The following is a 62496-nucleotide window of genomic DNA, read 5'->3' on the forward strand; positions in this document are numbered from 1 at the left end:
CCCTATGAAGCCCCAGGTCGAGAGAAACCACACCACTCACCCAAACATGCAACCGCAAGATTAGCCCAGCGGTGAGTCCTCTACTAGTCTTCACCGGGTGAACACAGCAAGCCCTCGGCTTACACAGGCACCAAGCCCGCCAAGCAACAGCATGCCCCCCAACCGGGACAAGGTAAAACTCTGCTACTGCCATGACAAAACAGCCACCTCAGACCTGCGATAGCACCTTCAGATGATGGAGTATACGTCTCCAGAGACTACCTTACGGCACAATATGCTGCTACAGAGCCCGCCTGGCCCAACACAGACGCCTGCAGGATCACAGTAGCTGGCTGTCGACAGTGCAAACAGCGACCATCGCAGGGGCACCAAAGGGTGGTCTGGAGGAACAAGTGGAGGGGCTAGCTTGAGACCCGACAACCCTGGACTGCTTTCCCTATACAGGACTCACTTGCCATACGGCATTGCAGACGACACCGGACCAGGCGACATAGCAGAAGAACACTACACTGAAATGTACTCTGCCTGTCTTACTAGCACGCTAGGCTACTTAACATGAAATCTTTCACTCTGCCAAACACACTCTGCCCGGGACTCCACCACTCAGAGACCTCCCTCCACTATCACTACACAATCACCTTGCTCACTGTAGGCACACTCATGATTAGCAATCTATACCTGATGCTAGCTTACATAGCCTGAGTACCCACCACTCACATAACGACCATATAACCATATATGCATCGACTAGCTACTCTACAAAAGTTCCACTCAATTATCACAAGCCTGTTACCTTTCACAAAAATTGTATGTGCTGATAACCCTGCCATGATATTGTATGCCACTGAATAGCGTGTACTCGCTGTCGTGGCACTACAAGCTTGTCTGTAACATTGTGCACAAGAAAAAATAAAGAATAAAAAAATAAAATAAGATAAATAAGGAATAAGTTACTGCTACAGAGAGAATGTGATATTTAAAGTATAAGAAAGCAGAATTAAATATAACATTTCATATTTTATGTTTATTTTGGAACACAAATTGCGATACATTGTAACCATAATCAATATACGGAAGGTAAAATATATATATAATACTAATTCCATCAACATACAGCCATGGGCAATCCTGTTCTACAACCTCCCTGTTTCCCCAGGGAGCCTGTTTCATGTCACCTCAAATGCCAGATAAAAGTTACTTTTACTCATACAGATATTTATTACTCACAAGTCAATTAAATTTTGGAATATTGAAATAAACATTGGGCTGTAGAGGGTTAAATGCTACCCCGTGGAAAATGATTCAGGATTTTGAGGATTTCTCTTGTGCTTTGAATTAATAAATTGCATACTTGTAACCAGTCTGAAAGTAAAAATAGTCTTTACTTTAGATGATTAACTGACTATATGTGTATGAGATGTATACAGAACAGCTTATTATATCCCCAGTATTACATACATAACGTTTAACATACTGATTATTATATAACTAACGGACAGTATGATTATATAACTCAATATATAAGTATATCTAACATAGTCCACTACACAAAACATAGATGTAAACAGTAAATCGAGGGTTTATGTTCAAGCAATATGGTTGTTAATTCTTACATTTAAAATATAAAGTGTTTTGAAATTACACAACTAGTAGTTATAACTCTTTTCACTTTAGTTTTTATTTCTGTAAAATATTATTCACTTAAACCTTTTTTTAACTTTCTGAATGTAGCCTGCTTCCAAAATGTAAGGGTATTGCAGCCCTTCCTTGTAGAACAGGGCATCATCACAGCCGCTTCACTGAAAGACTAGAGTTCAGGTATTTTTTAGTGTTCTTTTTTCTGATACAAGCTTGTGTGGGACATCCCACCGTAGACTAATCTAGAGTATCAATTGAGGAAATAATGAGGCAGACAAATTAGTGGTGTTCCCATATTGATGAGCACCTAGTCTGAAATCCCTGATAGAAAGGCCAACCCTGTACAGAACAGGTCAAGTAGAGAAATTCTAATTTAAGTAAGTAATTAAAAAAAACAAACAAACAAGGGCATTCATATTATAATTGTGGAAAAAAATAGGTATTGCTACCAATTTAAATGACATAACAATGACACAACATTAAATCTATTGATAATATTCATATTCTCGACCATAGTGATCGTAGACACGGTTTCTGTAATGATATTCATCCTCATAGCGTGCATATGTGTCTCCTCTGCCTTTATAGTAAGCTTCATTTTCATGTTCATAACCATTCTCATATTGGTAGCCATTGTTCGTAGGTTCATATGGAGTGGTGCTCACAATGCCTCCGTTGCTACCTTCTTCAATGCCTAAAGTTTCATCAACAATGCTAGCAGGGGTTTCGGTAACATCAACAGCAATGGTACTTGTCTGCATAGGCTCAGTTTGCACATGGCTGTCGGTAGTGTTCCACTGTTCTCCATTTTCAGTCTCCGTCTCGTTCATGTTTGAAGTAGTTTCTTCCACCTATATGTGTTGAAAAATATTAGCTATGACTTTGAGATATACATATATTAATGCATGCGATGACAGAAAAACTAAAATAAAATTAATAAACAAGTCAAGGAATATATAACAATTATCTCAATCATTGAAAGCATTTCTAATATAACAGAGATCGGTACTTAAGCCGTGATTATCAGGGCAAAGTAACATATGGCAATATGAGATTCCATTGCACACATTTAAAGGGTCATAGACATGTGGGTTTGCATAAGTTATAATTGTTTCATCTGTTTGACAATACAATAATACAATGTAACCATGTACGGTTTAGTAAACTGGTATTATTTGGACCTTAATTATTATCATGTGGAAAGTTCTGAGCATCATAACCTGAGCAAGAAAATTGAGAAACTGGATTACTATCTACCTTAATGGAAGGAATGAGGGAACGGGCCAACTGGGAATTAAAACTTTTTCCACCAATAGTAGGTCTGTCATAAATTAAAGGGAAGGAAGTAGTAGAATGGATGGGATTTACCAAAGGTCATCAACAGTGTAAGAGGTCAGAAGAAAGTAAATTAGAGAAAGATACAGGAAGAGTACTAAGAATAAACTGAGCTGGTAAAGTAAAATAGCACAGTTCACTCTAGGGTCCCAGGCTTGATTCTGACAACCAGGATTGCATATTGCATATTCATTTATTAATTGCATATCTCCACTTGATTACCTATGGATTATCTTTGTAATTTGAATGCTTGGAAACCTTGTGTGGAAGTGTTTGCCCAGAAATGAGTATGGAAAGGAGTTGGCCTTGGGTCATTCCATATGAACCGACAGAAAGGTGTGAGACCAGGCCTGGACAGGATATCTTACATTTAAATTAGGTAGAGTCTCCCAGTTTCTGCACACATCCTGCTGTGAAGTCCCACACACTTTCCCTGCTTTAAGAGCTATTTTCCCTGAAGCCTAGAGGCTCCCCAAAATTTCACAGGCAGAATGCATTCACCTTATTCTCCTGATTTGCTGCTTATTACTAGAGGTTTTTGTAATCATGAAACACCACTTTCTATTCCTTTTTGTTTATGTTTTTCAGTTTGATTTTACCAATCTTTCTTCATATTTCTTTCTTCTGGATTGTACCACCTGCAACGCTACTTCCTAATACAGTTTTTTAATATTTCTCAACGATGCTATTCTAACTTCTTCATTGTCTAACATCACTATTATTATTAATTTTTTTTTAAAGTACATTATTCTCTTAAACGCCCTCTCTGACTCTATATGTTAAATAAGATAATGTTCTTAACTAGTCAGACCTCAGTATGGACATAAAATTAGATAAGGTTGGGCAGAATTTGAAAGTTATCATGAAAAGATTAGTTAATGAGTAGAGCAAATCACATAATGTGAACATGTTATCACCTCTGGAGCAGATGTCCCTCCATTTTCATTTTCGCTCTCTTCACCCTCATCGGAATTTGCCTCTTCTTCAGCACCCTTTCCAGTTTCAGTCCTAGTAGGACCAGCATTGTTTCCATTTTTACTGACTTCTGAAGAATCTTCCTGTAATTTAAGCAAAATAACTTGTTGATTCAACAACTTTAAAAAAGATAACATGAACATTCCTGTTTCTAATTCCCCGTTTGAATGGGAGCTACATAAAAAAATAAGCTAATAAGCTTCTCAAATTGTGGGCTAAACATTTGTTGCTCTCAATTGTTCTTATCCTGCAAAGAAGAGGTTAAGATTACAGCACAAAAATAGGACCCAAAAACTAGTGATGTACCCCTGCATCAATGCATATAGGTAAATGCAGTTATATTATTTGGGCTTTTATCACCAGCAAACCACCAATGATCATATACTTAAGGACCTGAACATTTAGGAACTGCCCTTTCTTGGCATTTCTTGGTATGCTAATGAAACTCAGAGTGACCCATAAAATGTTAGTAATACTGTATATATCTGCCACTTTCTTACTCACACATACAGACCCTACTCTATACATAGGACCCATCTCTCCTTTGTAAGATATCTAACCCCTTGGTCACTGAATTATACACAGCCACCAAGGGATTATACTGTTAAGAAGTTATGCCTGTCATTCACAGTAACTGATTGATTTTGGTGAGTATGGACAAAGGTTTAACCCCTTAAGGACCAAACTTCTGGAATAAAAGGGAATCATGACGTGTCACACACGTCATGTGTCCTTAAGGGGTTAAAGGAACAATTACAGCACCATAACCACTACAGCTTAATGTGATTATGGTGCCAGAAGTGCTACCCTCCTCCCAAACTGTAAATTGTACTTCTTAGCATGGGTACACTGAGTACCGTACCTGACCTCCACTATATCTGACAGAAAGCCATTGACTCCTACTTAGGATTTTTTTGTTGGCTTTTCCCAACTAATAAGATGATCTCTCTCAGCAAAAGAACTAAACTCTGCAATGCCAAACCTAGCTGGGGCAGATAATTCCTGTCTTTCTATCAACTGCAGTGGAGAAAGGGATTGGTGCCCTGTGGACTCCAGGTAAGAAGTCACACCGTTCCAAAATGGTTTGACTACTTACAATAGATAGGGGCACCATAATCACAACATCTGTTGTGGTGCTTGGAGTGGTCCTTTTATATATATATATAAAAAAATATTTTAGTATTAATTAATGCATTTTTAAATAAGCGACAATTATAATATTTTGCTACTTTTTAATAAATGATGGTGGACTCAAACTTGCGTTCACTAAATAATAAATAGCTGAACAACCATATAGCAAAAATGCCAAATTGCTCTGGTCCTATGCTGACAAATATTTGGAATCCTAAGGAGTTAATTGTGTATTTAAGAACTGCATTCACGTGAAGTGTTCCATATTGGTACTACTATAAGCGATCCTTACTTTGAAGCAAAGCCACACACACAAAGCAGGTAAATTAGAGTGAGACTGAATGACATTTCTTGGATAATTTTGAATTCTATTGATTATAATATCACAGGAGAGAACATATTTTTGTATAAGGGAGATTGTTTTCACGGTTTGACCTTGCAGCTGAAAAAAATAATACTTTTTAGGCACATCAGCGTTATTTACATAACACAGTATCAAAATCTATTCAATTTTTCAAGTTTTTTTTTTATATACCCAAGTAAGAACATTACTCAGTATTAATTTTTTAATTACATGTTCGATAATTCTCAATTCTTCGCCTTGATTTCAGCCCTAAGTTCCCATGACCGGCACATCCTTCCCAATGTTAACAAGAAAAATCTGTGCTTTAGACTGCATATTGCGTAAAACAATACGCCATCCTGGAAGTCCTTCTCTTTTAAATATTGCCAAGGTCATCTGGAAACTATTGCCATGTACACTGCCAGTGTTATTTTTGAGGTTAACCTCACATGTGGTTTAGATGCACCAAGTTTATCCCTCATCAAATAAGCTTTATGACGAATGCAACCACACAATATATAAACAGGACAGAAGATTGCATGTTACGTTTTTTTAATGCATACTCATTTGTCAGTAAATTTGTTGGGAAAGTGAAATATTGAATGAATTTGCTAATTTTAGAATTCGTAGGATAAAATATTTATGGGCTTAAAATATGTTTTCATTGAATAATATTCATTCATTTCACTGATGGCATCTGATATATTTAAAATAACTTTACAAACATGTAGCATGTACAGCAAATTTCATTAGGGTACATTTTGGATTTGTCTTTTTTTTAAAGGTGAGGATTTATTGATTTGAATAACGAGACCTAAAAATAGTGTTTTAGTTATACAATTTTCATTTTTTTTATTCTTCAGCCAAATCACGAGCAAGAAAAACTGAAACAAAAATGATGGTAGGGACTTAAACTAGGCATAATGTTGACAAACCATCAACCCCAGCATTATGGTATGCTTGGCCTAGAACACCCCTATATTTAAAGCCATATGTTGATAAGCTATTTTAGCGTGATTAGCTTGCTTAAAGTTGCTAATGGTCTATAAATTAATTATAGCTGTTTAATTTTGCTACATGACAGGAGGCTCATATTTTGCAATTCTCTGTTTACTGTACTTCAATAGAAACATAGAAACATAGAATGTGACGGCAGATAAGAACCATTCGGCCCATCTAGTCTGCCCAGTTTTCTAAATACTTTCATTAGTCCCTGGCCTTATCTTATAGTTAGGATAGCCTTATGCCTATCCCACTCATGCTTAAACTCCTTTACTGTGTTAACCTCTACCACTTCAGCTGGAAGGCTATTCCATGCATCCACTACCCTCTCAGTAAAGTAATACTTCCTGATATTATGTTTAAACCTTTGTCCTTCTAATTTTAGACTATGTCCTCTGGTTGTGGTAGTTTTTCTTCTTTTAAATATAGTCTCCTCCTTTACTGTGTTGATTCCCTTTATGTATTTAAATGTTTCTATCATATCCCCCCTGTCTCGTCTTTCCTCCAAGCTATACATGTTAAGATCCTTTAACCTTTCCTGGTAAGTTTTATCCTGCAATCCATGAACAAGTTTAGTAGCCCTTCTTTGAACTCTCTCTAAGGTATCAATATCCTTCTGAAGATATGGTCTCCAGTACTGTGTACAGTACTCCAAGTGAGGTCTCACCAGTGTTCTGTACAATGGCATGAGCACTTCCCTCTTTCTACTGCTAATACCTCTCCCTATACAACCAAGCATTCTGCTAGCATTTCCTGCTGCTCTATTACATTGTCTGCCTACCTTTAAGTCCTCAGAAATAATCACCCCTAAATCCCTTTCCTCAGATGTTGAGGTTAGGACTCTATCAAATATTCTGTACTCTGCCCTTGGGTTTTTACGTCCAAGATGCATTATCTTGCACTTATCCACATTAAATGTCAGTTGCCACAACTCTGACCATTTTTCTAGTTTACCTAAATCATTTGCCATTTGGCTTATCCCTCCTGGAACATCAACCCTGTTACATATCTTAGTATCATCCGCAAAAAGACACACCTTACCATCAAGACCTTCTGCAATATCACTAATAAAAATATTAAAGAGAATGGGTCCAAGTACAGATCCCTGAGGTACCCCACTGGTGACAAGCCCAAGCTTCGAATATACTCCATTGACTACAACCCTCTGTTGCCTGTCACTCAGCCACTGCCTTACCCATTCAACAATATTGGAATCCAAACTCAAAGATTGCAGTTTATTGATAAGCCTTCTATGTGCAACAGTGTCAAAAGCCTTACTGAAATCTAGGTAAGCAATGTCTACTGCACCACCCTTATCTATAATTTTAGTTACCCAATCAAAAAAATCAATAAGATTAGTTTGGCATGATCTCCCTGAAGTAAACCCATGTTGTCTCTGATCTTGAAATCCATGTGTTTTTAGATGTTCAACAATCCTATCCTTTAACATGGTTTCCATCACTTTGCCCACTACTGAAGTAAGGCTTACTGGCCTATAGTTGCCCGACTCCTCCCTATTACCTTTCTTGTGAATGGGCACAACATTCGCTAGCTTCCAATCTTCTGGGACTACTCCTGTTAACAATGATTGGTTAAATAAATCTGTTAATGGTTTTGCTAGTACACCACTAAGCTCTTTTAATAGCTTTGGGTGTATTCCATCAGGTCCCATTGACTTATTTGTCTTTACTTTTGACAGTTGAAATAGAACCTCTTCCTCTGTAAACTCACGTGTAATACATGACTCATTTATCCTTTTTTTTAACAGAGGTCCCTTTCCTTCATTTTCAGCTGTAAATACCGAACAGAAATATTCATTGAGGCAGTCAGCTAGACCTTTATCCTCATCTACATACCTTCCTTCTTTTGTTTTTAATCTAACTAATCCTTGTTTTACTTTTCTTTTCTCATTTATGTATCTAAAAAACTTTTGTCCCCCTTTTTTACTGACTGTGCTATTTTCTCTTCTGTGTGTGATTTGGAAGCTCTTATAACTTGCTTAGCCTCTTTCTGCCTAATCTTATAGGTCATTCTGTCTTCCTCACTCTGGGTTTTTTTATAATTACTAAATGCTAACTTTTTGTTTTTTACTATTTTGGCCACATCTGCGGAGTACCACAGTGGTTTCTTGAATTTTTTGCTTTTACTGACAAGCCTAATGCAATTTTCTGTTGCCTTCAGTAGTGCAGCTTTTAAATAATCCCATTTATTTTGGACTCCATTTAAGTTGCTCCAGTCTGATAATGACTCCTTTACACATATTCTAATTTTAGAAAAGTCTGTTTTTCTAAAGTCTAAAACTTTTGTTTTTGTGTGGTGTGACTCAGTCACTGTTCTTATATTAAACCACACTGACTGATGATCACTGGATCCTAAACTTTCACCTACAGTAATATCTGATACCAAATCTCCATTTGTTAACACTAAATCTAGTATGGCCTCTTTACGAGTTGGCTCCTCGACGACTTGTTTTAGAGACAATCCCAGTAGGGAGTTTAGAATATGCAGCACAGATCATAACATAAACCATTAACCAATCAAAAACAAGCATACAGAGGTTATATAAGCTCTCCATGCCACAAGCACCTGCTCTTCTTTGCTGATCCTTAACAGTTGCACAGATCAGAGTATTACACAGATTGTTATTTTACTTTGTATTTGTTTATTTATTTGGGTTTCATTTTTTTTATTTTTCCTTTATATCACTTCTATTGTACTCGTTGGTGGTAGCACACCACTATCTGCCCCTTTTAGGCTTCCTGGACAAGCCTTTTCCTCTTTCTCTACCCTCACATCCTCCCTCATTGCTTCAAACCTGCTATAGGCCTGCAGAGAGTTTGTCTTTCTCTGACCTTTTGTAGCACAGCGGACATTTTGGATATTATGAGATTGTGAGATCCTGGGTAGTCATTTTGGATTTGCCAAAGAGCTCCAGTAGTGTACATGACCTACATGACATTGCGGTTCTCATCTCCTAAGCCTTATTTAAATTCTTTATTTTTGGCAGTGCAGTAGTGAGTACATCATTTGGCAATGACATGAATAAGGTACATCGATAATATACATTAGACAGTGTTGGTTTGTATAAAGATTCAAAGCCTACTGCACTGTTATTTTATGGTTAAAGTAGCGTAAACAACATTTATGAACATAGTAGTTACATATTTCAGCTTACATGTCCTAACCTCCCACATTGATAACGTTTACGTCCACTATCTGGGCAGAAGGGGGGACAACGCATCTGTTGGAGGAGCTGGCCAGGCTTATGAGGCGGTTAATGTTAGGCATATGAGTTAAACACAAAAAACAAAAGCATAAGATAACTGCTAATAAACATGCTGGGTTGTCCAGTCTAACCTCGGGGACGTGTGGCGTAGGCCGACTAGGATTAACATAGTATGGGCCTGTGTTTCGGGGACACCAGTGGCTCGCTGATTTTATGGATGGTATGCTAGGGCAAAGGCCCCGAACATGCTGAGGTGATTGGCTGCCTTTTGGTTTAAACTTGACAGGGTGCTTTAAGTATAGGGGTTGTCCAAATTTAGTTCCCCTGGGTTCAAGCATGATAATGCTTGAGGAGTTCCGTCCCCTTTCCCTCTTTTAATTCTCAGTCCCTGGCATCAGCTGCAAGAAAATTTATAACATACCAAAAATTTATACCAAACTAAAATTACTATACGTTTGTCTACGCCGAGGCGTAACTCTATGGAAAGGTATGTCAGCAAGCAGTCGAGAACACTAGGAGGGATCAGTGATACCATAGTAGCGGTGATCATGCCCACCATTCTCCGCTGGTGATTAGTGATTGAGTGAGGATGGTTTCGTGTGTATTGGGGTTCTAAGGTCCCTTAGGAAGGGGTGTTGTGTCGTATGGAGGCAGGCGCAGGGAGATACGTGCTTGAGTACGATAATAATATAGGTATTTGAGGGGTTAACAAAATGAGAACCGGTATCCGTGGTTCTTTGTGCGGTGTCAGTAGTGGTTTGTCTGTTGTCCCCTTCACTAGCCCCCCTCCCCGTGTTGAATTATATAGTTGTGAAGTCCCATAGCAGTTGTGCCATCTTTAAGGTACGAGAGCCTAGGGGGATAGTCTGAGTGCGAAGGTTCAGGATAATGAACTGAGTTAGCTTATTGAGTCCTGTGCCCCGTTCTAAACTAAAAAATAGCGGACATAATGACCTGTAAGCCCCTATACCTCTCGTGTATGTCCGTTGAGTGCTGTGTGAAGCTCATGCCTCTGGGTGATAGGCATTTTAACTGCTTAGGGGGAGGGCACACGGTAGGTGTGGCTTACAAGTGTACCTGAATCTGTTTCACATGACCCTCCAGGAATTGGCGCTCATATCTGGTGTAACTGTACAATACAGGTTATGGTAGATTGCTGGTAAACGGAACATTAATATCAGTCATCAAATGTCCCTGTGAGTCTAGTTTCCGTGCCAGAGATAAGAGAGTCCCCCATTCCGGAAAGGACAAATAACCTAAACACAATACAAATTAGATAACATAACAAGAATCTGATGAGGGTTCCTAGCCGGGCTAGGGTAACCTGGTAACCTCAGGGTTTGAAACTGCCCCCTGTATAACTTTTATCGGTGTGTGACCGATTGTGTGTTCGCCAGTCTCTGTTCATGTAGTGACCGCAACATAGGGGTCGGGTGTTAGTCCCTGCGGCACAAATGGGATGGTTCTCGCTGGGTCCCAGGAGTGCGTTGGCGAGGCAGTACCATGCTGGTCCATCTGGGTAAGGGAGTCCGGAGGAAGGCCCAAAGCCTGCAGTAATTGCGCCGCTTCGGCAGGGTCTTGTATTTTGTGGTATTCCGTTCCTTGGCGGACCGCGAGCGTGTGTGAGGGCCGCCAGCGGTATTGAAAGTCATGTTGTCGGAGCAGTGTGGTAAGTGGTCGGAAAGAGCGCCGCCACGCCAGGGTGGTAGTCGAGAGGTCATTGAAGAAGCTTAGCATCATACCTTCAAATCGGAGAGGCGGTTTACCCCTTAAGGCTTTAAGGACCGACATTTTGTCTTGGAAGGTGCGAAAAGTGACTATTAAGTCCCTGGTAGTCCTTGCCGGAGCGTTTGGTGGCTTGGTAATTCTGAAGATGCGGTCAGGGCTGATGCCTGTTGCGTGTGAGGGTGTCATAATGGTTGCTAGCAGTCGGTTAACTACCTGTGGGAGCTCCGCATCAGGTATTGTGTCCAACAACCCTCGTATTTTCAGGTTGGTTCTCCGCCTGGCATCTTCGTGTTCTGCCATGCGGTGTTCATGGTGACGCTGTTGTGTTTGTAGATCCCTCACCGACCGCTGAAGTTCACCGATCTCTTTGGTGTGGGTCGAGGAGGCTCTTTCAAGGGCCCTTCAGGTCCCCCCTTACCGCTGTTATGTCTTTCTGCAGAGTTGTTTGGAGGTCGGTGAACAATTGTTTTAGTACCGCTGTAGTTACCAGAGCAGAGTCCGGGTCAGGCCTGTGCTGTTGCGGGGGTTGTCCCGGCATAGGAGGTGGTGGAGGTTCGTCTTCAGAAAGGTCGTCGGAAAAATCCGAACAGCCTCCGTGGAGCGCCGCCATATTGGACGCACTTGGGCCTCGTGCCTGCCTCCACATGTCTCCGATTGTGAGCCCTGGGGTAGGTTTTGCCATTATTGCTTTCTTTGTTTTTCGCCCCATAGTGGTGGAAGCGTTTAGATGGTCTTTGTGAATAGTTGGGGGTCCGTCTTTAGTTTTTTCCCCCTGATTTCGTCGTTTGTAGCTCGGAGCTCTCGTTTAGTGCGGCCGCTCGCTCCTGCAGTTAGGCCACGCCCCCCTCCTAAGCCTTATTTAACACTCTCCTGCAGGTACGTTTTTATATGTTTGTTTAAGGAGACACATTGCACTGCACTGTGTCTAAGGGTCTTCATTTATTATACGGGGGGAGCCCCCTATTGACTGCTTTTGGTATTATCTGCACTGCCTACCGGTATTCAACTATTTTACTCTACTGTGCATAGGGGTGAGCCCACTGCTGGGCTACTAGGGTGAGGTCCTAGTCTGAGAGGGTGACCTGACCAATTAGTGGCCCTGCTGGGTGCATCCTAGCGTATTCTCGATGCCCTAAAGGCAAAGCTCCTCGCACAGGTCCTAAGCGTGTGGAAGAACATGACATGCCTTTACTCTCATTGCCATTGATCAACAAGAATGAGCCCTATCCTACGCTATCTGTTATGGATGAGTGGCAAGCAGAGCGTCTGAGGAGGAAGACAATTGGAGAGTTACGCCACACAGAGAATGAAATTATGTGAGGAATGTATTGTGGGGCAATAGACAACTAGTCTCCCTCCCTTCATTCCCTCTCGGAATCTATTTTACCTATTTGGGCTTTGGCCTTTGTTTTCTACCTCATATGGATGTTCATTTGTATTTTCACATAGTTTTATGGTCATAGTATGCTGTTTCTATATATCATATATATACACGTTGATTTTTATACATTAGTCGTATATTAGGCTCATATTCATAACTGATACTTTATTTGCTGGATTCAATGCATATTACTGCTAAGCTTTCCAGTTTTTGCTACCAGATGCCTTTCACATATTTTCTCTTCTGTTTCACAAAAAGTTTCTTTGGAACGACTACTTCCGAAGCTTCTGGAGCTTTTCTCATCGCATTGGAATGTTTTGTTTTTTATATTGTCTGTTAATTGTTATTATTGTGGACCTCAAAGAAAAAGGAGGTGCTTGTGAGATGCAGGTCTTATGTAACCTCCTTATGCTTGTTTTTGATTGGTTAATGCTTTATGTTATGATCTGTGCTACTATTGGAGTACAGTAAAAAGAGAAACTATGTTTCTATTAAACCTCCTTCCATGTAAAGAAATAAAGGTATTTACATCTCTTTACACAGTCCATGTGTTAAAATATTAAATTACAACAGAAAGTTGCTCAATTTACACAATTTCCTTACCTCATCAGAGCTTTCTCCATTTTCTTCAGATGAATCACCTCCCTAGACAGAGAAAAACAGGTATCTCATATTGGTTTAAAATGGTATACTTCATGCATCGGTGGAGTGACTCATATAACTAATTTACACTTCATTACCCTAAATTGGTCGCATAGTTAAATGCATGAGGGAAATACGCCCCCCTTTGATCACTAGTTACAGCACCTTCTTTAAAACAAGAAACTATGTAAGTGCAACATATGTTATATAGTACCGGGATGCCTCGTCAAGCCCATGCCTAGGTAGGACATCAGCACTAAAATCACATGACCTTTTGAGACGTCCCATTTGTGACGTTAGAACAAAAGCCATCCATATGATTACATTTATATACAGGTGATACTCGGAAAATTAGAATATCGTGCAAAAGTTCATTTATTTCAGTAATGCAATGTAAAAGGGGAAACTAATCTATGAGATAGACGCATTACATGCAAAGCAAGATAGTTCAAGCCGTGATTTGTCATAAGTGCGATGATTATGGCTTACAGCTCATGAAAACCCCAAATCCACAATCTCAGTAAATTAGAATATTAGATGCAATCAATAAAACAAGGAGTGTACATAGAACAATATCGGACCTCTGAAAAGTATAAGCATGCATATGGACTCAGTACTTGGTTTGGGCCCCTTTTGCAGCAATTACTGCCTCAATGCGGCATGGCATGGAAGCTATCAGCCTGTGACACTGCTGAGGTGTTATGGAAGACCAGGATGCTTCAATAGCGGCCTTCAGCTCTTCTGCATTGTTCGGTCTCATGTCTCTCATCTTTCTTTTGGCAATGCCCCTTAGATTCTGTACGGGGTTCAGGTCAGGCGAGTTTGCTGGCCAATCAAGCACAGTAATCCCACGGTCATTGAACCAGGCTCTGGAGCTTTTGGCAGTGTGGGCAGGTGCCAAGTCCTGCTGGAAAATGAAGTCAGCATCCCCAGCATCCCCTTTTATGTTGCATTACTGAAATAAATGAACTTTTATGCGATATTCTAATTTTTCGAGTATCACCTGTACTTACATGCATACTTCACCTTTTATTTTGTAATGTAATCAGCATCCACCTAATTTTATTGACTGTTACTATTAAATATATATGAACTATTTTAGAAATTGAAACAGAATATTTAAAAAAGTAGAGATGTTAAAGAGGTTAAACTTACCTCCTGTCCTGTAAACCCTCTGTAGTCTTTTCAGCCACACAGTAAATGTTTAGTAGCCCTGGGACCAGGCTACTTACTTTTTTTATAAGTTGCTGGGTCTTTATTCACAGCACCCCATTTTTCATGTTTTCATGATGGCGTCTGCTATAAATCTCCCTCTCTGCCCTTCCCAGAGTCAACACAAACAGTGGATGATGTGACACTGACGATAGGGACACGACACAGAAGGGAATATTACATCGACAGCCAAAGTTTGTCAATGTTTGCCGGTCCGCAGGTTATACATAGGGAGAATATTTTCCTACTTTCCATTACATATAACTTTAAAAATACTCATTAAAATTACAAAAAAAGAAAAAAAAAAAAACAGAGTAGCACAGGGGCAATAATAGACAAAGTAGATTAAAAAGAGAGATAGCGAGCCACTTTAATGTGATGTATGCCAGCAATATCAATGACATAGTGTGCTCTAAAGCTCAGCACAAACTGTTAAATTGCTATACTAACACCTGCTTAAGCATTCTTTTACTGGTCCTTTCAAGTGTTGTGAATATTATCTGGTTAGAAAAGCCTGAAAAAGGACAATCCATCATATAGATTGTCCTTCAAAGGGTCCCTGTTTAATTTTTAGGCAAATTTTATTTTGTTTTGTGAGAGAACTTGAAAAACACAATGACTACATATCTTCTTGCTTAGACTGTGTGAGCACTTACCTTGACATTGCTGATATAATGCTTAAATGGTGGTGGTTGCATGTTCATGTTCCTGAAGAAGTAGCCATGTCGGTTCCTCGCTAGCTGTAATTGAGGTATATATCATTATTGTTTGACACATTTAAATGTTTTAGTATTTTTGACATAAATTTATTCCAAAGGCATTTAGTTAATTAAGTTAACAGTGAGTCATGGTAAGTTGCCAAACTTTTATAACATTTTTAATACATGCAGTTTGTCAGATCACCATAACTTAAGTTACCTGACCATCCTTTTTAGTTTCTTTGCAGCTATTAGATCCAGTCAAATTTAGCAAATAAATGTTGTTAGTCTGGAGAACTGGCCTGCAATCCATTATCTGCATCATGCTAGACTCATTTATCTCATCCACTGTTCATTATTAGCTGCCCAACTAACTTTGACAGTCTCTTGACTTTCTTACTCTCTGGACCCTGGTAACCTGAGGATAATTTGCGATCCTAATTTGGACCCTATAGAACCATTACTAATATTGCTACCCCTACATCTCCACTCATGTCCCCAGTCTTCCAGTTGTCTTGACATGTGCACATGACTTTCTCTTTTCTTCTTCCATCATCACTTAACTCCATTTCCCCATGCTGTACATATCCTCTGCAATGCCTCATAATTCCAGAAAACACAATCTGGTCCCTAGCCCATATCATCTAACCAAAGAATTATCTAATTTGTATTTTAAATTTGAGCATATTTTTATTTTATAGATAAATGTAAACATGGATTTACGCATCTGTCCCCACTACTTTGGTCTAGGATTCATGACAATTTAGATTTTTTTCATATTTCATTAAAGGACCACTCTAGTGCCAGGAAAGCATACTCGTTTTCCTGGCACTAGAGTGCCCTGAGGGTGCCCCCACCCTCAGGGACCCACTCCCGCCCGGCTCTGGAAAGGGGAAAGGGGTAAAAACTTACCTTTTTCCAGCGCTGGGCGGGGAGCTCTCCTCCTCCTCTCCGCCTCCGTTCCTCCCCGTCGGCTGAATGCGCACGCGCGGCAAGAGCTGCGCGCGCATTCAGCCGGTCACATAGGAAAGCATTCATAATGCTTTCCTATGGACGCTTGCGTGCTCTCACTGTGATTTTCACAGTGAGAATCACGCAAGCGCCTCTAGCGGCTGTCAGTGAGACAGCCACTAGAGGAAATAGGGGAAGGCTTAACTAATTGATAAACATAGCAGTTTCTCTGAAACTGCTATGTTTATAAAACAATTAGTTAACCCTAGCTGGACCTGGCACCCAGACCACTTCATTAAGCTGAAGTGGTCTGGGTGCCTAGAGTGGTCCTTTAACTTTAAATACTCTATTGGTGTTTTCGAGGTCTCAGTGTTTCTACACTGCTATTATCCTTAAGCAATACTGCACTGCAAACAGACACATGTTAATATTTAACACCCTGGTCACCAAAGGGGGTATGAACGGTATAGTACACTATATGCAATTGTGTAGCTCAATCCTCAGGCACCCAAAGAGTTAAATTAACTTCAAGCAGAGGTTTGAGCATTACAATACAGACTTAACCCCTTAAGGACCAAACTTCTGGAATAAAAGGGAATTATGACATGTCACACATGTCATGTGTCCTTAAGGCGTTAACACCGGTTTGCAGCTTTTTGGGAGATTTAGTTTGTCAGTGTGTATTCTGCACTAAAAGCGTGTCATTTGTCAGGAAGTTGGCCAGGTGATCATTAGATGTTTTCTTTATTTAGTCTTGTTTCCAGCTACAGTAGGTGTGTGTGGTTTCACTGTATAATCATATAATTATAGTGCGCCATTGCCACAATATATTTAAATTGTGATCCCACACATGAACATTTCCAGCATTTTTTCCAGGAAGCTTAGAACATTTCTGAGTCACTTCATCCACCAGCAACTAGAGATCTTTTTGGTAGTCATTATATTTTCAAGAAGTAATTTGTTTACAACGTTTGTTTAAAGGAACACTATAGTGTCAGGAATACAAACCTCTATTCCTGACACTATAGTTCTAATAGCGCTGTTTAGGTGGCCGGCCCTGCTGTCCCTGCTGTAAAACAGTGATTTACTCAGCTTTTTCAAGCGTTGCGCTGTTCCTGAAAAGGCAGTATGTACATTAAAAAGTCTACAGGGACATTCCATAGACTCCAAAACAACTACATTAAGAAGTAGTTGTTCTGGTGACTATAGTGTCCCTGTAATAATTGCCATATAGTATTGCTTAATGATATTGACACATATTTCATCTTGCTGTAAATAACAAATAAAAAAAAGTGCGGCAGGACAGGACTTGGAATTTAGGATGTCCCTGAAGAACCTAGTTTACTTGGTATAGACAACGCCAAGCAACATAGTGCTAACAATCTGCTAACCATTAAATGCAAGTCAGATGCAAAAGACACTTATTGTCACTTATTATCAGTACCAATTTAGATGAAATCATTTATCAGTTACAAATATCATACATGCTGTTAAAGGACCACTATAGTGCCAGGAAAACATACTTATTTTCCTGGCTCTATAGGGTTCTTGGGTCCCCCTCACCCTCTGGGTCCCCCTCCCACTGGGCTCTAGGGTGAGGAAGGGGTTAAATTCCTACCTTTTTCAAGCGCCGAGCTCCCTCGGCGCAGGAGAATCTCCTCTTTCTTCTGCCGTCATCGGCTGAATGTGCATGCGTGGCAAGAGCCGCGCGCGCATTCAGCCAGTCTATAGGAAAGCATTCTCAATGCTTTCCTATGGACGCTGGCATTTCTCACTGTGAAAATCACAGTGAGAAGCGCGGAAGCGCCTCTAGCGGCTGTCAATGAGACAGCCACTAGAGGCTGGATTAACCCATTTGTAAACATAGCAGTTTCTCGGAAACTGCTATGTTTACAGCAGGCAGAGTTAATCCTAGATGGACCTGGCACCCAGACCACTTCATTTAGCTGAAGTGGTCTGGGTGCCTATAGTGGTCCTTTAAAGCTAGCTGATATTGTGTGAGTGCTGGTCATTTTACTTAATTCATAATTATTGGTTTCAAGCTGAATTCCCTGGCCAAGCTAAGCTAGGCTTTGATTTGAGGATATCATGACCAAAATAATAAATAAAAAAATCATCCATCCATATCAGACGATGTGCAATCAGGAGAATGCAGTGAATGCTCTCCTCTCTTCCTTCATTATTTGTATGATTCAAGGGATAGTAATACAAACTGAGGTCCCCAGAATGCCTTGCTGATACGCTCATCCATTGCACTGTGTAGTTTGACCCAATCCCATGGCTGCCTGAATGCCTTGCTGATACGCTCATCCATTGCACTGTGTAGTTTGACCCAATCCCATGGCTCCCAGAATGCCTTGCTGATACACTCATCCATTGCTCTGTGTAGTTTGACCCAATCCCATGGTTCCCAGAATGCCTTGCTGATACACTCATCCATTGCACTGTGTAGTTTGACCCAATCCCATGGCTCCCAGAATGCCTTGCTGATACACTCATCCATTGCTCTGTGTAGTTTGACCCAATCCCATGGCTCCCAGAATGCCTTGCTGATACACTCATCCATTGCTCTGTGTAGTTTGACCCAATCCCATGGTTCCCAGAATGCCCTGCTGATATGCTCATCCATTGCACTGTGTAGTTTGACCTTAACCCATGGCTCCCAGAATGCCTTGCTGATATGCTCATCCAATGCATTGTGTAGTTGGACCCAAACCTATGGCCCATACATGTTTCCAATACCATGCAGTATTGTGCTAGGTTGGTGTCTATATAACTGTGAAAATAAATGACCACTTTAAAGTCAATGTCATCGGAAGCCAGATCCTCCAGTCTCCACTGGTGTCCTTGTCTCTCACAGTCATGTTGAGTTTTCCTTACATAAATGTCCAATTTAGAATGAAATTAATTCACCACAATATGCAATGGGGTTTTCTAATGATAGTCAAATGAGACCCCTTACTCGAGCGTTCCAGAAGATCATCATTCATTTGATCTATTTTCATTTTAAAAAGTGTGTTTTTCAAATTTGTACTGTTATATATTCAGCTGTAAGATTATATGAGTTAAGAGAAAATGTGGATTCTTTGCAATTGCAAAGAACATTAGTAACAACATATAAACTACATTCTTAAATGTTGCAACTCGAGATCAGATTTATAATGTTGCTTGGATGGCAGTGTTAAAGGAAAACTGATTCAAAACTGTATTCCAAATGCTATAGTGTGCCTCTCTAAGTAACTAAAGGTCCAGCCCCCCGACTAGTGAATACAATGTTAAAAACCCTTTTATTCACTTACTTGTTTCCAGTGTCAAGGTCACTTAGCGTTGGCTCGCTCTCCTCCTCCTCTGATGACATAGCAATCAGGGAACCTAATGCCCGGTGAACTTCAGGGGCTTCTCCAAAAGAAAAGCATTAAAGCAAAGCTTTCCTATTGTGAAGACGCTGGACATCCTTATGCAAATCATGTGTTTCAGAAATGTTCAAACTATGCAGAAACTAATTAATTTTGAAATTATCTATCTAATACATAAGTTAAATTTAACTTACCGCTTTTTCATCAGAATCACTTCCTTTCCACCTTCTTTGAAAACGATTAATCTACAAGAAGATTAATAGTAAAATGATGTGTTAGCAGTCTGCACTGTTACCATACGATTCATACATTTTATGTGCTTTATGACTGACTGTGGCTCTCTTCACTAAACTCTGACTTTTAGTAAGTGGGTCAGGTATATAAAATATGGGAACATATCTCCAATGTGGGCCCACTGTTTGAGTTTGGAAGTTTAACTTGACAAATATATATATAGTTTAACTTGCCAAATAACAAGTGTGTTATCATGCTACATGGAAAATTAGCATTCTTTGAAAGACATTTCATGCACTGTATCTCGTAAAGTATTATGCAAAAAAATAAAAATCAGTTTTAATGGTTCTATACAAAGAAAAACCTTAAAAACTCAAAATTGAGGGACAAGCATTTAAAATCAATGGGACTCTCATTCCTTTAAGGCATCCAGTGCCTTATATCTTAAATGCACTGGAGCTTCCTAACCCACGGATTCATCAAACCTGAAAACCGAATTTCCAATGTGAAAATTTAGATGAACTGTTAAAGGAAAGGACACTTTCAAATTGTTCTTTCTGTGTCTTTGTTCACAAACCACAAATCATGTTATGTTTTGTTAAGCGTCACTGTGTGAATTGTGATTTGTGAAAATAAAAGACATGCAGAAAAATAATTATTTGTTACTATCTCTATTCTTAAAGGACCACTATAGTCACCCATAGTCACTTCAGCTCAGTGAAGTGGTCTGGGTGCCAGGTCCCCTAGGTTTTAACTCTTCAGATGTAAACATAGCAGTTTCAGGGTGTTTACATAGCAGGGTTAATCCAGCCTCTAGTGGCTGTCTTTCTGACAGCTGCTAGAGGCGCATTTGCAACGCTCAATACGAAAATCGCATTGAGCATGCAGAACGTCTATAGGAAAGCATTGGGAAATGCTTTCCTATGGGCTTTTTTAATGCGCGTGCGGCTCTGGCCGTGCATGCGCATTCGGCTCCACTCAGGAGCTGACTTCGGAGGGGGAGAAAAAGTCACCCGGGCCGAGGGAGACCGGCACTGTATAAAGGTAAGTGGCTGAAGGGGTTTTAAACCCTTCAGCCCAGTGGGAGGGGGGCCTTGAGGGTCGGGGGGCCTAAGGATTATATAGTGCCAGGAAAACGAGTTTGTTTTCCTGACACTATAGTGATCCTTTAACGCCTTAAGGACCAAACTTCTGGAATAAAAGGGAATCATGACATGTCACACATGTCATGTGTCCTTAAGGGGTTAAACAACAATAGAGCACGTCAGCATTCATGTTGGTTCTATATAAATGTGTTTTTCTAAAAATACAAAAAACACATGAAACCTGATTCCATTTTCCAACATGATGAGAATGACAAAAAAACAGCTTTGCAGGTGTTAGTGTATATGTATATTATGCTCATAACTTTATATGTGAGATCTCTAGGTCAGTCTAATGCATGTGCAGGAGACCCAATATTTTGTAGTTTCATGTGTCAAGATGAAACACTGCACATCCAGATTCCTACGACCATGACCACTTCAAAAAGCAAAAGTGGTGATGGTGGTTAGAGTCTCATATATAGCCTGGAATGCATTTTTTATTTATTTATTAAAATATGTGCTATATCGTAATATTTGACCTGTCCTATATTACAATAAAGGAAAATGTGAATGAATTGATCAGCCTAGATCTGTATCTAAATCTCCACGTACACAGATCTCTATGCATGGAATATTACAAATCTAGCCAGTCAAATACCAGGTCCAAGCTGATTATTGTTACAAATGCATCTAGTTGTTAACATTCTAGTTTGAACCTGACTAGTCCATATACAAATGTACATTTTTAGAATGTCACTTGTATTTCCATATATCCATTTAGATTACTATTGAGATACCATATTAATTTTACTTTCTACAACAAAGTCGTGGCAGGCTGGTTGTATTGTTAATTCTTTAATAGAGAAATGTTTCGATTGTATTTGTGTTTGATATCCCATATTTTTCTGTGAAGCAGACGTTCCCAGAATTAATTTCCTCCCCTCTTATTTATAATGATTGCTTGTTTTATTTTATTCACAAAACTAAGGATGTGATTATGAACATATGATCATGGGTGTTTCATTTCCTGGTAAAAACGTGAGAGTATGGAACATTCCATTTTAATTATATGGCAGGATCATCAGTGAATAGTGACTGAATATATACTGCCATCTTGGGGCAAATATTGAATACACACTATTACAATAAATATAAAATGAATGTATGCTGATATTTATTATTACATTTGTGATAGCGTGTAAGTACATACATTTACTTATTTGTAGTTATAAACATCCCATTTTGGTAAATTGAGATTTTTTTGTAAAGTAATATCTGATTGTAGTAATCAAGGCAAACGACATAGGGCTCATTTTCCAAACTTGTTGCTATTCCTAAAAAGGCTGCCAGTATTATTGGCAAATACTGACTTTATGCATGCTACAATGTCTGGTAATTAGTGACTGCTGAAATTTCCCATTTGTCCTATAGAGATAGAGAGATACCAAAGTCTAATATTTATCATGATCTGGTTTTTGTGCTAGAAGGTAAAAACTGCCACCTTTTGCTATCTAAATAAAAACGGTCGGTCTTATCAAGGTGTAAAAAAAAAAAACCCAGAAAAACCACTAAATTCTCAATACAGTCTATATTTAAAATATATACATTTACTCTATATATTTATGTACATATGCACTAAAGGCTATTTTAAAACATTTTCAAATGTTAATGGCTGATTTCTAATGACAAGTACATAAACAAGATCACAAAATATAAAACAAAATAATATAGAGGACTGAATAAATGAGTAACCGACTCACAAACCCATTTTGGTGGGCCTAAAAGAATCACCAACATCTACTGCTTAATGTGTACTACACTTAACAAAGAGTAGACATAAATCTGATTACACCACAATTTGATGCCCCAGGCAACCAGGAGCTGGAAAAATATCTGACAATGATGCTGGGATCTACAAAACGATGAAAGCCATGAAAGAATTAGTTTTACCAACTTAGAGAAGACTAATGTAGACCTCTGTAAATAGGTTTTACACATAATACATGTATTAAACAGTAGACGTAGAGTATAGGTTTAGTGATCGTGACTTTATGAGATTTAGGTTATTTAGATTGTAAGCTCATTTGGACAAAGCCCTATTCACCTACTACTGCCCGAATGTAAAAAAATGTTTTTTAAGAATTAAACATTTGTCTTGCTTTACCTCTTGTACAGTACTGCAGAATAAGTTGGCCCTATATAAATAACTGTAATTGTAGTCGCTATGCATTACTATTATCTAGGATAGCCTATCTGAATACAATCACTTTTTGTAAATCCTTTTAGTGGAAAAATGCCTAAAATGTGCAATAAGAAGGTGAAAGTTTATTCCCTGTAAATTATCACTTTGTTACATTATCTCTTTAACACCTTATGTGTTACTGGCTTTGTCTTGATAAAATAACAGTTGTTCCGTTAGCCACATATCTTCAGTGATGTCATGCTTTCTTTATGATGTCATAGACCAATACTATAAATAGACAGTCCAGGTTTTAGAGCACACACACATATAAACACCAAATGAAATCAAGCGACACGGGATGTTTGAATCTTTGTCCAAATAGAGAAGGTACATTTTTCCAATATAACTGTTTTGGAATTAAATCTGAAATTTCCTAATAAATTCAACCCATTGTCTTTCAAATCTACACATCCTGTGAGCGTCTAAAAATGCATTATTTTGGATGTTCTATAACTGTAAGTCCATCACTCTGGGTGTTTTTTTTCAACACATAGAGCATTGTAGTGTATTGAAGACCCACATTACAATATTTAGGTAAAAAGTTCTGACTACTATCTAATTATCTAAACTATCTAATTCAGTTAGAGTCAATAATGGATATACACTGAACAAAATTATAAACACAACACTTTTGTTTTTGCCCCCATTTTTCATGAGCTGAACTCAAAGATCTAAGACTTTTTCTATGTACACAAAAGGCCTATTTCTCTCAAATATTCTTCACAAATCTGTCTAAATATGTGTTAGTGAGCACTTCTCCTTTGCCTAGATAATCCATCCACCTCACAAATGTGGCATTTCAAGAAGCATGATTACTGCACAGGTTTGCCTTAGGCTGGCCACAATAAAAGGCCACTCTAAAATGTGCAGTTTTAATGTATTCGGAGGTCTGGAGGGGTGAGAGGCGAGAACCAGTCAGTTTCTGGTGTGACCACCTAGGGGTGGTTCAGCCGGTCAGGTCCATACCTAGTAACCTGGAAGACTCAGGTGCCCTCAGACCTCCAGGCAGTAATCAACGCAAGAGTTGCAGCTTCTTTGGAGAAGGCCTTACCCAAGGCATTCCAGCCACTCAAGACGCAATCAAAGCGCCTGCTAAACGCTCCCAACTGAGAGACGTCCCGGAGGACGGTCTTCCAAGGTGCAAGGCCACCCTGCTAAACGCCACTGGAAAGGCGTAGGGTCAAAAACCAAAACTCACTAAGGGTAAGGCTCCCTTAAAGAAGGTAAAACGTATACAGCCTGTAAACCCTCCAACTTATAATGCTTCCTTGGATGAGGAGCAGGAGGTCCCACCATCACTATTGTTTCTCAATGAGTGGCAAGCCCATTCTCATGACGGGACTTGGGGTCCCAACTCCTTTGTGAAGGGGACCTTTCTGGGTGAGCCCCAGCATGTGGGCGATGTGGAGGAAGAGTTGGTGTCTGTGCAGCCGGATGGTGAGCTCTTTTTTTACACCAATGGCCAACGCTGTTTGACCCAAGAAACATTCGCCACCCAAGCTAGGGAGATTGGACACCACCTGAAATTATGCACTTATGGCTACGGAAGGCACTGGACAAGGAGGTCCGGAAGTGACTGAGATCATAGTGCCCCAGACCTTCACTCCAGATAAGGTCGTCTATACCCCAGAATTTGACCAGATGATGCTGGCCTTCATGGCACGAGGGGGTAGAGACCCACGGAAAGGGGTAGAGAAAGGATTTAAGAGAGCACAGGATGAGCTCCTCGATGTGTCGGGCCACTTGCCTGAGTTCTGGATCTAACGGATGAGGCATACACCCAGGCTGACTCCTTTCAGTGGACAATCCACGCGACGGGGCACACAATATTCAAGAGTGGACCCAGAGATGTTTTGCTTCCTGGGCAACACAAATGTTGCCCTCTCTTTGGATACCAGAAAATATCTGAATGTCTCTTTCCTGGTTAAACATTTTTACATACCACCATTTCAAGATGGAAGGTATCCATATATTGTGGCACCCCCGGAAAGAGGGGACTGGCTTGCCCACCTGGACTTAAAAGCTACATGCGCAGTCATCCCTCCAGCTTTCTCCTGGCTTTGTATGCCTTGGAATCCCTCTGCTTCCTGGTCAATTGAGAAAAGTCAACACTGACTCCAACTGAATATGTTCAAGTCCTTGGGCTCGACATCAACTCTCTGTCATGTACACTCTGACGTCCATCTACCACAGTCATGGCAATATGCAAGAAAATACAGAAGATACTATGTTGGGATTTGATCCCACTCAGACTGCTGGCACGGATCGCAGGACTACTATCCTCCTCCATCCAGGCGATCTTCTGAGGCCCACAACACTCTCGGCCCATGTAACACCTAAAAGCTTGTTTCCTCAGGATGGTAGATCCATCTTTGGCATGATCGACTTTTCGCATCTCGCACCAACCGCCAACTAACGATTTTCTACAGCTGATTACCAGTTCCGGAGGGTGCAGAGGTAGATGCATTCCTGCAGGCATGGCTGACTGAAGGGGTGCACACATTTCCACCCTTTGCAATGATCGCGGGAGTGGTTCACCACATCAGAATTCTGAAAGTTGCAATCTCCCTGGTGACACCCCGGTGGCAGAGTCAGCCTTGGTTCCCAGATCTCCTCGCACTGTTATACCAGAAACCTCCGCTATTAACAGACGATCTGATGATACTCACGTATTCCATGGGGAATCCTCATCCCATGCTACAAGAAGGACATCTCTCTTTCATGGCCTGGAGTCTTTCAGGGGGGTTTGATGCACTGACGACTTATCGCCAACAGCTAGAGATATACTCTGGGACTCATGGGCCCCTGGAATGAGGAAATGTTACCTCTCAGCTTGGAATTCGCAGGTCAAATGGTGAATGGGACAGAACCTCGATCCTTTTACAGCCTTTGTATCCTCTATATTGAACTTTCTCGCGTCCCTGTTCTCGGAAGGTAAGTCCTACCAGTCCATCAATACCATGCGTTCTGCGATTTCAGAGGTTCACGTTCCATTACAAGGGAAATCGATATGTTGATATCCCTTGGTTTGTAGACCACTTCAGAACGTAGACCCCTGCACTGAATATTCCTCCATTTGGGTTGTGACCCAAGTTCTTCTCCATTTGGGTTGTGACCCAAGTTCTTTGTTTCAGAAAGAAATTACTTTCTTAGAGCAAATTGTCTTTAGGCAACTGACAGCGAAGTTTACCCTTCTTTTTATGTCTGGTATCTTTCTGTCGGATTTTGGACATTCGAGCATTCCACGTAGACGCCTTCTCGTTTTCTCTGGAAGGTGTCACTCTTTGGGTGTCTCGACGTACTAGACTGACTTCACGTTGGTTTTTACCTATTTTTTTATCGGAACCCAACTTTGCATGATCCAGACGCTGCATGCCTATGTATGGCCACGCTACGATTACCGCATTCCGACAATTATTAGTGTCCTATGGTAGGCCACATGGACCAGTCTCGGTTACCACCTTGGCCTGCTGGGTACGATGGCTTTTATCTCTCACCGGGACTGACCCCTCCTTCAGCGCACAATTGGTTCGGGGTGCAGCGGCCTCTTCCACCTTCACAGCAGGGGCCCCCCTTATCAGATATATCGCTTTCGGCAGACTGGTGACGAGAACCCACCTTTCGGTTGTTTAACTCTCGCCCGTCCTCCATTGCCGTTTTCTCTCCATTACCTTAGCGTTAAAAATGCAAAGTATGAAGCCTCCTGTCATGTGATAACATTGAAGATTATGCTAGCTTTAGTGTACTAATACTCTTAATTTTAATAATGGAAGGAGGGGAGTATTTCCCCCCCATTGAACTTCCCCCACCCACATTCAGGTGGGTTCGCATCACCAGGGAGGTGATGTATGTTATCAATATGGTACTGGTTGTTTTCTTGGTACTGCATAATTGACTCTCACTCTAGATGGAAAGTTGGGGTTGTTTTTCATATATAGTTTATATATGTAAAGACATTTTATATTAAGTAGTTATATCATGGTAGGTTACATTTTATAGATCACGATAGATCGTGCTAGTACTGTAATGGTTACTTATATTGTGCAGGTTAACATTTCATATGACTAAAACGCTTTCGGTCTCTTTTAGCTTAAAAAAACAGTGAGATCTTCTATATCAAGCGTACAAGGATATTCGTTGTTCCCAGTTTTGAATGAATCTAGCCGTTATTCATCGTTCCTGGAACTCGAACTGTCTTCGTTATTCTGTATGGTTCTTCAGTTGATCGTGTGACTTGTGATGTCGCCGTTATCAAGAGATAGTGACTCAGTGGAAGGATCTTATACTCTCTGCCTGTCTCTGATTGGTTCCTTTTTTTCTCTATATGTCTTTGCTGCTATGGAGTAGTAAAGGAAGATTATGCAAAATACTCGCCTCCTGTCATTAATAAAATTAAGATTATTAGTACACTAAAGCTAGCATAATCTTCAATTGACTAAGACAGCCAGTAAAGCCAGTAAAGACAGCTAGGTCCCCCGTTATTGCGCAGGTCACTAGTAGTAGTTTTAAATGACAGGCTGTTTAGGCGACATGCCCCTACTCGCGGAATGCCGTGGTGCACATGTCTAGAAAGTAACAGGTTGTAATTCGTTTTGTACATAGATTTGTGTTTGAGTAGGTTATGACTGAACACATGTGAAGTTAGTTTTGTTTACTGAACTTCATAAATTTTGATTTGTATTTTATTTGAAAGAAAAGTTAATATTTCGTGATTTCATTGGCGTGGATTTCCAAAACACAAAATTATAGTAAATTCAACAACGAATGGCAAAATATAGGCAAAAAAATAACCAAACTGACTATAGCTGTTTGAAGAATTTGTATCAACCATTATTTTTGACAAGATTTTGCAATTTGGTTTTCAATTCACTACAATTCAGAGTTTAATAAATAAAGCCATGAATGTTTATTTTAAAAAAAATCACAAAAATCTATTTTTCAATTCAGCCAGTCAAAACAACCACCTGTGTGTGTTCTAATAGGAGAAAGAATGTATAGACTGGTAAGACCATTGTATTTAGAGTAAATAATTAATAATAAAGAATATGGTGGCAAGATACTCAAATGTTTCAACAATCTTTATGACATGATGCAAAATATACTTATATAACAAATTACATTTAACTTGATACTGGAAAAGAGGCAATTTAAGTGAGAAGTATGTTTTTATAAACATAATTTGTGTCCACTTTTCACTAATGAATGAACAGATGCAATGTCAATTTTAATAAAACCAGCTTTTGACTACTTGCATAAAAAGTACGACTTTATAGAAAAATATTTAATCTATTTATCAGACTAGTTTTGAAAATGTATTGGGAAGCTGTACTTGATTTTTTTTCTATTTATAAGCTATCTATGGTGTTGTTTTATTGACTCAAAGAATTATCCTGGTTTGAATATATTATTTGGAATCAACTCCATACTTTTAAAGAACCAAAGAGATCACATGTTAATATTGGTATATACATTGCTGCCATTTTCCTACAACTATATTTATACAAATAATGTCAATATAATCTGTAGGTGAAAGTTTAGGATCCAGTGATCATCAGTCAGTGTGGTTTAATATAAGAATAGTGACTGAGTCACACCACACAAAAACAAAAGTTTTGGACTTTAAAAAAAAGACTTTTCTAAAATTAGAAAATGTGTAAAGGAGCCATTATCAGAATGGAGCAGTTTAAATGGATTCCAAGAGAATGGGATTTTTTTAAAACGTTGTACTACTGAAGGCAACAGAAAATTGCATTAGGCTTGTCAGTAATAGCAAAAAAATTACGAAACCACTGTGGTACGCCGCAGCAGTGGCCAAAATAGTAAAACCCCAAAAGTTAGCATTAAGTAATTCTAAAATAAACTCAGAGTAAGGAAGATAGACAGATGTATAAGATTTTGCAGAAAGAGGCTAAACAAGTTACAAGAGTTTCCAAATCACACATAGAAGAGAAAATAGCGCAGTCAGTAAAAAAAGGGGACAAAACTATTTTTAGATACATAAATAGAAAAGGAAAGTAAAACAAGTATTAGTTAGATTAAAAACAAAAGAATGAAGGATTGTAGAAGAGGATAACGGTCTAGCTGACTGCCTCAATGAAGAAAAGGGACCTCAGGAAAAAATGACAAATAAGTAATTGGTTACATGTGAGTTTACAGAGGGAGAAGTTCTATTTCAACTGTCAAAAGTAAAGACAAATAAGTCAATGGGGCCTAATGGAATACACCCAAAGGTATTAAAAGAGCTTAGTGGTGTACTAGCAAAACCATTAACGGATTTATTTAACCAATCATTGTTAACAGGAGTAGTCCCAGAAGATTGGAAGTTAGCGAATGTTGTGCCCATTCACAAGTAAGGTAGTAGGGAGGAGTTGGGCAACTATAGGCCAGTAAGCCTTATTTCAGTAGTGGTGAAAGTAATGGAATCCATGTTAAAGGATAGGATTGTTGAACATCTAAGATCACATGGATTTCAAGATCAGAGACAACATGGGCTTACTTCAGGGAGATCATGCCAAACTAATCTTAGTGATTATTTTTGATTGGGTAACTAAAATAATAGATTAGCCTAGTGCAATAGACATTGCTTACCTAGATTTCAGTAAGGCTTTTGACACTGTTGCACATAGAAGGCTTATCAATAAACTGCAATCTTTAAGTTTGGATTCCAAGATTGTTCAATGGGTAAGGCAGTGACTGAGTGACAGGCAAAATAGTGTTGTAGTCAATGGAGTATATTTTAAGCATGGTCTTGTTACCAGTGGGGTTCCTCAGGGATCTTTACTTGGACCAATTTTCTTTAATATTTTTATTAGTGATATTGCAGAAGGTAAAAACCCAAGAACAGAGTATAGAATGTTTGATAGAGTCCTAACCTCAAAATCTGAGGAAAGGGATTTAGGGGTAATAGTTTCAGATCACCTAAAGGTAGGCAGACAATGTAATAGAGCAGCAGGAAATGCTAGCAGTAGTGATGTCACGAACATAAAAATTTCTGAACCACCATAGAATGGGCAGGCGATTTTTAAAACCCACAGGGACTCTTTCTGGCCACAATAGTGATGGAAAAGTTGTTTCAAGGGGACTAACACCTGGACTGTGGCATGCCAGAGGGGGATCCATGGCAAAACTCCCATGGAAAATTACATAGTTGATGCAGAGTTTGGTTTTAATCCATAAAGGGCATAAATCACCTAACATTCCCAAATTGTTTGGAATAACGTGCTTTAAAACATCAGGTATGATGTTGTATCGATCAGGTAGTGTAAGGGTTACGCCCGCTTCACAGTGACAGACCAAACTCCCCGTTTAACGTCCATTTGCACAACCACAAACTCCCCATTTGCACATGTTTTAGTGCAAACTAGTCTAACTACTAATATAGTTGAAACATGCTACTTTTATTCATGCCAGACAACCATGCAGGCCATACTAATAAACATGACAGGGCCAATCATAGTTAACTACCTCAGATAGTAACATGGCTCCCTCTATATACAGAGTAAACATGGCTCCCTCTATAAACAGAGTAACATGGCTCCCTCTATATACAGTGTAACATGGCTCCCCTCTATGTACAGAGTAACATGGCTCCCTCTATATACAGTGTAAACATGGCTCCTCTCTATATACAGAGTAACATGGCTTCCCTCTATATACCGTGTAAACATGGCTCCCTCTATATACAGAGTAACATGGCTCCCTCTATATACAGAGTAACATGGCTCCCTCTATATACAGAGTAACATTGCTTCCCTCTATATACCGTGTAAACATGGCTCCCTCTATATACAGTGTAAACATGGCTCCTCTCTATATACAGAGTGACATGGCTTCCCTCTATATACCGTGTAAACATGGCTCCCTCTATATACAGAATAACATGGCTCCCTCTATATACAGAGTAACATGGCTTCCCTCTATATACTGTGTAAACATGGCTCCCGCTATATACAGAATAACATGGCTCCCTCTATATACAGAGTAACATGGCTCCCCTCTATATACAGTGTAAACATGGCTCCTCTCTATATACAGAGTAACATGGCTCCCTCTATATACAGTGTAAACATGGCTCCTCTCTATATACAGAGTAACATGGCTCCCCTCTATATACAGAGTAACATGGCTCCCTCTATATACAGAGTAACATGGTTTCCCTCTATATACCGTGTAAACATGGCTCCCTCTATATACAGAATAACATGGCTCCCTCTATATACAGAGTAACATGGCTCCCCTCTATATACAGTGTAAACATGGCTCCTCTCTATATACAGAGTAACATGGCTCCCTCTATATACAATGTAAACATGGCTCCTCTCTATATACAGAGTAACATGGCTCCCCTCTATATACAAAGTAATATGGCTTCCCTCTATATATCGTGTAAACATGGCTCCCTCTATATACAGAATAACATGGCTCCCTCTATATACAGTGTAAACATGGCTCCTCTCTATATACAGAGTAACATGGCTACCCTCTATACAGGGGCGTACCTGAAGCATTTGGCACCCGGGGCGGATCCTTTATTTGGCACCCCCCTCCCCAACTTTGGAATGTAAAAAACAACTGCAATGTTTTTTAAATGTATGTGTATGCAGTGTGTGTATAGTGTATATAGTGTATGCAGTGTGTGTATAGAGTGTGCAGTGTGTGTATAGAGTGTGCAGTGTGTGCATAGTGTATGCAGTGTGTGTGTATAGTGTGTGCATAGTGAATGCAGTGTGTGTATAGTGTGTATGCAGTGTGTGTAGTGCATGTAGTGTGTGCAGTATGTGTATAGTGCGTGCAGTGTGTATGCAGTGTGTGTAGTGTGTAGTGTGTATGCAGTGTGTGTAGTGTGTGTGTATAGTGTGTGCATAGTGTGTACAGTGTGTGTATAGTGTGTACAGTGTGTGTGTATATTGTGTGTATAGTGTGTATGTATAGTGTGTGTATAGTGTGGGCAGTGTGTGTATAGTGTGTGCAGTGTGTGTATAGTGTATATGCAGTGTGTATAGTGTGTAAATAGTGTGTATGCAGTGTGTGTATAGTGTGTATGCAGTGTGTGTATAGTGTGTATGCAGTGTGTGTATAGGGTGTATGCAGTGTGTGTATAGTTAGTGCAGCGTGTCTATAGTGTATGCAGTGTGTGCAGTGTGTATGCAGTGTGTGTAGAGTGTGTGCAGTGTGTGTAGAGTGTGTGCAGTGTGTGTAGAGTGTGTGCAGTGTGTGCAGTGTGTGTATAGTGTGTGCAGTGTGTGTATATAGTGTGCAGTGTGTGCATAGTGTATGCATTGTGTGTATAGTGTGTGTGTATAGTGTGTGCATAGTGTATGCAGTGTGTGTATAGTGTGTGTGTATAGTGCGTATGCAGTGTGTGTAGTGCATGTAGTGTGTGCAGTGTGTGTGCAGTGTGTGCAGTGTGTATGCAGTGTGTGTATAGTGTGTGCATAGTGTGTGTATAGTGTGTACAGTGTGTGTAGAGTGTGTGCAGTGTGTGCATAGTGTGTGTGCAGTGTTTGCAGTGTGTGTAGAGTGTATGCAGTGTCTGTAGAGTGTGTATAGTGTGTGTAGAGTGTATGCAGTGTGTGTAGAGTGTATACAGTGTGTGTATAGTGTATGCAGTGTGTGTATAGTGTGTGTAGTGTGTATGCAGTGTGTGTGCAGTGTATGCAGTGTGTGTGCAGTGTTTGCAGTGTGTGTGCAGTGTATGAAGTGTCTGTAGAGTGTGTAGAGTGGGTATAGTGTGTGTAGAGTGTATGCAGTGTGTGTAGAGTGTATGCAGTGTGTGTATAGTGTGTGTAGTGTGTATGCAGTGTATGCAGTGTGTATGCAGTGTGTATGCAGTGTGTATGCAGTGTGTGTAGAGTGTATGCAGTGTGTGTAGAGTGTATGCAGTGTATGCAGTGTGTGTAGAGTGTGTAGAGTGTGTATAGAATGTATGCACATGCAGTGTGTATGTTGTGTGGAATAAGTGCTGCCACTTACCTGTCCCTCCCGTCCTCCTCGACTGGTGGTCCGGTGGCACAGCATCACTGGGCAGTTTAGAGGGGCCCAGTATTCTCCATGCTCGTTAATAAGACTATCTACCCGAGTTTCCCATCCAGCAGCAGCAGGGTCCTCTGTTCTCGTGATCCGCGAGAGCGTTGCTATGACAACGTTCTCGCGATCCGCGAGAGCGTTGCTATGGCAACCCATGGCAACGCTCTTGCGGATCGCGAGAACAGAGGACCCTGCTGCTGCTGGATGGGAAACTCGGGTAGATAGTCTTATTAGCGGCCGGTCCCTTTACACAAGACACAGGGCGGCATTTCGCCGCCCCTGCGAAAGTTCGCCCTGGGCACCCCCCTAGTGAGTGGTACCTGGGGCGGACCGCCCCCGCCACCCCCCCCCCCTTAGTATGCCACTGCCTCTATATACAGAGTAACATGGCTCCCTCTATATACAGAGTAACATGGCTTCCCTCTATATACCGTGTAAACATGGCTCCCTCTATATACAGAATAACATGGCTCCCTCTATATACAGAGTAACATGGCTCCCTCTATATACAGAGTAACATGGCTTCCTCTATATACAATGTAACATGGCTCCCTCTATATACAGAGTAACATGGCTCCCTCTATATACAGAGTAACATGGCTTCCTCTATATACAATGTAACATGGCTCCCTCTATATACAGTGTAAACATGGCTCCTCTCTATATACAGAGTAACATGGCTTCCCTCTATATACCGTGTAAACATGGCTCCCTCTATATACAGAATAACATGACTCCCTCTATATACTGAGTAACATGGCTCCGCCCTATATACAGTGTAACATGGCTCCCTCTATATACAGAGTAACATGGCTCCCTCTATATACAGAGTAACATGGCTTCCTCTATATACAGAGTAACATGGCTCCCTCTATATACAGTGTAAACATGGCTCCTCTCTATATACAGAGTAACATGGCTTCCCTCTATATACCGTGTAAACATGGCTCCCTCTATATACAGAATAATATGGCTCCCTCTCTATACAGAGTAACATGGCTCCCCTCTATATTTAGTGTAAACATGGCTCCTCTCTTTATACAGAGTAACATGGCTCCCTCTATATACAGTGTAAACATGGCTCCTCTCTATATACAGAGTAACATGGCTCCCCTCTATATACAGAGTAACATGGCTCCCTCTATATCCAGTGTAAACATGGCTCCCTCTATATACAGAGTAACATGGCTCCTGAGCTGCGGGTGGGGGCCCTATAAAAGAATAATGGGGGGGACCTACTGTCCTCCCCCCCGCCCCCACCCCTGAGCGGCGGGTGGGGGTCCTAAGTTACAATAAGAGGGGGGGACCTACTGTCCTCCCCCCGCCCCACACCCTTGAGCTGCGGGTGGGGGCCCTAAACAACAATAAGGGGGGGGGACCTAAATGAAAATCTCCCCAAGCCCCTAGTCACACACCCAAATAAAAAATGCCCCTAGCTACCTCCCTCACCCTAAAAAATAGTGAGGGGGGAATAAAATTACTACCCTGTAAAGTAAAATTCAACTTACTATTCAACGTCTTCTTTTTTCTAAAATCTTAATTTTTGCAGCCCCAAAAAAGGCCAAATAAAAAGCCATCATACCCGTCGAACTTAAAAATAAAATAAAAAAATAATACAAAAAAATTAATCCATCTTCACCCATGGAGGGCTCCGCGCAGACTAGGGTATTAACATATACCCTATTGTTACAATTGTTACTTGAAAAGCATGAGGAATGCCGTTGGGTTACCACATGCTCATTTGTTATACCTCCATGCACTACAAAAATAAAGAATTAAAAAATAAAAATAAAAAAATAATTAAAAAAATGATAAAAAAATAAATAAAAAATAAATGTATGCAGCTTCCAAATTAATCTAAAATGGATGCTGTCCAGGAGGTGGGAGGGTCTGCTAGGGAGGGTGTGCTGCTGATTGACTGGAATGTGTCTGTTGACTGTGAGGAACAGGGTCAAAGTTTACTCAATGATGACGAATAGGGGCGGATTGAACCGCGCATGTGTTCGCCCGCCGTGGCGAACGTGAACACGCTATGTTCGCCAGGAACTATTCACCAGCGAACCGTTCGGTACATCACTAGCTAGCAGAATGCTTGATTGTATAGGGAGAGGTATTAGCAGTAGAAAGAGGGTAGTGCTCATGCCATTGTGCAGAACACTGGTGAGACCTCACTTGGAGTATTGTACACAGTATTAGAGACCTTATCTCCAGAAGGATATTGATACTTTGGAGAGAGTACAGAGAAGGGCTACTAAACTGGTTCATGGATTACAGGATAAAACGTGCAAGGAAAGGTTAAAGGTTATAGCTTGGAGGAAAGACGAGATGGGGGATATGATAGAAACATTTAAATACACAAAAAACTACCAAACAAAAGGACGAATGAATATATATTCGCGCGCGCGAATATCGGGAATTTACCGATACAATCAGGTTCTATTCGTGTGTCCTCGGACACCCCCTTGCCCTCGTGCCTACTTTACCACGGGCTGGGAAACTTAGGCGGTGATCTTCCGCCGGTGAGATACACGGAGACCTTTTGGACATGAACTTTCAAATAGCTTTATTTGACGAATATACCTGGACTATTTAATCTTCAAGCTAGGGATTAATTTACATCTACATTGATTCTCTATCTTTTTCTATCTATCCTATATTGAGTGCACATGAAGGCACCCTTCCTACTTCTCCTGTATTAAGGGTCTCTATACCCTTCTGACGAATAAACAACAGGATTAGGTGTAGGTGTTAACTTCTCCCTTTTTTCTCATGATATTGTGAGTCTTATCTCAGCATCAGTTACAGCTTATTATCCACCTGACATTTTGTGCCCGGGTTTGCACAGTAAGATTTAAGACATCGTTTTCTCTGACGAGAGGATTTATCATGTTATGGGATTAGCTGTAATTATCTCCTACTACTATTAGACTGATGCAGCATTTTTATGAGACTAGTATACTATACTGATGGGATTTAAACATAATGAGATATTGTCAAATTGACACTTTTTTATCGCTATTATCATAATAGATTGAGTTTTCATTCTCAACTACACAGAAATATATCGTTAATTACCACATTGAGACTGTGCATCACATTTTATTTTTGACACACTGTTACTAGTATTTCTAATGACAGTGAGCAGACTTTCTCTGTGGGATTTCACACATTATATCTTATTATAATTTTTATGATACATATGTGTACCACGAAGAGTGTCAAACTCATCTATTTGATTTACACTGTTCCCCTTTTTAATCCTACATTAGATTGCTGCTATTAATTTTTTATCTAGTTAGGCAACCATTGCTGGGGCTTACCTTGGATAGGTGTCCCCTATCGAATAATAAAATATTTGTTATTTTTCTTGATTATATTGTTCTTCTAATTTAACATTGGATTGCCGATAGTGACTTTTCGTTTAGTCAGGCAACCATTGCTGTGGCTTATCTTGTATAGGTGTCCCCTATCGATTAAGAAAGCATTTGTTATTATTTTTCTTGTCCTTGAGTTAACCCAATAAAGGCAGTGGGAACAGGTTCCTTGCTCTCCTCCTTTTTCTAATTTGTCACTATATGTTTTTAGTTTTCAGTGATACTTTGATATTTCAGAGAAAATATATTTTTATTTATAATAATATTGTGACAAACGCTCCTTACCATGGACGCTTGCCACAAACTAGATGCTGACCTCCTGCCCACCAACTATGGGCCATATACATTGTGCCAAATGCACTATTTTCCCTGTTTCTAAACATTTTCCCCCATTCGGGAGCTACAAACTTCCGAACACCGAAACAAAGAAACAACAGACTTAAGTGCTCTCCCTGTGCGCCCGCGTTCGTATAACCGAACAACATGTGCTGGAGAAAATGGTGGCCATCTTGTTGCACGAACGCAGGCAGCGGGATTTCGTTGTTGAGTTTTTGAACTATATGTTGGACACTCGACCGCACAAACACTGGTAAAATTACATGAACGCCTGCTTCTTTCCATAACAAGCCAGGAAAACGGTGTTCGGTAGGATTGTTCGCACGAACAAGGCAAACAATTGCTACCTATGAGCCAGGGGAACTATTCAATGGTTTGTTCGCATGGAACTCCTGAAAATGACCGACCGCTACCACTGAATCTCTGGAACTGTTTTGGGCAGACGCCACGTGTGCAGTTGATTAAAACTTTACCCCGGTGGCGATTCGACTGTGTTTGTGGGATTTGAGCACTATTTGGACAACTTGGGCACTCAAATCTAGGCCATCCGGGGATATAATATCTGTGTATTATGTATATTTTTAAATATTTAATGTTTTATATTTTGTAACTCTAGTGCCTGGGAAATTATTAGTTTAACCCCTTAAGGACCAAACTTCTGGAATAAAAGGAATCATGACATGTCACACATGTCATGTGTCCTTAAGGGGTTAAGCAAAGTACACTAAATTATCTCCCAGACACAGAGACTCCTGGGTGTGTTGTGGGAGTGTCATGGACAGGTTATGGGAGTAGCTTCCTATGTTACTGCTGGAGACCCCCTACTGGGGCTCTGTGTATATAAGTGGGCCATCTGGCCATAATAAAACTAGTCTTCTTGTACCCTTCATCAAGTCTAGCCTGCTGTTTGGGTATACCAGAGCTATAATCACTGCTTCACTTGGGACTTGGGAGAATTACAAGGGATCTGTTACAGTTATCAAGGGATCTGTTACAGTTATCTTCTTCTATTTCCCAATGTGCCCTTTCTTTATACTACATGATACAAAAGTGGAGGTAGAAAGGGTAAGGACCATATTTCTTCTAGAATCATATCTTCATAATAATTTTGGATGAATATTTCCAAGCACATGTTTTTTTAAATTAGTCAATCTCGAGTCAATCTCGTGTTGCACAAATACACTTGTGTAGCAAGTAACTCATAGTTGTGCATCATATTGGGCATATGTTTTTTAAACCCCTGATATCTGATATATTTTAAAATAAAATAAATACAAATTGCTTCACTCTTCAAAGTAGTGGAAAGAGATAATACAAAGAAATATTTTTTTCTCATATGCAAAATGAAGCTTATTTTGGTTACTTACGTAAAACGCACTGCTCAGTCCCACCAGAAAGATCAAGATGATGGCTGTCTTCATTTTGTGTTTGCCTTTGAATAAAAAAAAGAAAATATTCATTTATAGTCACTTGTAGAAGAGATGAGATATATGGATGCCAAAGACATAGACAGGGTTCTTTACTAATTGAGAATTGACAGAATTTCTGCAGTGAGTGGCAAATTTATCCAGAGCTGTTATGTTTCCTGTTGGTCTATTTTGGCTTGAAATTTCAAATTTGATTGTTGAATTTTTTAATTTTTGTCATTTAGCGAATAACTGTGGGAAAGGTGAACTAAAATTTACAATGGCGCTTTTGACAATATTTTTTGTCTGATTTCCAATTTATAACTAATTTTGTAATTCTGCTACACAGGATGTTGTATGTATCCATACAAGCAGACCTCTGGTACCAACATCTGTGCAGCTCCTACTAGGTTTTAAAATGCTTTGTCATGTCATACTTTAGTTATTACGCTATGGGGCTTCCACATTCTGTATTCTATATTCTACCACCTATGAACAAGTTCCCCCAGGGGAACACAAAAGCAATTCCGTAATGGCGAAACCAGCGGCGGACCAAACCCCACTGTTTCCTGCAAGCTGGGGTGCCCATCAGGTGGCCCTGAGTGCATGGGCCACCCGTTGGTATTTCTGAACAGGGGCTCGGTCGGATGCAGTGATCCTTTAACAGTGCGCCCGAGCCCCTGTAATATTGCCAATTCTGGGAGGAACTGAGTGCCTGACACTTCCTCCCTGATACAAGTAGAGAGCCGCGCAGGAGGCAGAGAGCATGTGGTGAGGGGGAGGGAGGTGGAGAGAAGCAAAGACAGTGTGTGGGTGTCTATGTGTCAGTGTGGGCATCTATGTGTGTGTATCTGTGCAAGAGTGTGTATATGTCAGTGTGTGCATCTGTGCGTGAGTGTGTATGTGTCAGTGTGTGCATCTGTGTGTGTGTCAGTGTGTCTGTGTGAGTGTGTGTATGTCTGTATGTGTCTGTGTCTCAGTGTGTCAATTTGTGTATCTGTGTGTGAGATCCCCTTCAGCATTAGCAGTATTATGCTTGTATTTGGATTATTAGCTAAGCCCTTCAGTTGGCACTCTAAAGCTTAAGAACAACTTCATCCTATTGTAAGTTGTTATAGTGCCATAAATATGTGCCTTTGTCCTATTCTCCATTTCTCTTTTTTTCTCTTGTTTTAGATCTTAAAAGTATGGATTGTAACCACGCACCCAAGCCTCTGAGTCAGAAAGCCAGGAATGATACTACCCGGCACGCATCCCGCAATATCAGATCTTCTATTCCTCCCTTGCTTAACTTGTCTGCTGCTGCAGTTTCATAAAGAACACAAAGAGCAACTGCAGCAGCAGACACTTTAGGTTGAGCAGAAGTTGGACAGATAACAAGTGCCTGACCAAACATGTCAAACTCAAGCCAAATACAAAAGTAATCCACGCCTCCTCTCCATGCCTCCTCTGTCATTGCTGCTTTCCTCTCATAGAGAACCATTTGTTGAACGTTCTCACTGGCTCGGAGTGCATGCACACACATTTGGAGCCAATGAAGGAAGTGGGGGGTGGACAGGAGAGAGAGGATATATTTAAAAAAAAAAAGCAAGGGAAAGGGAGGAAGGGAATCTGGGAAGTATTGCATGAAAGAGGAGGACACATTCAAGCTTCCCCAGGCAATGCCTACAAGGTTAGAAGCTTACAATGTCTGTCGTCACTGTGCTGTGCGCGCTGATGACAGACGTAAATTTGGCACAGAACTGGCATTTGGCAGTCCAAATGCTCTCGGCTACCTAAGTCAATTGTACTGGGGGCGTAACTAGCCACCAGCACACAAGCGCAAATATCTCTGTATGTGGAGCATTCCAAGAATAAATGCTGCATATACAGACTCCTACCCTTTAACAAAGCTCAAGTGAGGCGTTAGTATTTTTCCTTTAATTAAATTTCATGAACCTCAATTATGAACTTGAAGTTTGTAGTAAAGACATTATACAGATGTTACCAGTCTTCTTCTTCCAAGAATTTTATCCTGAACACCAATCACCAATGATGTTTAGGAGTTCAAGGGACAAACTGGGCACCATTACAACTTCACAATTAAGTTCATATGGTGCCAATAGGTCACCATCAAGGGTTAAAATGTTAACCAATGGTTTAGCCCAAAGCTTTTAGTTTGGTGCTCTTTCATTTTAGTCTGGGCCTTCCTCTTTGAAGCCTCAGACTAAAATGGAAGTTCTGCGGCTAAACTGTTCGTTAATAGTTTAAACCTTGAAGATGACCTCCTAGCACCATAACAACTTCATTATTTTAGAAGTTTTATGTTTTGGACTTATGAACAGTTTTATTATGCCAGACTCTCTAATAAGAGTAGTAGTACCTCTAGAAAAACTTAGAAAAAGGGGAATTGGGGGCACACATGGAGCATGCATTTCTAAGTAGAGGTGCTGCTGTAAAGACCAAAATATATACAAAATACAGATTAGATAACAGCGCACACTAAATAAATAGCTTTACATTTTACAAGGCTGCTTTAAAATCATCTATCCTAGCAAACAAACATGGGGATCCAGCTACACCACATTGCCACATTGTGTCAAGCCCACCACGACGTCACCGCACCCCAACATGGATAGGTCCCACACCAACTCCATCATAAGAGGCCAACATGCCAACTGCAACACTCAACGCCTAAACCGCTTCCAGAAAAGGATATTATAGTATATTTCAAAAAGCAGAAATGTAAATATAAAGACAGACCAAGTTCACATACCCACTATCTCTTTGACCATAACACCAGTTATCACATTTTATTTGGTGCTCAGTCCTTACTAACCTATAGCTTCATAAGCAAGAGATTACATGTAGCATGTTTAGCAACTTCTCCATTCAGGTTTTGATCCTACGCACTTAGGATATACCTAATTATTCCTGTTTCCTCCATTCTAGATATGTTGTATAGAAGACGATTAGTGACTCTACAACACTCCCCTGCAGTATATGGCATTGATGCCAAGTAAATGATTTCCTCGGATCTCTTCAAAGTCGGTATCCATAGAAATAAACCAATGTAGCTCCTTCTGTACCAACATGCATCATTCTCTAAGGCTTGTACTAAGTATAATTTGTAACTATTGACTACATATATATCGTACAAGCTTCCATTCTTCTAAGTTTTACTTTATTTCCCATCCATACTATTCATACAGGCCAATTGCTCCTGAACTGATTACTGAACTATCTAGATTAATATTTTCTCAAATTCTCTACTCATCTGTACTCATTGACCTCCAGATATTGAGGGTTATTAAATTAACTGAGAATTATACGGAAGAGGAAAGGGGGAACTTCCATTTTTAGGACTAAATAGCCAAACTGGAGAGTGCTTTCCAATTTAACTAATGAAGTTAGTTTCCTTATCAATTATATAGAATTCCTAGATCCATGACTGTTCAACAAAAAAAAAAAAAAAAACATGGCTTTAAATGATAGATTCATTTTGTCAGATATTCCATATCCCTAGCTTTATAAAAATAACTTAACCACAAACTAGTTTCATAAGGTGTGTGCTGTAATTTCCCACGGTTCTCTGTAAATGTATCGTCTTTCATGGGATGTGAAGGTCTATGGAATTTTTTTGAATTTGCACTTTATTTCAGGCTACAACTGGCTTTTGAGGCAAGTTAAAAACCAAAAGAAAACAAAGATGATTATATAATAACAACTAATAACTAACCTTTAACACATCACTTTGGACAGATAGAGTTTTAGAGTTGGCTGTTGCATGAGAATGTATGAAAGGCAAATTATTTATTTATTTAGTTAGTTTGAGGACAGAGAGAACAAGGAGAATAGACAGGGAGCTAGACATGAATTTGTCTAAATAAAACTGGTTTATAAATATTAGTCCTTGGCATTTTATATAGGTTACATATTCCCTTTCCACCCTTTTAAGGCTTTCCTCCCAAGTCATAGGAAGGGAGATCTAACCTATTGTTAAACCTATATTCATATGTATATAGCACATACAATATGATCTTATGCAGTGGTTTGCCGATGGTTCTCTGGGGAAGGGCCTCTTCTAAGAAAAAAAATGTATATATTCAAGCCCCTTTAACTACCTGCTATACTTTAGTTCTCCAAATAGGGGATAAAGAATGTCCAGAATAACTCATATTCTCCAAGAGCCCATGGAATTTCACTACCTATCATAGATATAGGGAAGAACTCTCTAGTCTTCTTTATGAACATTCTACACTTGAGTGTATGGGTCAGGGGCGGGCTAATGGTTCAATTTGCATCCCATGTATGAGTAATTCATTCAGAATGTATTACTGTGACAATTGTATTTTAAGTTAACATTGTCTGTTACTTCTCGTACTTCGACCTACTGGTGCTTATTTAATTTGTTCTACATTCAAACATATTGGTATTCCATACAAACATGGTCAAACATGGTCAAGTACTAATCTCACAGTATTCTATATTTAAGGTGGGCTAAATTCCAAAATATCACTTAAATAGAAAAAACATGTGAACCAAAGCCGTCCTGATTGTTGCTATAGTTGTTCTTTTCTTCCTTGTAGAATAAGAATGTATCTTGACTAGACTAACCACCTAATATATTTTTTTTCTTACAAACTGATGGAATAAATGGTACTTTCATATAAATGTAATTTGCTAACACCTGCTGATCACTCAAAAAGGCATAAATACGTCTAAGATAATAGTAACCCATACATATGCAAACTGCAAAACTGAGGCTAAAGTAGTCAAGCAATGCCCAGAGCTGTGTTGAAGAATTTCTCTAAATCAGCACTTTTTTCCTCTTGAATTGGTTTTCAATTCAGTACATTTCAATGTTTAGTTAATAAACCATGTTGACATTATTTCTGACATGAACCACTCATTCACCCAAATGAATTGATGTGAAGGGCAGGACATCAACCTTCTCCAAACCATTAATTAGGATAAAGCAATTGTTATGACTACATACGGGCCTGACATATTTCACACATGCACTAACGTGCAAAAAATAAACACTGTATAGTTTGGATTTAACAGACTCCATGTTGGAAAACAGCTGACAAAAAAATGCACACACATTAATATACAAAAATATGTTACTCCAATATCATATTTGTTTGTAAAGATAGGATTAGGAATGTGTTTTAATTTAAAATCTTTAAAATATGTAACAAAGGAACAATGTCACCAAACAATTCTGAGACAAGCACAGACGATCACCCAAATAAAACCAAGGCAATTTAATACCAAGCATAGGAAATACACTCTATGCATACTAAATGAGGCCTCTCTTACCTTTTACAGTGGTAATCTGACAGCAGTTCAGAATGAAAAAGCACAGATTTACTCTGTTTAATGTGTTGTAATATAAACCCTCCCTTTTGACCAGTTTCAGCCAATCAGACCTCTGCTGTGATGTCACAAAGCGGGTTCTCACCAAGGGACCTCATAAAATAAACTTTTGTGATGACCACACAGTTTACAGAAAAGTATCCCTAAAATGCCAACATGTTTGTTTCATTTGGTGTAATTGAAGGTTTAAGTTACTGGAATGGTTCGGTCTCCAATGCCAACATATAATGATATTATAGAGTATAGCAGAGTGCAGTAAAAATCGTTTGATCTACCATTTCCCTCCAAAACTATTTTAGGAAGGAATTTTCAGACCAGCAATTTATTTCTTGCATCTTCTAAGTATTTGTTGTTTCTTTTTCCATTTCTTTTTATTTTTTTAAATCTAGGTTTAGAACTCAACTGTTTTTATATTTTGCTTGTACCTCAGATATTTTAAAATACTAACTCATTGCAAAATCTTCCTTCCTTCATTTTATTAGCTAGTATAGTACCCTCATTCTTTCTTGAGGCATAATCAGACAACATGATGTTACTTTTATAAAATTAAAGTATGTTTATTGCAGTTAAGTTTACAATATTGGCCTTGCAACCAAAATGAAAAAGGCACCCTAAATGATTAGATGTGATGATTCCCATTCTTTGAGTGTGTTTTGTTTACATTATTTTGTAGGACAATCAAGATGCTGGGTTTGTTCCATGGTTTACAGATTATAGGAACATAGAGAAATAGTTCCCAATAAGTGCAATATATGTGAGCCACTATTATTATTATTATTATTATTGGTATTTATATAGCGCTAACTAATTCTGCGGTCCTTTACAATATTATGAAAAGGGGGACATTTACAATAAATTAGACAATTACACAGTGACACAAGAACAATAGGTAGACGAGAGCCCTGCTCAAACAAGCTTACAGTCTAGAGGAGGTAGGGTACAATACATAACAAGGCAGCAAGGGTGACAGCCACCAAACAAGGTGGAAAAGTAGCAGAGCTGGAGGTAAGAGTGGAGTATGACTCTTTAGGAGAGCAAGAGACATATTTGGATAAGTAGATATAGATAAGTTACTCTGGGAGTCCATAAGCATTTCTGAACAGATGTGTTTTGAGGGACTTCTAAACAATTGAAGACTAGGGGAGAGTCTGATAGGGGTAGGCAGGCTGTTCCAAAAGAAGGGAGTCGTCCGCGAGAAGTCCTGCAAGCGCGAGTTAGCAGTAAGGGTAACTAAATAAGTTAGCTCTGCATGAAAGGAGCTCAGGGCATTATTTCCTATAGAGGGGCACTGTGAGAAAATGCAACAATAAGGGCACTGGTTAGGATGGCAGCAAATACCAGCCTTCCATTGTGTTACTAGCAATATGCGTTATGTTGAGAATCCATGTAGATGACAATTTAACATATTTAGAGGTTATGATTTTATGTTACTCCAAAGATATCACCAAAAATCCAATGTTTAAATGTAAACATCCTGCTATCTTAGAAAGAGTACAACAGCAGTGAAAGACAAGAAAAATCCTTCACTGGAGTTGAGTTGGTTGAAGGGTATTAGGGCATAATCCAGAGTAGAAAGTGACAGATAATATATATATAGATGTAGACCACCCAGGTGCAGCAATGAATACACACTAAAGTAATTACTTCCCTTATATATCAGGTTGTAACAAGATGATTCCTCAAAGGTCCTCAAAATGCAAATATAAAATATAAGATACACCTAAAAAATCAAGACAGAGAAAAAAAAGAGAAAAAATTCATAGGGCAACACTATACAATAAAAAATGTGGCCCCTCTGAGTAAATAATGCACTCACAAGATGTCAGAATGTTAAGAGCCCATCAAGATATCTTTCAATGCTCAGCCACGGGCGTCCTCAGAGTCCAAGGGTAGATGTCAGAAAGGAAAAAAAACTGGACATAGTACAGTAATGCTAAATATAAATATACACTTTAATTGGGGGGCGTGGCTTGAACGCCGACGGAGATGGCCGCCTAACTGAGGAGCTCCGTCCCGCTATGCCATAATAAGCGCACTACACACTGCATAACCTACCCGATGGGACGCACCAAACGGTCAGACTCTCACCCGACGAAGAGGGGCTCCCAACATTCACCCCAGTCGGGCACGCTAGACGGATACCTCCGCACGCCGGGCAGGCAACAACGAGCTACACCAGGCCCCAAGATGGCCGACGAACAGGCCGCGGCGCCACATGCACAAACGCCCGATCCACAGGGACCCTCATTGGCGGATATTAGAGCTGACATCAGGGCCCTTACTGCCGCAATGGTCACAAAATCTGACCTACAAGCCCTATCCGATAACCTGAATGAAGCGATCAGGTCAGAAGTTGCCACACTGCAACGAGATCTCACAGCCCAAGATGGCCGCCTACAAACCCTGGAGGGCACCCACCACACCACGGTGGGACGACTCGACGCAACATGCACAGCAGTGACCAGACAGGGTAACATGTTACTCCAATTGAGGAGGCAAACGGAAGACCTGGACAATAGGGGCCGCAGGTCCAACATACGGATCCGCAATGTTCCAGAAGCCCCAGGTGAGGAAGACGTAGCAGCAGTACTGTCAGAACTATTCAGCGTAATTTTAGGCCCAGAAGCCCCACAGCGCTTTAACTTCGACAGAGCTCATAGGGCCCTAAGACCCCGCGCAGCGGAAAACCCGCCTAGAGACATTATCTGCTGCCTGCATGAGTACAGGATGAAGGAAAGCATTATGACTAAAGCTAGAACCAGGCAAACTTGGCGGTTCCGCGGGGCAGAAGTCGCCCTATTCCAAGATTTATCACCCCTCACTCTAGAGGCCCGCAGAGCTCTGAGGCCAGTGACACAGCTACTACGAAGCCGCAATATACCCTACAAATGGGGTTTCCCCTTCTCCCTAAATGTCAGACATGAGAACGCATGGAAATCCCTCCACTGGCCAGACGAAGTACCCGCATTTTTACAAGCGCTGGGACTACCCCACACCGAAGTAGAAGACTGGGTCCTGAGCCCCTTGGGCCGCAGACCCAACATACAGGCACCGAGAGCACAGAGGCGCCGCAGGGAAGACTCGCCATACGGACGACAGGCCCGAAGACACCAAAACCCTGCACCGCCTGAGGATAACTAGGCCCTAGGACACGACTCAGCCCGTCCAGCCTATTCCAGAAGAGCCATGGACCCTTCCGTTGACTGATACCGACGATGACCCGCCTCGATGACCCCAAAGATAAGTACACGATGCATTCGGACTTAGACTGATATTTCTGTACTGATATTTCCCTACTGACTATCACTCACGCCCTGGGACTCACCCCACCACGTCGGCCTATACTCCTGAGATGCCCTATAGGCCCCCCCCTTTCTGCTTACGGACAGAGGCCATACCACCACCACCTGGAACGTTGGCCGACAGCTATAACCGGGGAAGCCACCGATGATTGGGAGGGGTATGGGACGGGGACAATGCTGAAGCCCTAATGGCATAAGAGGGTACACCGTAGAACTCCCCGCGGGTCTGGACTCAAACACTGCATAACTGAGGCTACTGACTGTAACAATCTGAACGCTGGTTGATGGGGGGGGGATATGCTAATAATGTACTACTGCCGGGGCTGGCGCTGGTGGGTGGTGGGGGGGGGGGTGGGGGGTGGTGGGGGGGAGGGGTGGGGGGATGGTGGGGGGGGGGCGGCGGCTGGGGATGTCGATAGAGCTCCCTACGCTGGGCCGCCGTCCCACGGGTGGACTGGTGGGGGGGGGGGGGGGGGCCGGGGGGGAGATATGTTATGTGGGTCAATGTGATACTGTTAGAAATGTAAATGCGCTAGGTTCTATTTAGCCAGCAGAGTTATAAGACATGATTGGAATCGTAGATATTGTAGTCACTTAATGTTGTTTACAGATTTGCTTGATCACCTAGAGGGCCCTCCTCCCTCCCTCCCCCTCCCCCCCCTCCCCCCCCCTCCCCTCCCCGCCCCCCCTCCCCCCCCCTCTTCCTCCCTCCCTCCTCCTCCCCTCCTCCTCCCCTCCTCCTCTTCCTTCCCCCCTCCCCCCCCCCCCTCCCTCCTCCGCCGGCATATCCGGTGCAATCTGTGCGTACGCCGCCCCCCACCAGCTGTAGACGACTCCCGGGACCTCACGACTTCAATGACAGACGGGCGACGGGAGGGGACATGGCAAGACAACACGGAACGGGCTGATACTCCAGCCGTCGGACGCCTGCGGACAGGGGCGCCCCGCTTAATTAAACCTAGGTTAACTACATCCCTATTTGGGCCACATACCTAACACATCCGTAAAACATAGCACTGTGCACCCACACCGCTACAACTACCGCGGGACCGATAACTCCCGAGACAAAGACCGATTCACCTCACGTTACACCACCAGACATAACGGTGGACGACCACTCCAACAGGCACAAGCCACCTCCAACTTGATACCCGTGTAGACTACCCACTGGGAGACCCCTGCCGAAGCCTTGCTGGGCAAGATACCCAGCGGTACGGCATTGTCTATCTCCCCAGATACACGGAGACACCCCGCACTGGGGTGACACCATACCCCTACCGGAACCGACCTCCCCCCCCCACACGCCCTACTGTCGACACAACAGAGCACCTGGTAACGTCAGCTCCACACACACACGCACCCACACATTACTTTAAACACGACACATCACACACAACCAAACGCTCACCAGCAACACTAATCTCAACCACATACCCCCCCCCCCTCCCTTCACCTCCTGCCTGTATCCCTCTGACCCCCCCCTTTATTTTCCTCTCCAGGAGCTTCCTCTTCCCCCGGGTGTGCCCGGGTGAGCCGACCAGAGAAGTGTACACCGCCCCTGTGGAACCGGTGAGGTACACCTGGAACTCCATACCGGGAAACGCATAGATGGCTTATACGCCGTCCCCCCTGGTGGTCCGCTCGCAAAACTGTAGGGGTCTCAATGCTCCAGAACGAAGGTCCCACCTTCTACGTAGCCTCAGGCAACAGCATGTGTCAGTCGCTCTGCTGCAGGAAACGCATCTCAAACCCGAAATGAACAAGCTGTTAAAAGATACCCACTATGTACACAATTACTTTAGCAATCATCCGACCGCACGCAAAGCTGGAACGGCGATCCTCCTAGCGGCCCACCTCCAATTTACTCCCATGGATATGCTGTCAGACGCTGGAGGCAGATACCTCTTCATTAAAGGGGAGATAGCGCGCAAAACATATACGTTCGCCACCGCCTATGCACCGAACTCCGGGCAAGCCAGTTTCCTCAGACGAACCCTGACCAGATTATCACGATTCACTGAAGGCACCCTAATATTTGGGGGTGACCTCAATATACCATTGGACCCTCGAATAGATACCTCCACAGGTAGCAGCAGTGTCCCAGACTCGGCGATTCGGACGATACGAAAAGCGCTCAGAGACTTACGCCTGATAGACGCGTGGAGAGCCCTGAAACCCGATACCAGGGACTACACCTATTATTCCACATTACATCGACGTTATACCCGAATCGACTACATATTCTTACAACAAGAAGGACTGACCCATCTACGGAAAGCTGACATCCTCACCACGCCGTGGTCAGACCACAGTGCGGTACAGATAGATATCACATCACCCCTATTCAGGCCGAGCAGGACCTCCTGGAGAATGAACGACTCCCTACTCCTGGACGCGACCACGAAGGCTCAGATCGCGGAACACCTCAATCAGTACTTCGCCGAAAACAACACTGAGGGAATGTCCGCCATGACGCTCTGGGAAGCCCACAAGAGTGTCATGAGGGGACACCTCATTCAGATGGCATCCCGACGGAAGACAGAAGCCTCTGCGCAACTCAGGGACCTCACACAGAGGATCTCTGATCTAGAACTAACGCACAAACGAGATCAACAGATACAGACCTATAGGGACCTAATAACCGCTCGGAAACAATTAACGGATCTCCTCACCTCCAGATACGCCAGAACTGTAAGACGCTCAAGGGCATTTTTCTACCTACATGCCAACAAGGGAGGCAAGCTGCTCGCCCGAATGCTGAGGGGCGCGCAGGGGAGAGCTCAAGTACACACCCTACGAACTACACTGGGAACATCGACACAATTCCCGGAAGAAATAGCAGATACCTTCCAGCGATTCTACACAGGTCTATATAACGTCCGAGAAGGAGACACCGAACCGAATATAGCCGCACGACGGACCGATATCGGGAACTACCTCGACAACCTGCCTCGTGACACTTTAACACCGTTAGAAGCTGAAGAACTGGATGCCCCCATCACGGAGGAGGAGGTACGCCGAGCCCTGAAGACGACCAAATCCGGGAAAGCTCCAGGCCCTGATGGATACCCAGTGGAATACCTCAAACAGTATGGACACATTCTAATACCGCACCTCACTGAGGCTCTCAACGGGATAAAAGACGGACACACCTTTCATAGAGAGGCTCTGGCGGCAACCATAACAGTGATCCCCAAACCGGGAAAGGATACTGAGCAGGTGGGAAACTACCGCCCGATTTCTCTCCTTAACACGGACATTAAATTATTCTCCAAGATTTTAGCGATGAGGATCCATCCTCACATGCCCAGACTGGTGCACCCCGACCAAACAGGATTCATTCCGGGACGTGAGGCTCGGGACAGTACGTTACGACTGTTTACCATCCAACACCTAGCCAAGCACTCGTCAACCAAACTGTTACTGCTTTCCACGGATGCCGAGAAGGCATTCGATAGAGTCGACTGGGACTTCATGACAGAAACCCTACGAAGGACGGGAATGGGTACGGGCATGCTCACATGGATCTCGGCACTCTACAGTCAACCTACAGCTCGAATCAGGGTTAACGGGGCACTCTCCGAAAGCTTTAACATTAGAAACGGCACGAGGCAGGGCTGTCCACTGTCACCCCTGATATTCGCACTCACCCTGGAACCGCTGCTGGAGTATATAAGGAGAAATGAACAGATCATGGGCTTCCGGTACAAAACGACCGAACATAAAGTAGCCGCATATGCGGATGATATGCTCTTCTTCCTTAATAATCCAGTAGACACAACCCCCAAGCTCATGACCGAGTTCGACAGGTACGGCAGGCTATCTGGACTCAAACTAAACCTCCCCAAATGCGACATCCTGAACGTCACGACCCCGAAAGCAGATTGCGACAAAATAATTAGCAGGTTTCCTTTCCACTGGTGTAAGGACAAAATGAGATACCTCGGACTGTGGATACCAGATGCGACTAAAGAGGTCTATACCCATAACCACGCCCCGCTCCTGGCTAACATCCTAGCGGACCTTAAACGATGGAACTATCCCCACATATCCTGGCTAGGGAGGATCGCAGTCATAAAAATGAACGTCCTCCCGCGGATACTGTACGTCCTTCAGACAACCCCGCAGACAGTCCCGCAAACATTTTTCGCAACACTAAAATCAGCGCTCATCCGATACGTATGGCGGGGAGAAAGAGCGAGAGTCAGCTATGACAAACTCTGCCTCCCCAGGACCTGGGGTGGATTGGCGCTACCAGATATCAGAAAATATCATCAGGCAACAATCCTACAGAGGATCAAGGAACTACACACAGACTCACCACACAAAAGATGGGTGACACTATGGAGGGAAACGGTAGAAAAACAACTACACACGCTGGTCTGGCACAAGGACGCAGAAGCACAAACAGTCCTGGAAGCAGACTCGCCTATCGCGCACACCCTAAAACACTGGACCACCCTGAGGAAGGACCAACAAATCTCACCCAAACCTAGCCCCCTCATACCAATCACGTACAACCCAAACTTAGGAGACAACCTGCCACCAAGTGCCTGGCCGATGGCCAATCGAGCCGGATATATCCCAATTCACGCGGTCCTTCATAATTCGGGAATACGCCAGCTCAGGGACATTGCGACGGTGGGCCCACCAACGCTTATGCACCAATTCCACTACGCCCAACTCGCACACTATTACCACAACATGCCGCGCAGGGGATCACTACACAGGGACCTAACTTGGTTCGAGAGCCTCTGCACGCAGACGCCAGAAACGGACAGCAGGGTGTCAACCATGTACCAAAAACTAGTAACGGGACATCGAACCCACAACTCTCTCTACAAACGGCAATGGGAAGACTGGACAGGGACTACGTTCACAACCGAACAATGGGAAAAAATACTGCTTCTACAACACAAAAGCACATCCAGCTCGCACCACCAAGAAACAAACTATAAGCTTTTATCCCACTGGTATCGCACACCGAGTCTGATACACCGCTATAACCCAACGATCCCTAACACCTGCTGGAGATGCGGCGAAGACCCTGGTACCCTACGACACATATGGTGGGACTGCGCTAAGATCAAACCGTTCTGGACCAGTGTTGAGCACGAAATAAAAGAGATCCTGGACGAGCCAACACAGCTGACTATGGAGGCAGCACTCCTACACCACACGGAACTCCCAGTGCCGGCCTACAGGAGATCAATCCTAAGACACTTGCTCAACGCGGCCAAGACTCTCATCCCTCTGCACTGGAAGTCGGTGACTCCACCCACACTGGAACACTGGAAGCGAAAGGTGGAAGACATTAGGACAGCAGAAGCCAAAATCGCGGAACTACAGGGGAGATATGAAAAACACATTACAAGCTGGACACCCTGGATACTATACACGGCCTAAACGGCGGAAGGGATGATCGTACCCACTGAGGGGAAATGGTTCGAGAGACATAGAGGAGGGCTTGGGCACACCCCGGGGGGATTTGGCAGCATCCTCCCCCCCCCCTCCCCCTCTTACCCCCTCCCTCCCCCCCCGCCCTCACCTCACACCCCCCCACACCCTCCCCGATCCAACACACACAAGCAGCCACACACACACACCGATCAAACCTCACCGTACACACGGGCATTATCGGAGGACGATACCAGGTTGACACACTATAACCCCCATTACGCCCAAACTGACAATGCCACGGAACAGGCGCGGTTGCCCACACCCCAACAATATATACACAGGAGACCACTCCCTTAGATACATGATAACCGCCGCTAACCATCGCCCTACAAACCACATAAACCCAAGGCTGGAACTCAAGGACGGTAGACAAGGGCATAGACACTACCGGCAGACACCGAGGTAACAAACAAGAATAAAACAAGTACCCAGCCCAGGCCTCTTAGGCTCTCCGGACTTGGGGACTAAAGTACACAACACCCGCCAACTACCCGGACATCCTAACACGTTGTCATAGGCAACGGGGCCCAACACGGACACTAGGCGTTACACTCCCGAAAAGACTAAAATAACGATTCACCATTCCCTCCAGACACACTTCCCAGAGGCAAGCCAGAGACCCACCTCTGGCACCAGTCGACACCTCACTCCTCCCCCCCCCCCCTTCATCCCCCCCCCCTTTCATCCCCCCCCCCCACTGTGAAATACGATCTGATTTGATCGCTAACACTCATAAACTCCTAGTGAGTAAAGTTTAACTAGTTACCATACCGTTGCAACATTACCTTTATCAGAAGCGAAAATTACTAGAAGATATTAGAGGCACTTTGTAACGGGGATCTGTGATACACTGGAATGAGCACTGCATACCACCACCAAACCACTAGATCCCAGTTTTATTTATGTTATAACCTAATGTTATGCTTTATTATAAAAAAAAAAAAAAAAAGAGTAACAATGAAAAAATATGTACATGTCTGTTTCATGGGACCTGCGAGTCCAACTAGACACTACTACTGTCGCTACACCGTGACCTGCGCGTCACCACTATATGTTCGCATATTCAACTACCCCACTCTCTCAATTTACCTAACCCTTTTGAACCCTTGACAAGTTTTTGTTGGGACCTGCGTGTCCGCGCTGTATAACATCACATAATATGAAAACTACCCAATAAAAAATATATTTACAAAAAAAAAAAAATATACACTTTAATTGAATGCACTTACAGAAAGTGAAAAATAAAAAAGCTCATCAATAAGTCTCCGTGTCCCTCGGTTTCAGCCGGATGGGAGACCAAAATAAGTAATGATGTACAGCTCAACGTGTTTCGTCTCCCAATGGAGACTTCCTCAGGAGAAAATAAAATACAATGTTGTAATAACAAAAATAAAATAAAACATCACATCATGTCAGATTCCAGAATTCCTTTTGTAGGTCTTCTTATCGTTCGTTCCCCCAATCGGGGATGCTGGAGTCACCTGTTCCCGGTTTCCTCGTCAGTTCATTGCCAAATAAGGACTTCCGTTTTTTCGGGGAACGCAAACGCGTTCCACCCGTCGGCAGTCCATGATGACATCATCAATCCGCGTGTGGAACGCACATAACCCAGAGTAATAATTGAGAAAGTAGAGACTGAGATGGGTTAACTAAACAGTGCTCCCAAAGTCAGCCGCACTCAGGGTATAGGGACTGACTTTGGGAGCACTGTTTAGTTAACCCATCTCAGTCTTTTCTTTCTCTATCCTGCTATCTTGACCCTTTTTTGTAGCAGTAACAATATTGTCTGGGAGGACATCTACTTTCTCTCTGTACAGAAACCCAGAGAGTCCATGTCTGTCTGGGCTTCCGTATTTCTGACTCCCTGGTGCTTTATAGGAATGAATTTTTATAGTGAAAGTATTGCCACTTCATTGAAACTTCAACTTAGTTTGATTGCTCGTCATATATTTGTGCAGTATATGAATTAAAATGTAAAAAAAATATAATGAAAAACCCTAGGAAAAAATATATTTGTCTTGTTGACCATGCTGAGAGTTCTATCAACACTTGCTCGTTTACATCTTTAGAGGTGGTACCTTCATCCCCATCAGGGTGCATTATATATAATTTAACAACACTTCAATTTGCTATGGGTGATGTGGGAAGAATAACACACATGATCATGAGTGTTGGACTTGCTCTGAAAACCAGCACGTTTCCACATTGCTATTCCACAAACTTACTGAAATACTTAATTGCTGTATTAAGCCTGGTCTGCGGAGAGCCTTGTTGAATAGATCTTTTTAGGCCCTTTATATAGCTAAGTCTTCTTAAAAGCTGTTTCTTTACATATACACAGCACACAGTGCAGCAACCATAAATTATATATATGTTTTGCAAGACAATGAAAATGTTCTATTGTCTAAATTGAACAAACATTTGGTATATAATCTCATGAAGAACAGGGCCATCCCATCATTTAGGTGGCAGTCATCTAGGGTGCAAAAGGCTGGCATGAAGTCCCACCTGCACCTCTCCCCTCCACCCATTGCATTGAGGAAAAGTCTGATCTGTCCCTCCAATGAGTGCACATGATTTTTGTGCTTCCTTCTAATCCCAGATTGGAAGGAGCTTTTACATAGGTATGCCCATCAGATTCCCAGAGAGCAGACCACATACTCCAGAGAAGCCCCCTCCAAGTAAGCAGAAAAAGGGGGGCAAAAACACAGTTTTTTAATCAAGTAAAAAATCTTGGGTGGTTGGGCACAACTAACAGAGCCTCCTCATGCACATCGCACAGGGCCAAACACAACACAGCTACAGAGATCACACAAAGCTACTCACACACATGACTCATAGTTACCCTAACACTGCCACACACTTTACTTATGGCTATCTACAAACACCACATATATCTAAACACATACATCATGCACAACCAAACATGTCGTAGACAGCTACCCACACACTAGGGCTAGGTGATACAACTTCCACAAACTTACTGAAATACTAAATTGTAGGCATGTGCATGGGGAAAAAATTTGTTTCGGTTCGGCATTCCGAAATTCGGGACTTCATCAATTCGGGACTTCGGCAATTAGGCACTTCGACACTTCGGAACTTCGGCAACTTCGGCACTTCGGTACTTCGGAACTTCGGCAACTTCGGAACTCCGGCATTTCGGGACTTTTCTTGCAGCCGCTTGGTAGCTAACTCCCTAATTCCCACGGTATTAGCGAGCTATCTACCAAAAGGCTGAAAGACCTAAATTGGTCTTTCAGCCAAATTTACTAATACTAAGTAAAGATTACTTAGTATTAGTAAATTATGCCCCTACTCGCTATACCGCGAGTAGGGGCATGTCTAGTAAACAGTGAGGAGCCTGTGGCTGCTCACTGTTAAAAAAAAATAAAAAAGGGTCCTCCCTCCCTGAGCGGGTGGGGGCCCTAAAGTAAAAAAGGGGGGAGGACCCCACCGACCCCTGAGCGGCGGTGGGGGCCCTAAATAAAAATTGGGGGGGCCTAATGTCCTCCCCCCTTGGCCCCCACCCCTGAGCGGTGGGTGGGGACCCTTAACAAGAATAAGTGGGGGGGACCTAATGTCCTCCCCCCTGGCCCCCACCCCTGAGCGGCAGGTTGGGGCTCTAAATACAATTTGGGGGGGACTTAATGTACTCCCCCTGGCCCCCACCCCTGAGCGGGGCGTGGGGGCCCTAAACAAGAATAAGGGGGGGGACCTATTGCCCTTCCCCTGTCCCCCACCCCTGAGTGGCGGGTGGGGGCCCTAAATACAAATGGGGGGGAACCTAATGTCCTCCCCACTGGCCCCCACCCCTGAACGGCGGGTTGGGGCCCTAAATACAAATTGGGGGGGACCTATTGTCCTCCCCCCTGGCCCCCACCCTTGAGCGGTGGGTGGGGGCCCTAAACAAGGATAAGGGGGGGACCTAATGTCCTCCCCCCTGGCCCCCACCCCTGAGCGGTGGGTGGGGGCCCTAAATGAAAATTTAACCCCCCTCCCCCCAGGTGACTAGGGGTCCCCAAACCCCTAGTCACCCCCTCCCCAAAAAAACAAACTCCTACCTACCACCCTCACCCTAAAAATAACGAGGGGGGACCCTTTAACTAAGTACCTGTAAAAATAAACTTACCATTCAATGTTTTCTTTCTTCTAAAATCTTCATTTTTTCATACAATTAGAAAAAAAAAAACCTACAGAAAAAAAATAAAATAATCCATCTTCACCCATGGAGGGCTCCGCGCAGACTGAGCTCTGCAGGGCGGGGGAAGGCTTATAAAGCCTTGCCCTGCCCTGCAATTAGGCTCAGAGCACTCTGATTGGTGGGTTTAAGCCATCCAATCAGAGTGCTCTGGCAGGTAAATGAAGAGACTGACAGGCAAGTCTCTTCATTTACCTGTCACAGCACTCTGATTGGTTGATTTCAAATCCACCAATCAGAGTGCTCTGTGTCATTTTACACAGCGTGGGAAAGTTCTTTGGAATTTTCCCACGCTGTGTAATTTGACTCATAACACTCTGATTGGTGGATTAAGTAACCAATCAGAGAGTTATGAGTCAAATTACACAGCGTGGGAAAATTCCAAAGAACTTTCCCATGCTGTGTAAAATGACACAGAGCACTCTGATTGGTGGATTTGAAACCAACCAATCAGAGTGCTGTGACAGGTAAATGTAGAGACTTACCTGTCAGTCTCTTCATTTACCTGTCAGAGCACTCTGATTGGATGGCTTAAACCCACCAATCAGAGTGCTCTGAGCCTAATTGCAGGGCGGGGCAAGGCTTTATAAGCCTTCCCCCGCCCTGCAGAGCTCATTCTGCCTTGAGCCCTTCATGGGTGAGGATGGATTATTATTTTTTTTGCGCTCGTTTTTTTAATTTATTTTTTTAATTGCATTGGTTATTATGGATTTTTATTTGGCCTTTTTTGGGGCTGAAAAAAGAAGATTTTAGAAGAAAGAAAACATCGAATGGTAAGTTTATTTTTATTTTTACAGGTATTTAGTTAAAGGTCCCCCCTCATTATTTTTAGGGTGAGGGGGGTAGGCCTACCCACCTCACAGCTCCCTTTAAGCCCCCTTACCCACCTCACAGGCCCCATTACAGCCCCCTTACCCACCCCACAGGCCCCCTACCCACCTCACAGGCCAACTACTAACCTCAGAGCTCCCTTACAGCCCCCTTACCCACCCCACAGGCCCCCTACCCACCTCACAGGCCCTCTACTCACCTGACAGCTCCTTTTAAGCCCCCTTACCCACCTCACAGGCCCCCTTACAGCCCCCTTACCCACCCCACAGGCCCCCTACCCACCTCACAGGCCCCCTACCCACCTCAAAACCTCCTTTAAGCCCCCTTACCCACCTCACAGGCCCGCTTACAGCCCCCTTACCCACCCCAGAGGCCCCTACCCACCTCACAGGCCCCCTACCCACCTCATAGTTCCCTTTAAGCCCCCTTACCCACCTCACAGGTCCCCTTACCCACCCCCAAAGGCCCCTTACCCACCTCACAGGCCCCCTACCCACCTCACAACCCCCTTTAAGCCCCCTTACCCACCTCACATGCCTCCTTACAGCCCCCTACCCACCTCACAGGCCCCCTACCCACCTCACAACCCCCTTTAATCCCCCTTACCCACCTCACAGGCCCCCTTACAGCCCCCTTACCCACCCCACATGCCCCCTACCCACCTCACAGGCCCCCTACCCACCTCACAAGCCCCTTTAAGCCCCCATACCCACCTCACAGGCCCCCTACCCACCCCACAACCCCCTTTAAGCCCCCTTACCCACCTCACAGGCAACCTTACAGCCCCCTTACCCACCCCACAGGCCCCCTACCCACCTCACAGCTCCCTTTAAGCCCCCTTACCCACCTCACAGGCCCCTTACCCACCTCACAACCCCCTTTAAGCCCCCTTACCCACCTCACAGGCCCCCTTAAAACCCCCTTACCCACCCCACAGGCCCCCTACCCACCTCACAGGCCCCCTACCCACCTCACAACCCCCTTTAACCGCCTTACCCACCTCACAGGCCTCCTTACAGCCCCCTTACCCACCTCACAGGCCCCCTACCCACCTCACAGGCCCCCTACCCACCTCACAACCCCCTTTAGGCCCCCTTACCTACCTCACAGGCCCCCTTACAGCCCCCTTATCCACCTCACAGGCCCCCTACCCACCTCACAACCCCCCTTTAAGCCCCCTTACCCACCTCACAGGCAACCTTACAGCCCCCTTACCCACCCCACATGCCCCCTACCCACCTCACAGGCCCTCTACCCACCTCACAACCCCCTTTAAGCCCCCTTACCCACCTCACAGGCCCCCTACCCACCTCACAACCCCCTTTAAGCCCCCTTACCCACCTCACAGGCAACCTTACAGCCCCCTTACCCACCCCACAGGCCCCCTACCCACCTCACAGGCCCCCTACCCACCTCACAACCCCCTTTAAGCCCCCTTAACCACCTTACAGGCAACCTTACAGCCCCCTTACCCACCCACATGCCCCCTACCCACCTCACAACCCCCTTTAAGCCCCCTTACCCACCTCACAGGCAACCTTACAGCCCCCTTACCCACCCCACATGCCCCCTACCCACCTCACAGGCCCTCTACCCACCTCAAAACCCCCTTTTAGCCCCCTTACCCACCTCACAGGCCCCTACCCACCTCACATCTCCATTTAAGCCCCCTTACCCACCTCACAGGCCCCCTTAAAGCCCCCTTACCCACCCCAGAGGCCCCTACCCACCTCACAGGCCCCCTACCCACCTCATAGCTCCCTTTAAGCCCCCTTACCCACCTCACAGGTCCCCTTTCCCACCCCAAAGGCCCCCTACCCACCTCACAGGCCCCCTACCCACCTCACAACCCCCTTTAAGCCCCCTTACCCACCTCACAGGCCCCCTTACAGCCCCCTACCCACCTCAAAGGCCCCCTACCCACCTCACAACCCCCTTTAATCCCACTTACCCACCTCACAGGCCCCCTTACAGCCCCCTTACCCACCCCACAGGCCCCCTACCCACCTCACAGGCCCCCTACCCACCTCACAAGCCCCTTTTAGCCCCCATACCCACCTCACAGGCCCCATTACAGCCCCATTACCCACCTCACAGGCGCCTACCCAATTCACAGGCCCCCTACCCACCCCACAACCCCCTTTAAGCCCCCTTACCCACCTCACAGACAACCTTACAGCCCCCTTACCCACCCCACAGGCCCCCTACCCACCTCACAGCTCCCTTTAAGCCCCCTTACCCACCTCACAGGCCCCCTACCCACCTCACAACCCCTTTAAGCCCCCTTACCCACCTCACAGGCCCCCTTACAACCCCCTTACCCACCCACAGGCCCCCTACCCACCTCACAGGCCCCCTACCCACCTCAGAACCCCCTTTAACTGCCTTACCCACCTCACAGGCCTCCTTACAGCCCTCTTACCCACCTCACAGGCCCCCTACCCACCTCACAACCCCCTTTAAGCCCCCTTACCTACCTCACAGGCCCCCTTACAGCCCCCTTATCCACCTCACAGGCCCCCTACCCACCTCACAACCCCCTTTAAGCCCCCTTACCCACCTCACAGGCCCCCTACCCACCTCACAACCCCCTTTAAGCCCCCTTACCCACCTCACAGGCCCCCTTACAGCCCCCTTACCCACCCCACAGGCCCCCTACCCACCTCACAGGCTCCCTACCCACCTCACATCTCCCTTTAAGCCCCCTTACCCACCTCACAGGCCCCCTTACAGCCCCCTTACCCACCCACAGGCCCCCTACCCACCTCACAACCCCCTTTAAGCCCCCTCACCCACGTCACATGCCCCCTTACAGCCCCCTTACCCACCCCACAGGCCCCCTACCCACCTCACAGGCCCCCTACCCACCTCACAGGCAACCTTACTGCCCCCTTACCCACCTCACAGGCCACCTTAACTTCCCCATAGCCCCCCTACCCACCCTACAGGCCCCTTCTCACCTCACAGCCCGCTACCCACCTTACTGCCCCTTACCCACCTCACAGCCCCTTACCCACCTCACAGCCCCCTACCCAACCCCACAGGTCCCTTACCGACCTCACAGGCTCCATACCCACCTCAGAGCCCCCTACCCACCTTACTGCCCCTTACCCACCTCACAGACCCTTCCCACCTCACAGCCCACCTTACAGCCACCTTACCCACCTCACATCCCCCTTACCCACCTCACTGCCCCCTTACCCACCTCAAAAGCCCCCTACCCACCTCACAGCCCACCTTACAGCCACCTTACCCACCTCACAGCCCCCTTACCCACCTCACAGCCCCCTACCCACCTCACAGGCCCCCTACCCACCTTACAGGCCCGCTACCCACCTCACAGCCCCCTACCCACCTCACAGGTCCCCTACCCACCTCACAGGCACCCTACCTACCTTACAGGACCGCTACCCACCTTACAGGCCCACTACCCACCTTACAAGCCCCCTACCCACCTCACAGCCCCCTACCCACCTCACAGCCACCTTACCCACCTCACATATATATGTCTATATAGATTACTCAATCATCTAATGCAGCGTTTCCCAATTACCCTAGGGCTCAGCGAGAACAAAATTGGGCTTCCGCGGCGATTTGCACGTCGGGTGCCCCAAGGATTTAGGGCCATTTGATGGGTATCGCTAAACAGGGGTCCGGTCAGTCGCCGCGGTCATCTAAAACCGCGACCGGACCCCTGTAGTATTGGATGCTGGGAGGAAGGGACAGCTCTTCCTCCCAGACAGAGCGCGCCGCCTGAGGGGGAGAGGGAACAGCGAGGACTGTGCAGCACACCAGCTCAGCCAGCAGCACTGAAGATCCTCCTGCAGAAATGTTGATACACTATGTTCGTGTTCCACGGGAAAAATTAATTTTGGAATGCCCGGTCTAATGATTGAATAATATGTAAACACATAAAAAATATATATATATATATATATATATATATATATATATATATATAATGTGTTTATATATTACTCAATCATCTAGGGTGGCAACACATAGCCGTACGTATTACATGTGACAATACATGGCGCAGTGACTTATGGGGCTGGCACAGATTTTTTTCCAGGGCTGCTTTGTATCCCCAGTCCAGCCCTGCAGGCTGCTCACTGTTTAATAGACATGCCCCTACTCGCGGTATAGTGAGTAGGGGCATAATTTACTAATACTAAGTAATATTTACTTAGTATTAGTAAATTTGGCTGAAAGACCAATTTAGGTCTTTCAGCCTTTTAGTAGATAGCTCCCTAATACCGTGGGAATTAGGGAGTTATCTACTTATTAATTCCTGTCATTACACTGACTGGCTAAGTAACTTACATTTTATATGAATGTGTGTTACTTGATTGTTGTAAGTGTTGCAAATGCTTACAGCTGAATCCTGGCTATGTTTGTATACTTTTTATTTGAAATTGTATACAGTGTAACATTCTTCTTCTTTCACTGGGTAAGTATATTAGTACTTAGGCAATACTGTGCTTCGGAACTTCGGCACTTTGACACCTCGGAACTTCGGCAACCTTGGAACTTCAGCACTTCAGCAATTCAGCACTTCGGCACTACTACACTTTGGAAATTCGGTAATTTCGGCACTTCGGCACTTTGGCAATTCGGCACTTTGGCAATTTGGCACTTCGGCACTTCGGCAATTCAACTACTCGGATATTCGAAAGCACCCAAATGTCTGAATTACCCAAAATTTGCCCGAATTTTAATTCGGACCAAAACGAATTGCACATGTCTACTAAATTGCTCAATCAAACCTTGCCTGTGGTGAGCCTTGTAGAATAGATATTTATAGGTCTTTTGTGTAGCTACGTCTTCTCAAAAGTTGTCTCTTTGCATTTTCCCAGTGTAGCAACCATACATTATATTTAAAGCCACACACATAGACAACTAACCACTAATCGGGAACATTGCTAGGTGTCATTAAGAACAAAAGCTGCAGTCCAATGGTAAAATATATGACCTCACCCAGATATATTGAGTTCTCCAAACCCCAAACCCACCTCTTGCC

At 43.1% G+C, this 62496-nt stretch overlaps 1 protein-coding gene across 1 annotated transcript; it reads right to left on the reverse strand.

The window, feature by feature from the left end:
• Window positions 1–1008: 1008 nt before the first annotated feature.
• IBSP (integrin binding sialoprotein) lies at window positions 1009–43671 on the reverse strand. Its single transcript, XM_063425291.1, has 7 exons — window positions 43626–43671; window positions 38283–38347; window positions 19813–19863; window positions 15270–15353; window positions 13363–13404; window positions 3891–4031; window positions 1009–2489 (listed from the first exon to the last, which is right to left on the reverse strand). Exons 2-7 carry the CDS (start codon window positions 38334–38336, stop codon window positions 2124–2126), a joined length of 738 nt encoding a protein of 245 aa, XP_063281361.1. The 5' UTR covers window positions 38337–38347; window positions 43626–43671; the 3' UTR covers window positions 1009–2123.
• Between the last annotated feature and the right edge of the window lie 18825 nt (window positions 43672–62496).

Source organism: Pelobates fuscus, chromosome 6 (genome assembly GCF_036172605.1).
Source record: "Pelobates fuscus isolate aPelFus1 chromosome 6, aPelFus1.pri, whole genome shotgun sequence".
Classification (NCBI taxonomy): Eukaryota; Metazoa; Chordata; class Amphibia; order Anura; family Pelobatidae; genus Pelobates; species Pelobates fuscus.

Bases quoted from the DNA above. Each gene is read 5' to 3' on its own strand.
- IBSP (XM_063425291.1), bottom strand. From the start codon at position 38,336: ATGAAGACAGCCATCATCTTGATCTTTCTGGTGGGACTGAGCAGTGCG. The intron at 19,864-38,282 runs GTAAGTAACCAA...ATCTTCTTGTAG, and splicing joins GACTGAGCAGTGCGTTTTAC to ATTAATCGTTTTCAAAGAAG. The intron at 4,032-13,362 runs GTAAGGAAATTG...CTTAAATTACAG, and splicing joins ATGGAGAAAGCTCTGATGAG to GAAGATTCTTCAGAAGTCAG.